The sequence below is a fragment of the Lepidochelys kempii genome, chromosome 4 (genome assembly GCF_965140285.1).
Source record: "Lepidochelys kempii isolate rLepKem1 chromosome 4, rLepKem1.hap1, whole genome shotgun sequence".
Classification (NCBI taxonomy): Eukaryota; Metazoa; Chordata; order Testudines; family Cheloniidae; genus Lepidochelys; species Lepidochelys kempii.
Window position 1 is genome coordinate 8652697 of NC_136383.1, and position 70250 is coordinate 8722946.

General features: G+C 46.1%; 3 protein-coding genes across 8 annotated transcripts; all 3 read right to left on the minus strand.

Annotated features, from left to right (window-relative positions):
• Positions 1 to 527: 527 nt before the first annotated feature.
• On the minus strand, positions 528 to 17052 carry LOC140910090 (sulfotransferase 1B1). Of its 3 annotated transcripts, none has more exons than XM_073340262.1 (8): positions 16913 to 17052; positions 14776 to 14921; positions 8578 to 8706; positions 8252 to 8349; positions 6706 to 6832; positions 5818 to 5912; positions 3983 to 4163; positions 528 to 1435 (listed from the first exon to the last, which is right to left on the minus strand). In XM_073340262.1, the coding sequence occupies exons 1-8, from the start codon at positions 17011 to 17013 to the stop codon at positions 1323 to 1325; spliced, it is 990 nt and encodes a 329-aa protein (XP_073196363.1). In that variant the 5' UTR covers positions 17014 to 17052; the 3' UTR covers positions 528 to 1322. The 3 variants fall into 3 exon arrangements, with proteins under 3 accessions (XP_073196363.1, XP_073196364.1, XP_073196365.1); XM_073340263.1 differs by having other exon boundaries at positions 16668 to 16950; XM_073340264.1 differs by lacking the exon at positions 14776 to 14921 and having other exon boundaries at positions 16668 to 16951.
• Positions 17053 to 18866: 1814 nt separating this feature from the next.
• Positions 18867 to 39199, minus strand: LOC140910091 (sulfotransferase 1 family member D1). Of its 3 annotated transcripts, XM_073340265.2 has the most exons (8): positions 39053 to 39199; positions 26108 to 26270; positions 24206 to 24331; positions 23285 to 23382; positions 21445 to 21571; positions 20800 to 20894; positions 20149 to 20329; positions 18867 to 19703 (listed from the first exon to the last, which is right to left on the minus strand). In XM_073340265.2, the coding sequence occupies exons 2-8, from the start codon at positions 26253 to 26255 to the stop codon at positions 19591 to 19593; spliced, it is 888 nt and encodes a 295-aa protein (XP_073196366.1). In that variant the 5' UTR covers positions 26256 to 26270; positions 39053 to 39199; the 3' UTR covers positions 18867 to 19590. The 3 variants fall into 3 exon arrangements, with proteins under 3 accessions (XP_073196366.1, XP_073196368.1, XP_073196367.1); XM_073340267.2 differs by lacking the exon at positions 26108 to 26270; XM_073340266.2 differs by lacking the exon at positions 24206 to 24331.
• Positions 39200 to 47031: 7832 nt separating this feature from the next.
• LOC140910092 (sulfotransferase 1 family member D1) lies at positions 47032 to 65568 on the minus strand. Of its 2 annotated transcripts, XM_073340268.1 has the most exons (8): positions 65444 to 65568; positions 58932 to 59080; positions 58680 to 58805; positions 57133 to 57230; positions 56737 to 56863; positions 54935 to 55029; positions 51793 to 51973; positions 47032 to 50342 (listed from the first exon to the last, which is right to left on the minus strand). In XM_073340268.1, the coding sequence occupies exons 2-8, from the start codon at positions 59068 to 59070 to the stop codon at positions 50230 to 50232; spliced, it is 879 nt and encodes a 292-aa protein (XP_073196369.1). In that variant the 5' UTR covers positions 59071 to 59080; positions 65444 to 65568; the 3' UTR covers positions 47032 to 50229. The 2 variants fall into 2 exon arrangements, with proteins under 2 accessions (XP_073196369.1, XP_073196370.1); XM_073340269.1 differs by lacking the exon at positions 65444 to 65568 and having other exon boundaries at positions 58932 to 59166.
• Positions 65569 to 70250: the final 4682 nt, after the last annotated feature.

Here is a 70250-nt window from a genome sequence, read left to right on the forward strand (position 1 = left end):
AAAGAACTCACCCAGGGGACACCCCAGAAGGGAACAATCATGTAAATTATTTGTTAACTGAGATTTTTAGGCAAAACTTCTTTGTACAAGGAATACAAATATAATTATAAAGTTAGGAGTACTCATAATAGTGAAATATATATTATAGCCAGTAGGCCTCCAGGTTTCCAGAGCAGCACAAGTCAAACATGGCCAGTAGCTAAGTGTGAAAATGTGCAGTTGAAGATAACCAGTTTTTTAAGTAACACTTCATCATAAAGATGTTTTATTTTCCACTCATATGAACGCTGCTGGTATTTTTGCTCACTGCACTGCTCATTAATAAAACCAGGGGGCAGCCATTCCTCATGTTAAGCAGCACTTATTTGCAGAAGAGATCCCATTGTGCTCACACTTGCAAGTGTTCCCCTGGGGAAGAGAGTTGAAGAAGGCACAAGTGGCTTGTTGCATTGCTGAATGGAAGGTGCACAGATACCAGGGTGACAGGAAGGCTACAAGAACCTGAATAGATTAAGCTACACAGGTGAGCAAGTACTTTTCAGTTTAATTCAGATTTGTAGCATTTGACTTTGTGTCAGCATAAACTAGATGAAGTAGTAATTTTATACAGGAGTTCACATATTTAGTCAGAATGTGGACCACTTCTTATGAGAGAACTGGTGGCCCACCTCCCTGGCACTATCCCCATTACGAGCCCATTCTCTAGAGAAATTACAATACTTGATGAATCTGTACATTACAATTAATGCTCTTCAAGATCAAGAAAGCCTCCTTTCCCAAACCAAATTCCACTATTTCATTTTTCTCTTCATTGAATCTCCCCAGCACCTTCCTCCCCACCAAGCCACCCCTCTCCTCCTATTTGCCCCATTCAATCATTCATCTTAATCATTCAGGTCTAGATCTTCAAAGGGAGTTAGGTGCTTAATTCCCTTTCATTTCAAGGGACTGGGAGCTAGGTGCCTAAATAGCTTTGAAGATCTGGGCCTGAGGCCTTTGCCTCACTTGAACCTGACCAGTACTCAGTCTAACATAAACGAAGAGATGTGTGTGTGGCTAACCCTAGAACAAGGAGCCTTCCCTGCTACTCAGACCCTGGATATGGAATCCCAGTCTCTTGGGTCAATCCCTCTGCTCTGGAGTGTAACTGCACCTTGGTCTAGATGGCCCAAGAGTCCAGGTTCAAGTGTCTGACCATCACTGGAGCAGACACTTCTCAATGTATTACTTCTAGTTGATTAAAGGAGTGGGGGAAAGCTATTCTCAACAGAAATGACAGAGACCCGTGTATTAGAACTACAGTACTAAGACGCCAGGATCCTTCAGATCTCTGTTCGGAACCGCAGTGTGCTCCCAGCCATTTTCCTCTCATAATCTTCATTGAATCTCTCATTCTGGGCCACAGTAAAGTGATTCTTCCAGTCTCCAGCAATCCCTGAAACAAAAAGAGAATGAAACAGCAAAGCCCCTTGCTGAAGCAAAAGAACTCCCGATGTTGGAAAATGAAATAGAAATAGTATCAAGAAAACATTAATAGTCTAAATTCTACACTCAATTACATGCTTTTCTCTAGCTCAGGGGTTCTCAAACGGGGGGTCATGACCCCTCAGGGGGTTGCAAAGTTATTACGTGGGGGGTTGAAGCTGTCAGCCTCCACCCCCAAATCCTGCTTCACCTCCATCATTTTATAATAGTGTTAAATATTTAAAATGTGTTTTTAATGTATAAGGGGGGGGGGTCACACACAGGCTTGCTATGTGAAAGGGGTCACCAACACAAAAGTTTGAGAACCTCTGCATCAAGCTCCAATAAACTTGTGGGGGTGTAACGGAGGCCAGAATTTGAACCTAGATTTATTAAGTAAATACATTTTTCATGCACCACTAACAAAAGTGTAGTTAATTAAAGTGAGCGTTATACAAAAAGTTAATGAGGGCCAGATCCTTCACAGTGCTGAGCACTCCCCACCTTCCAGTAGCTGCTATATGCAAGAAGAGCTAGTCTGCCTAACACTTTGAGCACCTTTTCCATATACTGGGGACAAAAGGCATCAAGAAAAATGCTGGCATCCAGGATAGCTGATTGATAAAAATAGCAGACTTTGAAAAAAAATGTTTTGGTAGCAATTAGCTTTTAACTGGAATTTAGTCACTGAAAACTTGCTGAACTGAAATATTGTATTGATCAATTTTCTAATTGTTTGTGGAAGCACTGGGTGGATGCCAGAGAAAGCAGGCCAGCTAACCAGATCCTGCATTCCATATCGATTGTTTTAATCATAGTTTTAGTATGGAAATTATTCCCTCTCACCTATATTATATTAGTAAACATGTTTATTACAGTACTGTCCAGGGAAGAGCAAAACTGGGCTAGGCACTGTACACACAGAGTAATAAACAGTTCTGGTCCCAAACAGCTCACACACTGTACACACAGAGTAATAAACAGTTCTGGTCCCAAACAGCTCACACACTGTACACACAGAGTAATAAACAGTTCTGGTCTGAAACAGCTCACACAGTATCATTGTGTCTTGTGGCAGTGCTCTGGCTTTGCCTCAGGGGGTCCTGTGCTTCTAGGTGGTTAGGGCTTGCCTCCGAGGTTTGCTGTGACCCTCAGTGTAGCCTCTTTCCCCTCCTAGAGGCAAGGGTTACAGCTTACTGATCCACCATCATCAGCCAGTCAATGGGTTTGGTGTAAGAGCCCTCTTTAGTCCCTGTCTTCCTACTCAGGGAGCATTTTTGTAGAGGTGTGGGAAGGGTTGCGGGGAACCCACACCCACCCTCTTCTCTGGGTTCCAGTCCAGGGACCCTAATGGCACCAGCAACAGGTAGTTTTCCTATACTACCAGAGCTATAACCCTTCCCTGGGTTACTTCCCCAAACGGCCCCTCCTAGCACCTCTCCCCCCTTGGTACCTGACCACACTTCTTCTCCCGGGTCTTTTACCTCTCACCTTCTTTCTCCCAGTCTTTCCACAACACACCTTCTTACTCCCAGCTATTACCAGTCAGTGTCTCTGAAGGAGCTTCCTTTTAAACTAGTCCCAGATGGTTCTAAATGGACTTCAGGTGATCTGATTAGCCTGTTTCCCTTGATTGTTTCAAATTTGTTCCAAGTGTCTTATGGAGTCTGCCTGACTTCATGGCTTCTAGCACCTTCCTGACCACTCTGGGGCACTCCCTGCCCCGGTCACTCAGGGAACAGAAAACTATTCGTCCAGTGTGTTTTCCTTCTACCAGACTCCTGCACCGAACCGATCTGGGTCTGTCACAGTCTGTACTCCAGCCTTTGATTCTATTTTTATTTTTCTCAGTTGTCTCCTATGGCCAACATGCTTCTTTGCTTTTCTTTTTCTAGTGAATGTGAGGCAAGGCAAAGATATCTTATGGAGATGTGGGGATTTAGAGCCAAATTTTGAAAGAGCGTAGCTCCCATTTAGGCACTGGAAAAAAGTGGCCAGATTTTCAGAAGTCTTTAACAGGCGACAGCTCCCGTTGTTCTCAGTGGGAGCCGCTGGATGCTCGGCACTTCTGAAAAATCCAGTCACTTCGTTTTGATGTTTAACAAGCTGAACTCTTGAAAATCTGGCTCTACTGCCCCCATTTTGTCAAAGATCAAGTTCTAAAGAGGTAGCAGCAGCAGAGTGCAGGCTTGTGTAATGACACTCTGCTCTGTTCTTCGGGTGACTACTTCTAGGGGTCAGAGTGTAGTTCAGTCTCCATGCCCACTCAGTCCTTGGCCTCTTTCATGAGAGTGGGGTTGCTAATTAGTGTCTTATGTCACAGCATCTGTGAGATATAAACACCGGTCCACTAGAAATGGTACCACCAACCTATTTTACACAAGCTACTGAAAAGCCATCAGATATAAACATGACCACCTTTCTGGGTAGCTTACGAAGGAAAACTGGATGAAAAAGTATCTTCCTGTTACAACTGAGGAGAAGAAAAATGGTTGCTAGTGCCTGTGTGAATCCTTACCTTTACGCATGAAAGGGGAGATGCTTTGATCCATTATATCACTTGGGGTCATCTTATAATTTGTGGTGAGATTCTCTTTCATCATTTCAAATGAAGTGTGATAGACGATCCTGTCCAGAACCTCCTCCTTCAGATCCTTCCCCAGGACCTGCATCACCTTGCAAATTTCACGCTTTGGATCCTACAGAAAGACAAGTGGCACTTCAGATGGTGTGCGGTGGGACCCAGTGGCTCAACTAGTCAAGTGAAAGTCGCCGCCACCATGTAACGTAGTGAAAGTCTAGAACTTTTATGAGGTGCCAACAACCTTAGTTGTTCCACTGTATCAAAACTAATATCCAGCAATCCAGCAATACATTTCATCAACCTTGCCCCCAATTCTTACCCCCCTTCCCAAAATAAAAAGGAGATTAATAGCCAAAAAATCTCCTTCTTTGTCTCCCTCCCTAGCATTAGCACATTGCACAGGCAACAGTAATTCTGGCACTGCCTAACTTTTGAGTACTTGACTTTGCAACCCAAATAATGTTATTTTAACATAGTTTTTTGGGGGGGTGTAATATGTTTAGAGAAAGAGAGACCAAGACTGGTCTGTAACTCACCAGTCCCATTGCTTTATTTAGAAAGTGATGCAGACAGCCACTCTGGAGGGACCCTAATTCCAGCCACATCTTCCCCAGCCAGTCACAGAATTCTTAGGGCCGTATCCGCAGCTGCTCTAAATTACTGCAGCCCTACTGGCTACACCAGTGGAACTATGCTGATTTGTGGACCTGGCCCTTATTCTCAGACTTCACTTCCTCTTCAGCAATATGTGGATGCTAAACTTCAGGATAACCCAGCTCCAAATACTAGCCCATATTACTGTTAATTGGGAAGGTAGTGACTAATTCCATTTCATATAGTTCAAAGCTAGAGTTGGGATGTTTTCCCAAATCTCTCTGGTATGGAAATCATCCAAGATCAGGCTCTCATGCATTTCTGGTACTGCTGGATTGGAAATACCCACTTCCTCTCCCAGCTAAAACCAGGAATTCCAGAGTGAAATTAAAGGGAACAGGAGCAACTGCTCTCTTTCACATCCCCATCTAAACTTCATTTGGGTCTGAGCGAGGGGTTAAGTCACTTCTAGACTAGCTCCCCCATCTTTAATAACATGCTTCCCTAACTTTCCCCTCCTCTTCCTGCCTCTTAATAAATGTGCTACATCAACATTTTTAAATGAGAGTTAAAAGTCTCTTTAAAGAAAGCAGCCCTCTTTTGGTGCTTGCTCTTCAAGCGATGCACTCCATAAGGCTGTACTCTAGCATGGGCAAGAGGCTTTGGGAAAGCAGAATGGCCCAGTGGTTAGGGCACTAGCTTGGGACTCAGGACACCTGGATTCAGTTCCTTGTTCTGCCACACACTTCCTGTGTGACCCTGGGCAAGTCACTTAACCTCTCTATGCCTCAGTTCTCCAGCTGTAAAAATGGGGATAATAGCACCCAACCTCCTCACAGGGGTGTTATGAGGATAAATCCATTTGATATCGTGAAGTGCTCATAATAAATCTAGACACAGTTCTAAATAAGGGAGAATAAGTGGGGAAGGAGGGAGGCTCACAGCTCAGGGGTAGTATTAGCACCAACCAAAGCATTTAAAGAGTCACAGTCTGGGCCTTTTACTCATGGTGGACTGCACTACCCTAGAGAGACACATTCTCTTCAGGACAGCCAGACTGATCTTCAGATGGACATTGCACAGTAGGGTAAGGCATTGAACAGGTGTCAGATTTGTTGCCTCCATCCTGGTGCATGTGGAGTGGCCCCTGAAGTGGTTACTTGTTGCCCTCTCACCTCTTTCATGTCCTCATAGAACAAGTATAATATGGGATGGTCCTTTCTCTTCTCCCACCAGCCTTTCACATGGTCATACCAGGAACCATACGCAACTAAAAGAGGCAAAGGTATACAAATACTCTTAGTGACATGAGCGTGTCAGGTCACTGGGGCTCATGTTATCTTTTGGCTGAATGCCGCTGAAATGCACTGTGTGTGCAGTTACTATGACATCATGTGAAAATCGGGTACCTGGGCACAAACCACCAGGTGTGGCTATATGCAAACACTAGGTCAAATTCTTTGCCCCTTTGGTCCCACTGGCAGGTTGGAATCCTCAACTATTATTATATGTGACTGGAGCAGAAACTAGATATTACCTGACTCTTATAGAAATGCAGCTTAGGGCCAGATCCCAGCTGGCATTGGCATACTTTCAATGAAGTCAATCCCCAGCTGGTGTAAATCAGTGTGGCGTCATTAAAGTAAATGGACCAGATCCTTAGCTAGTGTAAATTAGCCATAGCTCCATTGAAGTCAATGCATCTATGCTGATTTACAGCTGCTGGGGATCTGGCCCTACATTATAGTTATATAAGGTCTGGGCCAGTGGACCCACTGCTGTGCAGATTCCCCAACCACTGCTCCCTCTGAAGGGGAGCATAGATGCAGTGGAGGCTACTCAAACTGTCCGGTCTAATAGGAAAGTTCCCTCCCTCAGTTCTCACTGCATTTCCTAGTACTCAGAGACTACACTGAAAGGCACAGCGTCTAAGTTTCCCACCGAGAGGCAGAACTTGGCCTGAATAAATTCACCTGCAGTTGCAAGTCTCTTTTCCTTTATGCTTCAAGCAGCATCAATTTAAAACCCCAGGAACATGAATTGCTAACAGATGTCAGTCTCACCTCTGCCTGCCATGTATTTCTCAATGTATTGCTCCCAAGTGCCGGGGTCTGGATGCAGCTGGTTCATCAGGTCAAAATGGTAGAAAGAAACAGCTACATCTTTGGCATTTCGGGCAACATAGATCACCTGTGGCAGGAAGAAGAGAAGAATCCATGTTGCCTCGGCGACCTTGAGTTCTGAGTGGCTCTAGACTTGGATTTTCAGAGGTGCCTAAGGGAGTTGGGTGCCTAATTTCCTTAGGCTTCTTTCAAAATCCCAGCCCTACTGCAGGGGATCCAAATTGTGGCTCAAGGGCCAAATTAAAGCTGAGGGATTGAAAGCACCCCTGGACACTGTGGTCTGAGAGTAGAGCACCGTGGACTGGGCATGGGAATAGAAGCTACAGGAGTGCTAATTCTGGTTCTGCTAATTCTGGTTTTCCACTGACACTTTCTGTGGTCTTGGGTCGATCTCTCTGTTTCTCAGTTTCCCCATCTGTAAAAATGGGGAAAACAACAACACACATTTCTGCCAGTGTAACCCAGTGCACAGACCCCGCAGAGATGGAAATTCTGGCGGTACTAGAACTCCACCAGGGGAACAACGGGCAGGCAGCAGAACCACCAAAGGGAGTGGTGTTTGCCAAGGAGGGATTGTGACCAGGATGCCTGGGGGATTAGTGAATTCACTGCATCCCCCGGGGGCCTCCTTGTGGGCCTCAGTCACAGGTTAAACCAGCCTACCTCTGAAGGAAGGAAACAATGCAATCCCAGTCTGCCCTGCCTTGGGTCGCATCCTCCTACTCCCCTGGGTGCAGCAGTCAATGGGTCTGCTCCCATGTGCATTCAGACATAGCTGTTCATATAGTGGCAAAATACATCATGCCCGGCAGGGCCAACATGGCTACAGAGAAGTGAGCTGGATTGTATTCTGGCTCTCACCCCATCAGGCGGAATTGTTAGTTGAGTTGTAATTGTGAGACCACATTTACCCCTCAGTTATGTGTGGGTAACCTCATTGAAGACAATGGAGATTGCCCAGGAAGAAGTATTTTAAGACAATGGGTGCTGCACAGATGTTGGTGATGTTGGCAGAATTTGCTTTCCAGGATCTTTGTTACTGATGATGATGTATGAGCCAGAAAGAATCCAGTCTGTTTGTCAGATCCCAGGGTGAGCCTGCAAAGCTGACGGCTGGAAAAACATCTTACTCAACACTGAGTGAATGTTATCTAAAGGAATTGGAATCCCGTGAGGTCAATTTTAATGGGAACTGGACATCCTGATCTCTTAGGGATCTTTGAAAATCTCAGCCTAAATATGAATCCAAACTTGCATCCCAATGTTGTAAATGTAAAGCTGCAAAACTGCTGCTCTAGGTAGCTATCAGCATGGAAACTCACAAATAAATCTCTTCCCACTGGAGAAAAGAGTCAGTGGGTAAAAATGAGGGAGAGGAACCTGGCAAAGGGTGGGACTAGCGTGAGTATTCTGTGTGCTCAAGGCACATGATACTTCCCCCATCAGCCTATTGTCCAGAAGGTCTGAGTTCCCAACTCCTGGTTACCTTGCAGCCATTTTCCCAGAAGGACATTGGAAGGAGCTGGACTGGAAGGTGGGTTTTCACTAAACGAGGAGATGGCTTCTTGGCTAATTGCTCTGTACCTGGTAAGCAAAGGTTCAAAGGGATCATTGATGCTGATAGAGAAGGCATTAACGGTAACATTTCCAAAAGCACCCAAGTCTCACTGAAAGGAACCGAACCCAGATCTCCTGAGTCTTAGGCCAGTGCTCTATCCACAATCCCTTCTTTCCTCTCCTGAGCTGCAAGCCAGCCGCACTGAATCACTGACTGTTTTGTCTGTAGTCACCCAACACTAGTGCTACATTTACCTGGTGACATCTTCCCAGGGATAGCAAATTCCAACATGGGCACTTTGTTGAAAATTGCATCTCGCTTGCATTTATCAGGATCTCCATCATTCAGAATCATGTCCACAATTTCACTTATCCATGTAGTGCCTGGAAACAAGATGAGAGAAGAAAAATCCAGTCAAGAACCAGGTTTATCCACCAAGGAACAGTCAAGCAAGAACCTCATCCACTGTTCGTCCAGCCAAGACAACAGCACTTACGGTATTCAGCCTATTCATTTACGATCTTCAGTATTCTAGCTCAATGGTTCTCAACTGTGGGTCGCAACCCCATCTTAATGGGGTCACCGCTTAGACTTGCTGAGACCCAGGTTCAAAGCTGAATCCTGAGCCCCATCATCTGACCCCCCCTGCCTGGGGCTGAAGCCCTTGGGCTTAGGCTATGGGTCCCTCCCCCACCCGAGGCAGTGGGGCTCAGGATTTGGATTTGGCCCCCCAACCTAGGGTGGCAGGGCTCAAGAGGACTCAGGCTTCGGTCCTCCCTCCTGGGGTCATGTAGCAATTTTTTTTGTCAGAAGGGGGGGGTTGCAGTGCAATGAAGTTTGAGAACTCCTGTTCTAGCTACATCTCTTCTACTCTCCTGAGGCTGAGTAGCAATGGAATATCATTAATCTGTAGCCAAACATTACAGTTTGCCAGCATTGTCAGAAGTTACTGATGGCAAGCGGCCCACTTCAGAGCTCTTTTTGTAGAAGGTCTGCAACACCTTGCAACCACACCCATTTTCAGGGATGGTGTGAGGCCTCTCCTAGGCCAACACAATTGCTAGTTGATTTTCTATTGTTATGTTTTTGATGAACATCATCACTGTGCTCAGCAGCTGCCTACAAGACACAGGAAAAGACACAGCCCTGGTCTACACTAGGACTTTAGGTCGAATTTAGCAGCATTAAATCGATGTAAACCTGCACCCGTCCACACAATGAAGCCCTTTATTTCAACTTAAAGGGCTCTTAAAATCGATTTCCTTACTCCACCCCTGACAAGTGGATTAGCGCTTAAATCGGCCTTGCCGGCTCGAATTTGGGGTACTGTGGACACAATTCGACGGTATTGGCTTCCGGGAGCTATCCCAGAGTACTCCATTCTGACCGCTTTGGACAGCACTCTCAACTCAGATGCACTGGCCAGGTAGACAGAAAAAGAACCGCGAACTTTTGAATCTCATTTCCTGTTTGGCCAGTGTGGCAAGCTGCAGGTGACCATGCAGAGCTCATCAGCACAGGTGACCATGATGGAGTCCCAGAATCGCAAAAGAGCTCCAGCATGGACCGAACGGGAGGTACGGGATCTGATCGCTGTATGGGGAGAGGAATCCATGCTATCAGAACTCCGTTCCAGTTTTCAAAATGCCAAAACCTTTGTCAAAATCTCCCAGGGCATGAAGGACAGAGGCCATAACAGGGACCCGAAGCAGTGCCACGTGAAACTGAAGGAGCTGAGACAAGCCTACCAGAAAACCAGAGAGGCGAATGGCCGCTCCGGGTCAGAGCCCCAAACACGCCGCTTCTATGATGAGCTGCATGCCATTTTAGGGGGTTCAGCCACCACTACCCCAGCCGTGTTGTTTGACTCCTTCAATGGAGATGGAGGCAATACGGAAGCAGGTTTTGGGGACGAAGATGATGATGATGAGGTTGTAGATAGCTCACAGCAAGCAAGCGGAGAAACCTTTTTTCCCGACAGCCAGGAACTGTTTCTCACCCTGGACCTGGAGCCAGTACCCCCCGAACCCACCCAAGGCTGCCTCCTGGACCCAGCAGGCAGAGAAGGGACCTCCGGTGAGTGTACCTTTTAAAATACCATACATGGTTTAAAAGCAAGCATGTGAAAGGATTACTTTGCCCTGGCATTCGCGGCCCTCCTGGATGTACTCCCAAAGCCTTTGCAAAAGGTTTCTGGGGAGGGCAGCCTTATTGCATCCTTCATGGTAGGACACTTTACCACTCCAGGCCAGTAACACGTACTCGGGAATCATTGTACAACAAAGCATTGCAGTGTATGTTTGCTGGCGTTCAAACAACATCCGTTCTGTATCTCTCTGTGTTATCCTCAGGAGAGTGATATAATTCATGGTCACCTGGTTGAAATAGGGTGCTTTTCTTCAGGGGACACTCAGAGGAGCCCATTCCTGCTGGGCTGCTTGCCTGTGGCTAAACAGAAATGTTCCCCGCTGTTAGCCACAGGGAGAGGGGAAGGTTGAGGGGGTAGCCATGCGGTGGGGGGAGGCAAAATGCGACCTTGTAACGAAAGCACATGTGCTATGTATGTAATGTTAACAGCAAGGTTTACCCTGAAAGAGTGTAGCCACTGTTTTATAAAATGTGTCTTTTTAAATACCGCTGTCCCTTTTTTTTTCCTCCACCAGCTGCATGTGTTTCAAGGATCACAGGATCTTCTCCTTCCCAGAGGCTATTGAAGCTTAGAAAGAAAAAAAAACGCACTCGCGATGAAATGTTCTCCGAGCTCATGCTGTCCTCCCACACTGACAGAGCACAGACGAATGCGTGGAGGCAAATAATGTCAGAGTGCAGGAAAGCACAAAATGACCGGGAGGAGAGGTGGCGGGCTGAAGAGAGTAAGTGGTGGGCTGAAGAGAGTAAGTGGCGGGCTGAAGACAGGGCTGAAGCTCAAATGTGGCGGCAGTGTGATGAGAGGAGGCAGGATTCAATGCTGAGGCTGCTGGAGGACCAAACCAGTATGCTCCAGTGTATGGTTGAGCTGCAGCAAAGGCAGCTGGAGCACAGACTGCCACTACAGCCCCTGTCTAACCAACCGCCCGCCTCCCCAAGTTCCATAGCCTCCACACCCAGACGCCCAAGAACGCGGTGGGGGGGCCACCGGCCAACCAGCCACTCCGCCACAGAGGATTGCCCAAAAAAAAGAAGGCTGGCGTTCAATAAATTTTAAAGTTGTAAACTTTTAAAGTTCTGTGTGGCATTTTCCTTCCCTCCTCCACCACCCTTCCTGGGCTACCTTGGTAGTCATCCCCCTATTTGTGTGATGAATGAATAAAGAATGCATGAATGTGAAGCAACAATGACTTTATTGCCTCTGCAAGCGGTGATTGAAGGGAGGAGGAGAGGGTGGTTAGCTTACAGGAAAGTAAAGTGAACCAAGGGGTGGGGGGTTTCATCAAGGAGAAACAAAGAGAACTTTCACTCCGTAGCCTGGCCAGTCATGAAACTGGTCTTCAAAGCTTCTCTGATGCGCACTGCGCCCTCCTGTGCTCTTCTAACCGCCCTGGTGTCAGGCTGCACGTAACCAGCAGCCAGACAATTTGTCTCAACCTCCCACCCCGCCATAAACATCTCCTCCTTACTCTCACAGATATTGTGGAGTGCCCAGCAAGCAGTAATAACAGTGGGAATATTGGTTTTGCTGAGGTCTAACTGAGTCAGTAAACTGCACCAGCGCGCTTTTAAATGTCCAAATGCACATTCTACCACCATTCTGCACTTGCTCAGCCTGTAGTTGAACAGCTCCTGACTACTGTCCAGGCTGCCTGTGTACTGCTTCATGAGCCATGGCATTAAGGGGTAGGCTGGGTCCCCAAGGATACATATAGGCATTTCAACATCTCCAACGGTTATTTTCTGGTCTGGGAATAAAGTCCCTTCCTGCAGCTTTTGAAACAGACCAGAGTTCCTGAAGATGCGAGCATCATGTACCTTTCCCGGCCATCCCACGTTGATGTTAGTAAAACGTCCCTTGTGATCCACCAGTGCTTGCAGCACTATTGAAAAGTACCCCTTGCGATTTATGTACATGCCGGCTTGGTGTTCCAGTGCCAAGATAGGGATATGGGTTCCATCTATGGCCCCACCACAGTTAGGGGAATCCCATTGCAGCAAAGCCATCCACTATGACCTGCATATTTCCCAGGGTCACTACCCTTCATATCAGCAGATCTTTGATTGCGTTGGCTACTTGCATCACAGCAGCCCCCACAGTAGATTTGCCCACTCCAAATTGATTCCCGACTGACCGGTAGCTGTCTGGCATTGCAAGCTTCCACAGGGTTATTGCCACTCGCTTCTCAACTGGGAGGGCTGCTCTCATCTTGGTATTCATGCGCCTCAGGGCAGGGGAAAGCAAGTCACAAAGTTCCATGAAAGTGCCCTTACGCATGCAAAAGTTTTGCAGCCACTGGGAATCGTCCCAGACCTGCAATACCATGCGGTCCCACCAGTCTGTGCTTGTTTCCCGGGCCCAGAATCGACGTTCCACCGCATGAACCTGCCCCATTAGCACCATGATGCCCGCATTGCCAGGGCCCATGCTTTGAGAGAAGTCTGTGTCCATGTCCTCATCACTCTTGTCACTGTGCTGACGTCGCCTACTCGCCCGGTATCGCTTTGCCAGGTTCTAGTGCTGCATATACTGCTGGATAATGCGTGTGATGTTTAATGTGCTCCTAATTGCCAAAGTGATCTGAGCGGGCTCCATGCTTGCCGTGGTATGGCGTCTGCACAGAAAAAAGGCGCAGAACGATTGTCTGCCGTTGCCCTGACGGAGAGAGGGGTGACTGACGACATGGCTTACAGGGAATTAAAATCAACAAAGGGGGTGGCTTTATATCAAGGAGAAACAAAAACGACTGTCACACAGAATGGCCCCCTCAAGAATTGAACTCAAAACCCTGGGTTTAGCAGGCCAATGCTCAACCCACTAAACTATCCCTCCCTCTTGTATTTCAGGCAGGACTTCATGGAGGGAAGGAGGGAGGGGGGAGCAAATGAATACAAAACAAATCTGGTCTATTTCTTGTTTTGATCCACTCCATCTATCTTTTATATCTTTGGCTGGCAGCAGACGGTGCAGAAGGACTAGCCATCCTCATCTCCTGCCTGCCCTGCAAAAGATGGTACAATAGGACTGCTGGTCATCTATATTTCCTGCCCGCTCACCATAAGATGGTACAATAGGACTGCCTGCAGGACTAAAGAGAGTGACCTGGTCGAGTCACTCCTAATGTAGTCCCTGCACCCATGTCTGCCCAGCCGCTTCTGACCGACGCGGCCAGGAGCACCTCAGACATGACGATGACGGCTACCAGTCCTATTGTACCATCTGCTGCCACAAGGCAATGGGTTGCTGCTGCTGTGTAGCAATGCAGTACCGTGTCTGCCAGCACCCAGAAGACATACGGTGACAATGAGCTGAGCGGGCTCCATGCTTGCCGTGGTATGGCGTCTGCACAGGTAACTCAGGAAAAAAGGTGCAAAACGATTGTCTGCTGTTGCTTTCACGGAGGGAGGGAGGGAACGGGGGCCTGATGACATGTACCCAGAACCACCAGCGACGATGTTTTTTGCCCCATCAGGCATTGGGATCTCAACCCAGAATTCCAGTGGGCAGCGGAGACTGCAGGAACTGTGGGATAGCTCCCCACAGTGCAACGCTCCGGAAGTCGACGCTTGCCTCGGTACTGTGGAATCACTCTGCCGAGTTAATGCACTTAGAGCATTTTGTGTGGGGACACACACAATCGACTATTTAAAAACGATTTCTAAAAAAATCGACTTCTATAAATTCAACCTAATTTCGTAGTGTAGACATACCCAAAGTATGCTGGGACCTGACCTTAGTGACTCCACAAAGTCTCCAGCCCCTTACAACCCAGATAGTGTTATACTGGAAACATTAATACATTAATAAATCGACCTAACGCAGTTTATGTCGACCTAACTTTGTAGTGTAGACCAGGCCTGAGTCTCCAGACTAGCAAGGCACATCCCCAAACACTAGGACAGCCCAAGAAAATACTAAGTTAAGTTTGTCCCTTTATATTCTGGGGGAGGGGAAATGCCCATCCGTCTCCCTGTGACTGCATGGTGCCTGGGTATGCCCATTTCAGATGCTTGAGGCCATAGAAAGGTCATTTCAGAAAGGAACAAACCCCAGCCCAGAATGGTTTGGCATTCAATTTGATGGAATCATTTCCAATGAGCGGAATGCAGTCTGGGAGCTGTGAAATGCTGGAAAGTCTCCTTGGCATTCTTGCTCATTATTGTTAGCAACAGCTGTGAATCAGTGGAGCTGCTTTGCTTTCACAAGGGGAGTATGATGGGGCTTGAAGGGACCCCCCTACATTTCCAGGACCATAGGGCATGGCTCAGTGTGGCTCCTAATCCAGAAAGCCATGAAAACTCACCAGATTTGGGGTACGTGGCTATCACGATGTCATCTGGCTTACTCTGGAAGTTGTCAATCCTTTCCCAGTTGTATGAAAACGCGCAGACCATTGGAATGTCACAGACTATCCTCCAGTCCTGCCGAAGGTAATCTGGTAAAGCCATGCTGAGGGGGAGAGTTCAGCAGAGTATAACTGGCAGGACAGAAGACGGGAGAGCAGCTGGACAGGAATCTCATTTATGTTCCCAGTGCTCTCAGACACTCAGTTGAGCATGGCGGGATATTTCTTTTTTTGCAGCAGCTGGCCTGTCCCTTTCCAGCTGTTTAATAGCGCATGCCCTTGGCTATGTTTCCATTAAAAACTGAGGCAGCAAAGGAATTTCTGATGAGCGCAAACCATACCACCTTTCACAACATTAGATAACAGACAGCAGCATGTTTCGAAAGAGTTCATTGCTCCGCTTTCTAACCTACTGACTCCTTTGTCAGTATAGGGGGGTGGAGATGGAGGGTATGCAGAAGTCTTATGTTCAGGCTCTCTCAGATCTCACCCAGAAAAAGCAAACAGTTTTTATTACCTAAAAGAGTAAAGGACCTTGATCCTCAATGCCAAGAAAATTGCTTTTAAAGGCTGGAGAGATGCAAAGGAACAAATATTTGTAGTAGGCCAGACCCATGCATTGTTTTCCCGCTGTACGTGATGGATGGGGACTCAGGAGACCTGGAGTCTGTTCTCAGCTATACCTTGTCCTTGGACAAGCCACATAATCTCTCTGTGCCTCAGTTCCCTATCTGCAAAGTGGAGATGATGATAGTCCCTTTCTCACATGCTTTCTCTATATAGACTCTTTGGGGCAGAGGCTGACTTTCTACGTGTTTGTACAGCGCCTAGCACAATGGAGCCTTGAATTTAATCAAGGTCTCTAGCAGCTACCATAATAAAAATAATACAAAAAGGGGGGACCTTTTGTCATAATAATCAAGGTGGGCCGTTTCCAGCAGTTGACAAGAACCTGTGAGGAACAGTGGCAGGGAGGAAGGTATAAACATGGGGAAATAGTTTTACTTTGTGTAATGACACATCCACTTCCAGTCTTTATTCAAGCATAAGTTAACTGTATCCAGTTTGCAAATTAATTCCAATTCAGCAGTCTCTCATTGGAGTCTGTTTTTGAAGTTTTTTTTATTGAAGAATTGCCACTTTTAGGTCTGTAATCGATTCCCCCCGCTCTCCTGCTGGTAATAGCTCACCTTACCTGATCATTCTTGTTACAGTCTGTATGGTAACACCCATTGTTTCATGTACTCTGTGTATATAAAATTTCCCACTGTATTTTCCCCTGCATGCATCCAATGAAGTGAGCTGTAGCTCACGAAAGCTTATGCTCAAATAAATTCGTTAGTCTCTAAGGTGCCACAAGTACTCCTTTTCTTTTTGCGGATACAGACTAACACGGCTGCTACTCTGAAACTTTAAGCAGTAAGGAAAATGACGGACAGTGTCAACTCTCATTACCCTTCATGAACCCTCTTCATTCCTGCCAACACACAAGGCAGGAGAGGAAAGTTTAGTTTTGTCTCTTCAGACCTTATTTTCCTCTGAAAAAAGCAAATGAAGAATATTTTAGTTGCTGCTCAGAAATGGTCACATTTTAGAAGCTGCTGAGCAAAGGAATTTTAGAGAAAGGCAAATAAAGATGCTGTAAACTAGCAAATAATTTACCATTGTGAGTCTTAAAGTCATATGTAAATCACCAGACAATTCATAATCCTGTCCCCCTCTCCTTTTACAAAATCTAAGCTTGGAGTCTGCATCACTGACCATTTCTGCAGTCCCAGATTAAAATGAGTCATGTGTTGAAGCGCTAATAAAAGTATAGATCCATTTTATAATTGTGCATCCAGCCCTACCTTTCCCCAGTGCACACAACTCCTCTTCCCAGGTCTTAGATGGAGAAATCACAAGACTGTGCATTGAACATTCCAGTCTGGAGAGTTTGCAGTGCCAAATCCTCCTAAAAATGCCCAGGTTTCTTCCTGGATGTGTATACCACCAGTCCTAGACAGGCTGCTCTGCCTGGCTGTTCGCTCAGACAACGGAACAGACAGACAAACTCCTAACAGTAACAGGCCAAAGAGTTGAAGTCTGAGTTTACCTTTCTCCTCTGGCAGTTCTGCTCTTGTGGGGAGAAGGAAAGGCTGTATGAACTCGCATGATCTTCACAAGGATATTGTGAAAGGATTGGGGCGGGCTCATTGCGCTGGCAAGAACATAAAAAGCCTTCAGGAACTGCAGCCAAGGAAAACAAAACGTCCCAGTTCTATGAACAGTGTCTGTGAGAGGGAGGGGTTTGGGAGTCAGAGATAAGCTCGGCGGAAGGCCAGGGAGGAATACCTTCAACTTGCTGAGAGGCTCCAAAATGAGGCCAATTGGAAAAGGCAGGAGGCCAGGGTCACCATGTCCCCTGGGCTATTCCAAGAGCAGTGAGGAATGCAGGTGTTTCTTCTGGGTCAAGGTCATATTCAGGAGCAGGTGATGCACATGACTGCCTGGAGTGCCAGGCTTGAGGGGCGCTGGGCTCAGGATGCTGGGAAAATAGAATGTTTGAAGTGAAATGTTTTAGGTATTCCGTATGTGACTTCATTTTTAACTAACCTCCTAAAATGTTCTGGATCTTTGTAGAATTTCATAGAATCTTCCAGACTCTCTCAAAACCACATTTTCCTTGAACCTCCTAGACTGTTATCAGCCATGCCCCCAGAGGAAGATAAGGGTTGTGGCGTCACCAGTCAGTCAGTGAGATATGAGAATGAAGTGAAGTGAAGTGAAGCGAGAGCCCAGCTGCAATATTGTGAAAGTGTACTTGTGTTTTAAGAGTTGAAGAGTGTAAGTAGCAACTAATAAAGGGCATATTTTATGAGACACCAGAGATATCTATCGAACCCCTATCTACACAACTATATAAAAGGATTACTGTTACTTCTCTTGTCGTGTATAATATGTAATGTTTGATGACTTTTTAAGACTTTTGCTGTCCCTAATGCTGTCTGTTTTCCCCCATAGAAAATAAAAGCCTTCAGGAGTTCAGGATTGGGCTCAGTATTGCAGCAAGGTGCAAATGTGATGGGAAAATAGGCGCCGACTCCATGGGTGCTCTGGGGCTGGAGCACCCACGGGGAAAAATTATCGGGTGCTCCGCAGCCACCGGCCGCCAAGCTCCCTGCCTACTTCTCTCCCCTCCGAGCGTGCCGCGTCCCCAGACCCCTGTCCATCCCAGCGCTTCCCGCCCACCCCCCACGGCGCCTGACAGCTGTTTGAGGGCGCTTAGGACTTTCCGTGAGGGAGTGGGAGGAGCTGGGACACAGCGCGCTCAGGGGAGGAGGCGGAGAAGTGGTAGAGCAGGGGTGGGGACTTGGGAGAAGGAGTGGAATGGGGGAGGGGCAAGGGTGGTGCAAGGGTGGGAAGAGGTGGGACAGGGGCGGAGCTGGTGTCGAGCACCCATAGGGAAGAGGGGAAGTCGACACCTATGGATGGGAAAATATCTGAAACAGAACATAGACCAGGCTTTAGGCAGTAGTGATCATCCCAGTATGAGGGCAAAAGCAAGAAAAGCACCCTTTTGAACTAAAGGACTAGGGTTCATATTCTAAGGCTGTCCCCTATTGTAACACTATTTAGTACTGGTCCAGTTATTTGAGCTTTGTACATTTCAGTTATTCTTGAAATTAAAAGGTTTGTATAAGCTTAGAGTAAACAATTTTTTTACATTTGCTTATATATGGCATGAATAAATACTGATGTACAGCTCCTAGCATGCAAATTTGTCATCCTATATGACAGGGATAAATCATGCATGCAAATCATGCATCAAAGTCATGAAATTGGCTACAAATGCAATAAAAAATAAGGTATTCAAAAGTTTAACAAATGGAATGGGGGATGCTGAAGACACTCCTCATCTGGAGTGCCATTTGGTCGAGGGCCAGCCCTGTTCTGGGCCACACCTGTGGTCATGTTACAAAACCACGGGGAAGTCACATCACTCAGGCTACCAGCCTCCAGACATTATAGGGGTTCACTGGCAATGACAAATGTAGTAGAATGCAAACTCAGATTTACAGCCTTTAATCTGTATGTGTGCTCATAGGCAGGCACATTTGACATACATATGCAGTTTGAATGAACTCTTCTTTTGCAGGGCACCTCTTAATATCTACAGAGCTTTTCATCTCAAAGCACCTAACAGTTTACACATCAGTTTTGGCATATATAGACTTTCTGGAACCTGCTGGTTTGAGTCACAGCAGGCTCGGCTCAGCTTTTCAGGTATAGTAGACAAACTCAGTACCATGTAGTTTACTGTGTAGGGCCTTGTAGATGAGTCCTTAAAAACTGAGGCCAACGATATTTTCCCAACGATACCTTGCTATTGTTTGCTAATGATAGTAGCTGCATAATCCCTCTGGTGGAGTCTTACCTCAGTGTAGCCATCTCTTGTGATTTTACCACAAGACACATGATATTTGGTGGGTTTTCTTCAAGCCCCAGCCCCTGGAGTCATGTGGTTATGTGAGAATCTCAGCACACAGCAGCTGAAACCATCACTGATCCTAGTGGCAGTCCAGAGGGATGGGGCTTGAAGTCCCATCTGCATTATCCAAATGGCAGTTATGGAACTGAAGACCCCACAAAAATAGAAACATATGGAAAAAATTATATCTAAAGTAGTTAATAGTTGCTGTTTGCTTTGGTGCCCCCATTTAATTTCAATTTCTCCCTTGTCCAAGCCAACTAAACACCTAAGCCAGATGGCGGAAGGAAGCTACTGCTGCTTCAGATTTCTGTTCGGAACTGCAGTGTCGATCCCTTCATCTTCTCTTTATAATCTGAGTCAAATGCCTCATTCTGGGCCACGGTAAAGTGATTCTTCCAGTCACCCGCGATACCTGGAGGAGAAAACCAGGAATCATTGAGTGAAATTCTGTGGCCTGTGTTATGCGAGAGTTCAGACTAAATGATGACCATAATGGTCCCTTCTGGCCTATAAATCTGTGAAACCAAAGGAATGATTCAATCTATAGTCTTTCTCCCTTCTGCCACTTGCCTCTTTCAGAGATCTCACTAGGGCTTGGTTAAATGGTGACAATTTTTCACTCTAATTCCCCATTAGTTCCATTTCTCCTTGAGCAGTGTTTTTCCTAGGCAGCTCCATCATTAGCCAGATTTGGCTGGTAAAGGATAAAACGGATCCTGAGATTTTTCCCACCTATGGAAGCAGAACTAGTGGCTGGCTTTTCCCCAGATTATAGCTATTATTGGCCCTGCTTCCATGTTACCAGCCTTTCCTCCTTTCTTGTAAACCCTCCTATAATTGCTGTAAGGGGCTCTCACCTTTTCTCATAAAGGGAGACACACTGTGGTCCATCTGAGCTTTTGACATCATCTTATAATTGGCAGTGGGGTTCTTCTGCATCTCCTGGAATGAGGTGTGATGGAGGATTTTATTCACCACATCCTCCTTCAGGTCCTTTCCCAGAAACTGTAACACCTTTTGTATTTCACGTTTAGGATCCTAGAAAGAAAGACAGATTGTCAGATGCCACACAGAATGATGTGGAAACTATTACAAGGTGCTTGTACAATGTCACTTTCTCAGCCCAGGTGGTACGGATTGGGGACAGTGAGAATGGAGGGGTTTGGCATTTCCTTTTGAAGGGAGATCCCTAATCTCCCAAATCCGTGTGTGTGTAATATTATTGGGAATCACCAGATAGAACTATTGCAAATTATATTGGCTAGTTCTGTTTATCTGAATGTATAGGAGTTGGATCTTGAAGACATGCCTTTTGTCAACTGTGACATCGTTGTTTTCAGAAGTTGAGTATATTACCTGTGAAGCCTCACCCCTCTGCCTGATTCTCTTGCTCTCTGAATAAGTATTGTTGATAGGCATAGCTGCTGCCTACTTGTTATCCTCATGCAAACAAACAACACACTTGGGGCCAAAACATTAGATGAGTTTATATTCTTTCCCTCCCGCACCTCTTTCATGTCTTCATAGAACAGGTACAGAATCCGCTTGTCCTTTCTCTTCTCCCACCAGCCTTTCACATGATCATACCAAGGTCCAAACACAACTAAATCAAAGACAAAGGAGTAGAAGAGAAGGGAAACATTCACATTTAATATGGATTCACTGTGATATCAGCAAAGAAGTCAGGTTAAATAGTGAATATTTTGTGTGGCTCTCAAAAAAAACCCATAATGGCACAATCATACCAGGATAATGGGTTGATAGGGAAATAAGGGGGTGCTGGATGTCTTGGGACACCCCTTTTAACACAACTCATTCCCCTTCCCGTCCCCCCAGGAATAGATAACTTGAGACATTAACTAGTCAACCTGACTGCCTGAGCATCTAAGAGATGTTCTAGGAGGATCTGGTTCTTGGTTTTGGACCAGAAACCAACAAGTGGAGGCTAATGGGAGATGTGTTCATGTTCTTTTATCTTGCCCTGTAGGGGCTTCTGTCTAACTGAAATTTGGATACACTCATGGGAAGAGATTCTCAAGTGGTATAATAAAGTATCTTTAGAGCAGCTAATAATCTGCTCCATAGTTCTTTGTTTAGCAGTGTCACAGCCAGTGAGTTCAGTGTTGTAGGGAGAATCTAGCTTCAAGTTTTACCTTCCCCAGTCACAAACTTCTCCAAGAATTCATCCCAGGTGCCAGGCTCTGGATGTATCTTTGCCATTTGGTAGAAATGGTAATAAGAGACTGCCACATCCTTCGCATTTCGGGCAACGTAGATGATCTGCAGAGAAGAGAAGGATGTTTACATGGTCAATCGAGTCTATGTTAGAGTAACAAAGCTGATTGAAAAACAAGAAAATAAATTTGCAAAAATATTTTCAGATTTCCCCTCACCCATATTTTCATTGAAATCTGACCTTTTCAATTCTAAACATTTCAGTTGGTTCTACCATTGGCCAAAAAAGAGAGGGGTGGGGAGATTTATTAACACTGTCTAATTTCCCATCAATTTTGCAACCAAACTTCAAAAAAATGTGACCAGTTCTATTGAATGAGCAAGTGGCACTTCAGCTGTTTGTAGGACGCTCTCCAGAGTCACTATAAGTCTCATTGAATAAATCACTCTAAGAGCGATCCCTTCCAGGCTTAGTCATGGCATTAAAAGGAAAATCCCTCTGAATTTTGAAAAAAAATGAACTGCCCAAAGCGAAAGGGGTGTGGCAGAAATTCACAAGGTCACAGTCAACTGACGGGGACTGGCAAAGTAGGCAACATTACTGTTCCTCAGCTATATAAAAACTTTCACCCAGGGAAGTCATAGCACTTTACAGTCCTAAGTAATGTAGTGTTTTGCAGATGGGGAAACTGAGGTACAGGGAGGTACACTGAGCAGGAGAGGCAGAATTGGGAATAGTACCCAGTAGGCCTAATGGCTACTCTTGTTCTTTAACCATAATTGCTGCCTTCCCCATCAATGCAAAGAATCAAGCTGGAGGGGAGAGAGAAAGAGACTGAGTTCAACAATTAGAATTTCCTTCACAGTTGCCTAGAAAAGAGCACCCTGCTCTTAGGGAGGAAATCCTAGCCCCACTGATGTCAATGAAGCCAGGATTTCACCCTCAGGGTATGTCTACACTGCAACTGGAGGTGTGATTGCAGCCCACAGAAGATATACCCGTTCTAGCTTTAATCTATCTAACACAGCTAAAAATAGCAGGGAAGACACAGGGATGTGGGCTTCAGCATGGCCTGTACAGGCATGTCGGGGATCCTGGGGATATATTCGCATTGCTAGCCTGCACCACCATGTCTTCACTGCTATTCTTAGCCATGCTAGCTAGATTAAAGCTAGAGTGGGTAGGCCAACCTGTGCTTCAGATCACACCTTTGGTTGCAGTCTAGATATGCCCTTAGTCCCTGCTATAACCTGGCCCTGAATCCTCCTCTCCAGCACTGCTGATGGTATCAAATATGTCTGCAAAGTGCATGGATTGTAGAAATTCAGGGATGATATTTCATGTCAAATGAGGCTCATTTGAGTGATGCATTGTTTGACCATCAGTACTTACAATGGTAGCTGGATTTAGTCACTGAGAATCTTTGTGTGTGTTCAAAAAAAAATCAACTAAACACACAGCAGCACTAGAATCCTATGGAAACTCCAGCTTAATCCATTACTATATTAATTTCCAGTGGAAAATCTCAGATAGAAGGCTGCTCATATGGATAAGCACTGCCTGAGATTTAGGTTCAACTGCTGGATCGCTCACAGATTCATTATATGATCTTGGGCAAACCACTTAATCTCTCCAGGCCTTAGTCCGCCATCCGTAAAATGGGGATAGTAGTGCTTCCTTTGTCTATTTATATTGCAAACTCTGTGGGGCAGGAATTTTCTCTTGCTATGTGTATTCACAGTACACATGTGTAGTACAATGGGATGTCCATCTTGGTTGGAGCCTCTGCTAACACAATGCAAAGAAATAATACTAACCTTGCAGTTGTTTTCCCAGAAGGAGTCAGGAAGGAGTTGAACAGGAAGATGGGTCTTTACTAATCGGGGAGAGGGCATTTCAGCCAGCTTTGCGACACCTAAAAAATACAAAAGGGATTAAAGGAAAAAACAGGACTATTACAGCTTTGATCATAAACTATTTACACTCAGAGGGCCACTGTTACGAAGAGAGGAATCGGGCCCGCAGCCTTTAATAATCCTGAGCTGCCTTTCTGTATCTCTTTACAGGATGAAATCCAGACAGATGTGGGTAAAGATAGAAGTCAGGGTGTGAACATATAATATTCTATCCCCCTTTTAGGGCGAGATTTATAAAAGAGCTCAGCACCTAACAGCTCCCCTTGTGGACAGTGGAAATCTCATCCGTAGGGTAGGATTTTCAAAAGAAAATATGAGAGTTAGGTGCTCAACCTCCATTGACTGTTACTGGGAATTTGGCACTTAATTCCTATAAACTCTTTTGAAAATCCCACCCTTAATCTATTTGTGTATTAAGTTATTTTTAAAACATTTCAGTTCATATTTAAACTCCTTGTGCACAGGATCCTAATACTATTGACAGTTTGCACTTATATATGGCCAGATCCAGTGGGAATCTTTCCATTGACCTCAGTGTACTATGGATCAGGCTCAGAGTGCCTTTCATTCCAAAGAACTCAGAGTGGTTTAGAAACAGTAAAGGCTAAATTCTATCCTCAGATTTATACACAGTCAGTGAGATTTTCTTGTATGTATCCGAGGACAAAATTTGGAGCCAGTTAACCAACCCTCCCAAAAGCCCAGGGAGGTAAATAAATATCCTCATACTCAGTTTTGAGCAACACAATGCCTAAAGGGAGGGTTGTCAGAGACGCAGCTCCAATCTCTCCGGAAGCGTGCTTGCAGTGTGCAAAGCTTTACCATTTGAAATTCCAGGGATGATCAGCTCCATGAAAGGGACCCGAACGTAAATCGCATCCTGTTTACACTTCTCTGCATCACCGTTCTTATAGATCATGTCCACAATTTCACTGATCCAGGTTGTGCCTGGAAATATAAAGCAAACTAGCTAAATACTCTTCTAGCGTGCAGCAGGCAGGTCATAAACATGGAGTCAGATCCTCAGCTGGTATAAATTGAAGTGAATGGAGTTATGCCAATTTACACCAGATGACGATCCCTTCTAGCCTATGGCTTTTAGCTACAGACTTTGAGGGTGGTGATAATCAGTGCTCCTGGGTTTTCTTGGCCTGCACTTGAATATGTGATGTCAGTAACGAAGTGACTCAAAGGGCCTATCATCGTGGAAGGCCAATATCACCAAACTTGATATAACATCACAATTGTTTCTGCTACTGCCTGAAGACCCAATGCAAATTTCCCACTAGGCTTGTGGGAGATAAACTACTCACAAATGGAGGTGTGAATAGATAGAATCCTGTTACCCTTCAGCGCTGAGCCTATATTGAGGGCAAAAAGCCACTTCATCCATCCTGTGAAAAAAAAACACTCACCTTCGGCTCATGTTGGTCAGAATCAAGTTGGCAATTTCCCTTCCTGAACACCGAGTGAGGGCACTCCAGTGTTAGTCCACGAACTCTATAGCATTTAGCAACAGGAGAGTCTATGGCTAAATGATAGTAAGACAGCAACATGGAAGGAATATTTTGCCACTTTTTGAACACATCCCTGCTAGGACAAAGAAGTTTGTGGTCTTATTCTGTTTCTATGCACAGCATTGTTACAGGGCATGGCTTCTCCCCAGCTTCCAAACACTCCCTGCCCTGCTCAGTCTCCTTTGAGAAGGTTTATTTGCATAACACAGACAAGAAGAGCAACAGAAAGCAGTCTTTTAACTCATTTTCTCTCAGGCTTCAGGGCCGCCCCTCCCCATAGTCTAGCACTCCTCCTCCTGGTAGTTCCCTACTGAGTTCTAATCAGCTCTGCTCCCTTCCTGGAGCAATAGGCTCAGTGCTGCTTCCCCCAACACCTAGCCCCTTGCTCCAGGGACCCACTGCAGGAGTTAACTCTACTCCACCATGTCTTCCCTTCCCCAGGCACAGCCTATCCAACTCACTTCCTTCACCTCTTATTTCCTGCTCTCTGGGAGCCCTTTATAGGCCCAGGTGTAGCCCAGCCCCCTTTAATTGGCTGGCTTGGGCTCACATGCTCTGATGCAGGAGAGCTAGGCCCAGTTCTACTCACGGGGACCAGCTATTGAGCCATTTTCTGGCTGTAAATCTATTACATTCCTAAGAACATAAGAATGGCCACACTGGGTGAGACCAAAGGTCCATCTAGCTCAGTGTCCTGTCTTCCGACAGTGGCCAATGCCAGGTGCTTCAGAGAGAATGAACCTAACAGACAATTACAGTGTGATCCATCCCATGTTGTCCATTCCCAGCTTCTGGCAGTCAGAGGCTAGAGACACCCAGAGCATGGGGTTGCATGCCTGACCATCTTGGCTAATAGCCATTGATGGACCTATCTTCCATGAACTTATCTTGTTCTTTTTTGAATCCCATTATAGTTTTGGCCTGGTTGGTTTCTTAGCTTCTTCCCTACATGACAAGGTCCAGTAAAACCCATGTATACTGCCGTGTTTTGAATAGGGTTCTTCAATAAAAAGGGATCACGAAGGCACAGATGGAGGAGGCTTTGAGTAAGAGATTTCTATACCTAATTGAGGAATTGATAAAGGGGTTATGGTCTGAGTGTGGCATACATGTGGTCTAAGAGTTGGGCAGTAGCCTCCATTTCTGCCCTGGGTTTGTGCCTTTTAGCTGCATAAGAAGAATCTCCTGATAGATCAGTGGCACTCACCTGATTTCGGGTAGGTGGAAATGAGAAGGTCATCTGGCCTGGCTTGGAATGATTCCACCTGGGCCCATTCTTCAACAATACTCCAGAATAGGGGAATGCCACGGACCATTTCTAATTTCCTCCTGTAAATACTTTGATTATTTTCCATCCTGGAAATGCTGAGCTAAAGGAAGAGAAAAGAGTGGAAGTGGAAGTGGTTTGCTTCCATTACAAAGTGCTGGGAGACCCTCTCTTCCACTTAGCATTTATTTTCCACAGTGGAGTCTGGGAGACTTGTCAGTATTATATTGACAGGTTTCAGAGTAGCAGCCGTGTTAGTCTGTATTCGCAAAAAGAAAAGGAGTACTTGTGGCACCTTAGAGACTAACAAATTTATTTGAGCATAAGCTTTCATGAGCTACAGCTCACTTCATCGGATGCATCCGATGAAATGAGCTGTAGCTCACAAAAGCTTATGCTCAAATAAATTTGTTAGTCTCTAAGGTGCCACAAGTACTCCTTTTCTTTTTTCAGTATTATATTGTTAGTGATAACCCAAGCAACATTCATGCCTGTTAACAGTTTTAGGACTCGTGTGCAATGTTGAATGTAGCCACTAGCGGGTAACATGGCAAAATAGACTTGAGAAGGTCTGGCCTATCGGCTGGAAGATGGCAACACTATTTACATATTCTTTGGGCCAGATCCCCAGCTGGTTTAAAATGGCATAAAGTCAATGGGGCTCTACTGTATGCTACTGAACAGCTGGTCCACAAAGTCCTGAATATTAGAAGAGTTCTACCCTAATGCTCAGCAGCAGAAGTAGCCATGCTGTCAGTTGAAGGAAGGAACAAGATGAGAGTAGTGGGGCCAAGGGCAAAAATGAAGCAAGCAGTAGCATTTTGAACCAATTGCAAACATTATTGAGGAGGCAGGAAGAACACCACTCAGAGCACAGTGGCAAATGACTATAATGTGAACCAGCATTTTGATTCTAGCCAGAACATTAATGGGAATTTATCCATGTTCCAAGAAGAAAAACAACAATAATGATACCTAGCATTTTCTGCCACCTACTCAACATGCGGGAGCCTTGGTCTACGCTAGGAGTTGAGGTCGAATTTAGCAACGTTAAATTGATTTATCCCTCCACCCGTCCACACGACTAAGCCCTTTTTTTCGACTTAAAGGGCTCTTAAAATCGATTTCCTTACTCCACCCCTGACAAGGGGATTAGAGCTGAAATCGGCCTTGCCGGCTCGAATTTGGGGTACTGTGGACGCAATTAGATGGTATTGGCCTCCGGGAGCTAACCCAGAGTGCTCCATTGTGACCGCTTTGGACAGCATTCTCAACTCAGATGCACTGACCAGGTAGACAGGAAAAGGCCCGCGAACTTTTGAATTTCAATCTCCTGTTTGGCCAGCGTGGCAAGCTGCAGGTGACCATGCAGAGCTCATCAGCAGAGGTGACCATGATGGAGTCCCAGAATCGCAAAAGAGCTCCAGCATGGACCGAACGGGAGGTACGGAATCTGATCGCTGTATGGGGAGAGGAATCCGTGCTATCAGAACTCCGTTCCAGTTTTTGAAATGCCAAAACATTTGTCAAAATCTCCCAGGGCATGAAGGACACAGGCCATAACAGGGACCTGAAGCAGTGCCGCGTGAAACTTAAGGAGCTGAGGCAAGCCTACCAGAAAACCAGAGAGGCAAACGGCCGCTCCGGGTCAGAGCCCCAAACATGCCACTTCTATGATGAGCTGCATGCCATCTTAGGGGGTTCAGCCACCACTACCCCAGCCATGTTGTTTGACTCCTTCAATGGAGATGGAGGCAACACAGAGGCAGGTTTTGGGGATGAGGAAGATGATGAAGTTGTAGATAGCTCACAGCAAGCAAGCGGAGAAACCGGTTTTTCCAACAGCCAGGAACTGTTTCTCACCCTGGACCTGGAGCCAGTACCCCCCGAACCCACCCAAGGCTGCCTCCCGGACCCGCTAGGCAAAGAAGGGATCTCTGGTGAGTGTACCTGTTAAAATACTATACATGGTTTAAAAGCAAGCATGTTTAATGATTAATTTGCCCTGGCATTCACGGCTCTCCTGGGTGTACTCCCAAAGCCTTTGCAAAAGGTTTCTGGGGAGGACAGCCTTATTCCATCCACCATGGTAGGACACTTTAGCACTCCAGGCCAGTAATACGTACTCGGGAATCATTGTAGAACAAAGCATTGCAGTGTATGTTTGCTGGCATTCATACATCCGTTCTGTATCTCTCTGTGTTATCCTCAGGAGAGTGATATCATTCATGGTCACCTGGTTGAGATAGGGTGCTTTTCTTAAGGAGACTTTCAGAGGTGCCCGTTCCTGCTGGGCTGTTTGCCTGTGGCTGAACAGAAATGTTCCCTGCTGTTAGCTACGGGGAGAGTGGAGGGGGGAGGGGCTAGCCACGTGGTGGGGGGAGGCAAAATGTGTCCTTGGAACGAAAGCACATGTGCTATGTATGTAATGTTAACAGCAAGGTTTACTGTGAAAGAGTGTACCCATTGTTCTATAAAATGTGTCTTTTTAAATACCACTGTCCCTTTTTTTTTTCTCTACCAGCTGCATGTGTTTCAAGGATCACAGGATCTTCTCCTTCCCAGAGGCTAGTGAAGATTAGAAGGTGAAAAAAATGCACTCGCGATGAAATGTTCTCTTAGCTCATGCTGTCCTCCCACACTGACAGAGCACAGACGAATGCGTGGAGGCAGACAATGTCAGAGTGCAGGAAAGCACAAAATGACCGTCAGGAGAGGTGGCAGGCTGAAGAGAGGGCTGAAGCTGAAAAGTGGCGGCAGTGTGATGAGAGGAGGCAGGATTCAATGCTGAGGCTGCTGGAGGATCAAACTAATATGCTCCAGCGTATGGTTGAGCTGCAGGAAAGGCAGCAGGAGCACAGACCGCCGCTACAGCCCCTGTGTAACCAACCACCCTCCTCCCCAAGTTCCATAGTCTCCTCACCCAGATACCGAAGAACACGGTGGGGGGCCTCTGGACACCCAGCAACTCCACCGCAGAGGATTGCCCAAGCAACAGAAGGCTGGCATTCAGTAAGTTTTAAAGTTTTAAACTTTTAAAGTGCTGTGTGGCCTTGTCCTTCCCTCCTCCACCACCCCTCCCAGTGCTTCTCTCCTCCACCACCCCTCCTGGGCTACCTTGGTAGTTATCCCCATACTTCTGTGATGAATTAATAAAGAATGCATGAATGTGAAGCAACAATGACTTTATTACCTCTGCAAGTGGTGATCGAAGGGAGGAGGGGAGAGTGCTTAGCTTACAGGGAAGTAGAGTGAACCAAGGGGTGGGGGGGTCCATCAAGGAGAAACAAACAGAACTTTCACACCATAGCCTGGCCAGTCATGAAACTGGTTTTCAAAGCTTCTCTGATGCGTACCGCGCCCTGCTGTGCTCTTCTAACCGCCCTGGTGTCTGGATGCGCGTAATCAGCGGCCAGACGATTTGCCTCAACTTCCCACCCCCACCATAAATATCTCCCCCTTACTCTCACAGAGATTGTGGAGCACACAGCAAGCAGTAATAACAGTGGGAATATTGGTTTCGCTGAGGTCTAAGCGAGTCAGTAAACTGCGCCAGAGCGCTTTTAAATGTCCAAATGCACATTCTACCAGCATTCTGCACTCGCTCAGCCTGTAGCTGAACAGCTCCTGACTACTGTCCAAGCTGCCTGTGTACGGCTTCATGAGCCATGGCATTAAGGAGTAGGCTGGGTCCCCAAGGATAACTATAGGCATTTCAACATCCCCAACGGTTATTTTCTGGCTTGGGAATAAAGTCCCTTCCTGCAGCTTTTGAAACAGACCAGAGTTCCTGAAGATGCGAGCTTCATGCACCTTTCCCGGCCATCCCACATTGATGTTGGTAAAATGTCTCTTGTCATCCACCAGTGCTTGCAGCACTATCGAAAAGTACCCCTTGCGGTTTATGTACTCGGCGGCTTGGTGCTCCGGTGCCAAGATAGGGATATGGGTTCCATCCATGGCCCCACCACAGTTAGGGAATCCCATTGCAGCAAAGCCATCCACTATGACCTGCACATTTCCCAGGGTCACTACCCTTGATATCAGCAGATCTTTGATTGTGTTGGCTACTTGCATCACAGCAGCCCCCACAGTAGATTTGCCCACTCCAAATTGATTCCCAACTGACGGGTAGCTGTCTGGCATTGCAAGCTTCCACAGGGCTATTGCCACTCGCTTCTCAACTGTGAGGGCTGCTCTCATCTTGGTATTCTTGTGCCTCAGGGCAGGGGAAAGCAAGTCACAAAGTTCCATGAAAGTGCCCTTACGCATGCGAAAGTTTTGCAGCCACTGGGAAACATCCCAGACCTGCAACACTATGCGGTCCCACCAGTCTGTGCTTGTTTCCCGAGCCCAGAATCAGCATTCCACCACACGAACCTGCCCCATTAGCACCATGATGCCCGCATTGCCAGGGCCCATGCTTTGAGAGAAGTCTGTGTCCATGTCCTCATCACTCTTGTCACTGTGCTGACGTCGCCTACTCGCCCGGTATCGCTTTGCCAGGTTCTGGTGCTGCATATACCGCTGGATAATGCGTGTGGTGTTTAATGTGCTCCTAATTGCCAAAGTGATTGAGCGGGCTCCATGCTTGCCGTGGTATGGCGTCTGCACAGGTAGCTCAAGAAAAAGGTTGCAAAACAATTGTCTGCCCTTGCTTTTACTGAAGGAGGGAGGGAAGGGGGGCCTGATGATATGTACCCAGAACCACCCGTGACAATGTTTTAGCCCCATCAGGCACTGGGATTTCTACCCAGAATTCAAAAGGGCGGCAGAGACTGCGGGAACTGTGGGATAGCTACCCACAGTGCAATGCTCCGGAAGTCGACGGTTGCCTCGGTACTGTGGACACACTCCGCTAACTGCATGCACTTAGAGCATTTGTGTGGGGACACACACAATCGACTGTATAAAAATGCTTTCTACAAAACCGACTTCTATAAATTCGACCTAATTTCATAGTGTAGACATACCCTGAGAGGGTCAGACTTATCTTATCCTTAGCAATATATACCTAAATCTTTATTTGAATGAATTGCCTCTGTTTAGATCCTATAAAATTGCCTAAGTTACTACATATAGCCCAGACTTGTATATTTGCACTTTTTTAAAACCTAGCTTGATTGTATCTAATTTTCAGAACAAATTTTGTTTTATGAAAGTTATGATACTGGCCAATTATTCCCACATACAATACAAATACATTAAAGACTGCCAGGCACTCAGAACCTGTGGTAATGTTGTGGGGCATATAAGTCTGATTGATAGATAAATAGACAGGTAGATTGGAAACTTGAAATCTTCAAAAAACTTCATGAGCTATGATAGAAATGATTATTTTTAAGATTACATTTTCAGCTAGTATTAGTTAGCGTAAGTGCTAATTTAAACCAGCTGAGGATGTGGGCCTTGTACTCTTTTTCCTAGATAAAAAATAATGCAAAAATCAAACCCATGTCTCAGAGATGAACGGCTGGGTGTGTGCCATTAAGCTAGCTGCAGGTCATGCTGCACTATATGACAATGGTTTTACTTAAGGTGAATTGGAAGAGGCATCCATTACATAAATAGAAAGGTTATCACCGCAGAAATATATAGTAAAGAACAAAATTGTCAGACACATAGATGAACATAATTTGTTGGGGAAGAGTCAACATAGTTTTTGTAAAGGGAAAACATGCCTCACTAGTCTACTAGAATTCTCTGAAGGGGTCAACAAGCATGTGGACACTGGGGATCCAGTGGATATAGTGTACTTAGATTTTCAGAAAGCCTTTGACAAGGTCCCTCACCAAAGGCTCTTAAGCAAAGTAAGCTGTCATGGGATAAAGGGGAAGGTCGTCTCCTAAGTCCCCTCTAAGCTGCATGGCACCGCAGCGGACTACCAAGGGCTGCACAGGTGGGGAGAGGCGCTCCTCCCCTGGCCCAGCCCAGCCTTGCCCTGCCCAGCCGGAGCTGCCGCAGCCGGGGAGAGGTGCCCCTCCCTTGGCCCAGCCTGGCTGGAGCTGCCATGGCTGGGGACGAGTCACATGGAGTGGAGAGGAATTAACACCCCGAGACAAGCAGCGGCACCCTCCACCCATTGTCCTGCAGCCAACTCATCTGGTGGGTTTAATGAGCAATTGCAAGTTAGCGGGAGGTGCCAGAGCTGCCGCCCCATGACCCAGCTGCATACCGTGGGAGGGAGGGCCAAGCTGCTGCCCCCCATCCTGCAAGCCAACCGGTGGGCTCAGGGAGGCGAAGGCTGATCCCCCAAGTGGCCCGTGGAGTGTGTGTGACCACGCGCGGGGTTGGCCGTGGGTGCAATTCCAATGATGCAGCCAAGGGTGGTTTTACCCCTCCTCTGGGAGGTGGGGAGCTTGAACCCACCTGCGAGCACCTCCCCCATGGGCACAGGGGGTGGAAGGCAGAGCCCCACCCCACACCCCATGCAAAGTTGCCCACTTGGCCAGCAGCCCGTGAAGCTGGAGGTGCCCGCAGTGGTGTGGGGGGTCTGTCTCAGGGGGCGCCCCATGGGCAGCCCCTTACCCTGAAATTTGCCAGGCTGGAGGGGCTCTGGGGAGCAAAGCCACATGTGACCGCGGGCTGGGGTGGCAATGCTATTTCCCCAGCCCCACATGGAGAGGCACCCCAGCCCAGCCCCGCCAGAGCTGCCGTGGCCAGGGAGAGGCCCCTCCCCCATCCTGAGCTGCTGCAGTGAGAGAGGGTTGGGGGGGTCCTTTCTCCCCACTGCAGCCCCGGGGCAGCCTGCACCTCAAACCTCTCATCCTCGGCCCCACCCCAGAGCCTTAATCCCCATCTGGAGCCCTCTCTCCCATTAGGGGTATGGAACGGCTTCCATATGAGGAAACATTAATAAGACTGGGACTTTTCAGCTTGGAAAAGAGACGATTAAGAGGGATATGATCGAGGTCTATAAAATCATGACTGGTGCAGAGAAAGTAAATCAGGAAGTTTATTTATTCATTCTCATAAGACAAGAATTAGGGGTTACCAAATGAAATTAATAGGCAGCAGGTTTAAAACAAACAAAAGGAAGTATTTCTTCACACACCAAATAGTCAACCTGTGGAACTCCTTGCCAGAGGATGTTGTGAAGGCCAAGACTATAACACAATTCAAAAAAGAACTAGATAAGTTCATGGAGGATAGGTCCATCAATGCTTATTAGTCAGCATAGGCAGGGATGGGATCCCTAGCCTCTGTTTGCCAGAAGCTGGGAATGGACGACAGGGGATGGATCATTTGCTGATTACCTGTTCTGTTCATTCCCTTTGGGGCACCAGGTATCGGCCACTGTTGGAAGACAGGATACTTGGCTAGATGGACCTTTGGTCTGACCCACTATGGCCACTCTTATGCTCTTATGTTCTTAAACTGAATATGCATAGACATTTCTGTGGAAACCCCTGCTTTTTTCCTGGAAGTTTCATGTAGATTTTAAAATTGTTGTTGTCAGGTGAATCCAACTTGCCTCATTCTGGAATAAATCATTTTATGAGAGGTCATTAAACCTGGGCGGTGTATGGAATGCAAGAGACTAGCTCTCTCTCAGAATAATGGGCTACAATCTCTAATCACAATCGCATGAGAATGTTCTAGCTTCTGAAGCGCTAAAGCAGACCTTTCACCGAATATGAGGGCGTATCTATATTAGCAAACATCACGAGTAGACGTCAATCAATTTTAAATTGATTTATCACATCAGTGCAAACTCCTAGTGCAGACACATTACAACTGCTTTAAACCATGTTTATACTGGTTCTCTGAATTCAGTAAAATAATCAGATCAAGCTAAACTGCTTTAAAAATGACTTAAACCAGTTTAAGTGCATATACATTAAAAGTTTGCACTGGTGTAAGTTGATTAGGTTACATAAGAGCAAAATACCATGTGTAGATGTGCCCTCTAGGTACCTGTATTTTATCCCTTTCACTCTAGCTAACTAATTAACCACCCAAAACAAAGCAGGAATTCAGGGGATAGGTGGTTCTGTTATGCCCACACGTCTCAGGGATGCCAATAAGAAAAACCATTTTAAAGGGTGGGAAAAGTTGGCACGTATCAACATTTATTCTTCCATTGAAAGCAGCTCTCTCCACTATGCAGCCAATACTGAGAATAAGCAACTAGAGATTTTATAACAATTTCAGCCGCCTGACTTTCAAAAATAAAAAGTTACTTTCTGCGTCAGAGGTTTTAAAGCCAGCAGGGACCATTATGATCATCTAATTGGACTAGCTGCATTACACAGGCCTGAGAATTTCACCCAGTGGTTCCTACATCCAGCCCAATAACTGATTTTGGAAGCCTCTCTCAGCACTATACAAAAGACCTAGAGAGCCATTGTGGCAGCACCCTGCAGAGAGAAAGTCATAGCACATGATACAAAGAGCATTAACCAAGTACTGCACTTGTGCTGACTGAATGTCGGGCAGCCCAGTAATACTCAGCAGTGGCTTCAGGTGTTTCAGTAATTAGAGGAGTGTCTAGTTTCCTTTATGACACTGTTGTTTACTTTGTGGTAGGAGGTCATGGGAGACTAGCAAACTCCAGAGACTGACATTAAGAGCTCTGAAAAGATCTTTGATGCTGCAAGTTTTCATTAACCCATATTTGTGCCATATTTGCCCAGTAACTTGTCACATCACCCACTGTTATGCAGTTATCCGATACTGATGAGGATGCCAATAAATAAACCATGCAAGGAAAGGCCCTGCTATCATTCACTTGCACATGAGCTTATGCTGCTATGAGAATCTGAACAGTTTTCTCTCTGGTTTTGCTTTAAAATCTAAGACTTAACATTTCACTGACATAGATTGTCCCCCCTGGCATTAATAGCCATGACAGGGGAATGTTTACTGAAAATCCTCATGAAGATGAACCCAAATTGCCCCGTTAGGGGAGCAGGGTTCCCACCTCCCAGACCTTTGGATTCCGCAAGATTCACCTCGATCCTGGCAGGGGATCTGCAAGAGGCCACGGCCATCTGTACAAAGGCCCCACATTCCTTCCGTTGGTTGTTGGCCACCCCAGGCCCCTGCCAGTGCCATTGGATTCCCCTGTGGAAGCTCCCAGGTTCCTGGGACAAGGGCTGCCAAGATAGGTCAATATGGCCTGGAACTGTATTAATTTTTTCAGGCATCTTCTGTGGGGCTGGAGGGTGGATGATACGCATCTCCCGGATTCCACTCCAGCCCTCTCCTCCCCCAGTGCGGATCTTAGACCCTGCAGTGAGCCCTCTGCAGGGTCTAGGAAGGGCAGGGGGATGGTGCTAGGGAGGCTCTGGAGCCCCAGTTGCATGGGGAGGAGGGGAGATGCACACGCCGGATCCCCATGCAGCTCTCAGCAGGGATGATTCTTACACTAGTCACACTGTATGGGTTAGGCAGTGGAAAAGTTAACTGATCTTACGGTTGTTTGGAGACCACGGGTGCCTGCGTTAGCCTTGACTGGGAAAACAGGATGGCAGCTGCAGACTGGCTGTCATTATTGTGTCCCCTTTAGGGCATCTTTTATAATATGTATTAGCCAAGGCCCTACTTAACTTGAGATTTTGCAGAAATTGGGGATTCCACAATATTAGGCTTCCACCACAAGTTTGACAGTGGGAGTCCCCACTGTCAGCCCCATGATCTTGCTCTCAACCCCAGGCCCCCGTCTCAGCCCCGGGTGGCCAATAGTGGAAAATGGCAGAAAAGTAATAATGGACGTTATTACTGCAAATTATTACTTTTCCACAATTTTCCATGGCTTGTCTGCAAGTCAGCTGCAATTTTTTGACAATCATCCCACAGTTCAAGTAGGGCCTTAGTAATGGCATTTGATTTAGTTAATTCTTAAACAGGGCAGGGTAAACACTTTGCCGTGAATTGTTTTTCAGCCGGAGCTGGCCTTTTTCTGTTTGGAAGTGAGTCATGAGAAGACTTGGATTTTTACAAATTTATTTATTATCATTATTACAGTTCTTCCTATGAGCCCCAGCTGAGACTGGGGGCCTATGGTTTTAGGTACTGTACGAACATACAGCTAGAGCCAGCCTCTGCTGTGAGAGCTGACAGTCTAAACAGACAATGGGTGGAGAAAGGATGGGGAACTGAGACATGAGAGAGTAAGTGATGGGCTGACTTTGGGCAAATCACTTCACCTCTCTGTGCATCAGTTTCCCCAGCTGTGTAATAGGGAAAAAATGCCGACCTCTTTTGTAAAGTGCTTTGATATCTGCTGATGGAAAGCTGTTGCAGAGCTGGGACATGAAGCCAGGTCTCCTGCGTTTCAGTCCAGCGCCTTATCCACAAGAACATGGTGCTTCTCAAATGTGTGTGTGTTTATGGAACACTTTGTGTGAACATCTCTTGGACTAGAGGCCGTTTGCAAACTAGGTTTGTTATGTACGTTCACTATTTTCAATCATCCCTATGTGACTGGTCCTATGCAGACAGCAGCCCTAACTGCAGCATCTGCCAGCAAAGCTTTGCCCTCACATCTGTTTCAGAGTAATAGCCGTGTTAGTCTGTATTCGCAAAAAGAAAAGGAGTACTTGTGGCACCTTAGAGCCTAACCAATTTATTTGAGCATGAGCTTTCGTGAGCTACAGCTCACTTCATCGGATGCATGCCGTGGAAACTGCAGCAGACTTTATTTATACACAGAGAATATGAAAAAATACCTCCTCCCACCCCACTGTCCTGCTGGTAATAGTTTATCTAAAGTGATCATCAGGTGGGCCATTGTGCTGGAAATGGCCCACCTGATGATCACTTTAGATAAGCTATTACCAGCAGGACAGTGGGGTGGGAGGAGGTATTTTTTCATATTCTCTGTGTATAAATAAAGTCTGCTGCAGTTTCCACGGCATGCATCCGATGAAGTGAGCTGTAGCTCACGAAAGCTCATGCTCAAATAAATTGGTTAGTCTCTAAGGTGCCACAAGTACTCCTTTTCTCCTCACATCTGTGTTTGCTAGCGGGGGCAGGTCACAGTAAACTGCTGATTGGAGAGAGTTTTTTATTGCCAAAATGAGTGGGAAAAGCAGGAAGGCAGAGCGACTCCCCATGTGTCAAGAGAATGAGGTGCAGCTTTATGCAGTGAGATTGGAGTATCTAGAAGAGCATGTTGATCTGCAGAGAAACGTGCACATCATGGTTTTTCTGACAGAGAAGATGATGGCACTAGTGTAATTCCCTGTGAGAAGAGGGAGGAGTAGGAGGGCTCTAACAGCCAAGAACAAGACATGGTGAAGGAGAGAGAATTTTTGACCACTAATCACATGATCCATCCATCCATTACATGCTCCCTGCAGAACACTTTGATGGAAAAAAAGCATGACATGATTGTAATGACTTGGTTTGTCAGCAGGACGCTGTCCAAATGGGTGGACTGACTGTCAGTCGATAATTTGACATGCTTAGCTGTGGACAAGTTTTCATGAGTGTTCAGTACCTAGAGGGAAGGCAGCATAACTGACATTGATAAGCGCCCTAGATTTACTAAAATAACAAAATACACAAACATTCAGAAGAGGGGGGAAAACAGGTACTCAATAAGAAGTTGAACAAGTAACATTCCTGTGACGCTTTCCAAGGATGCCCAGAGTTGTGAGGCCCCTTGCTGCCGCCTGCCCTTGCTGTGAGGAAACATTGTCTGGGCCTGCTGGGGATCAGCTCCCCAACTCCATTGACCACAAGCCCTTCCCAGTAGGCCGTGCAAGCCCTGCTGTCTCTCTCCAAGTGAGCAATTGGCACGTTCCAGCTCTCAGGCCCTCTGAACATCTTCCTGGAGTGTCCACCTCTGGTCCCCTGGACACGAACAGTATTCACAGATTGGGGGTACTGTTCCTTTGGAAGCAGCCAGCTTATCAGTTTCATCTCAGATCCCCGCTCCACTTAATACCCAGCACTGACACATGTTTATAGTCAAATAAAGTAAAAGTTTATTTAACACAGCATAGAGATGCAAGTGATAGCAAGTAGAAATATTGGAAACAGATGATTATATAGAAAACAAAATCATAACATGCATTCTAGACTTAATTAACAAAATACTCTGATGTCTTGTAGAGTATTGCTTACTCAAAATCTTTACAGAATTTCACAGCCACGCTGGCTGTGACCCTTTCATAAGACAAACACACTGTTAGCTTGCTTCCTTCATGAAAGAGTCTCTGTGTTTCCTTATATCCCCCAGATATCCCCTAACAATCCTCTGTCATTATTCAGAAACAGGACACCCTCTGCTGTTGTATCCTGTGAATTTCCTCTCTGGCAGTTTTCATAATCTTTTATTCTGCCTGGGGCTCAGTATGAAAATAGATCCAAAATTGCAATGAATTGTATGCCCGATGACACACATATGACCAGTCAGGGAAATAGGCATCTGGTACCTCTTGCCTGAAAGGAACATGTCCGAGTTACGTCACCGCCTGGTAACCTGCCTTAACTTTAAGACCTTAGGAACACAGATACTTAACTGCTTAAATATGATCTGTACACACATTTTGCAGTGATCATGTTAACAAGTGGGCTAGTGGCTCTCAGTAGAGACCTCACATGCTCCCTATCGGGGAACTATTTTGCTACATCCGACCCAGGAATTCCTGTAAAAAACCCTATGCACTCCTGTGGCCTCTGCCAGCTGGCATGCAGAGGTCTCTGGGTCACAAGTCCCTTAATTCAGAACACTCATTTCAGCTCCACTGACTGTATCATAAACTAAACACAACAAAATAATTCCTCTGAAGACTGCTTTGGACTGGCTTTTATTAAAACTTGTCAGCTTATTGGAACTGCCTATTTAACTGATAACAAACCTACATCACTGTAAACCCTACTCACTGATCCAAAGTTAAGAACCCCCTTGTGCCGTAAAGCTGGGGAACTTACTGTGTATTCAGTTTGGTTGTTTGTAGGCTTTTTCGTTGACCAGAGGCTAGGATCCCAGTCCTACTTGTGGGCTCTAGCAGTTTCTGTCCTTCACTTCCTGTTTTCTAAGATCAGCTGCACTCCTTTCTCTTCCCCAGTGCTAAGTTACAGGATTTGCCATCCGAGAGGTGGAGTCTGGCTCTCTGGATGTTATCTTTCCAGGAAGTGGATTTTTGAGTGGAGAAGTTAGTCCAGTAAAAGATGTTACCTCACTGACCTCGCAGGTTTGAACAAAAGGAAGTATTTCTTCACACACCAAACAGTCAACCTGTGGAACTCCTTGCCAGAGGATGTTGTGAAGGCCAAGACTATAACACAATTCAAAAAAGAACTAGATAAGTTCATGGAGGATAGGTCCATCAATGCTTATTAGTCAGCATAGGCAGGAATGGGATCCCTAGCCTCTGTTTGCCAGAAGCTGGGAATGGACAACAGGGGATGGATCATTTGCTGATTACCTGTTCTGTTCATTCCCTTTGAGGCACCAGGTATCGGCCACTGTTGGAAGACAGGATACTTGGCTAGATGGACCTTTGGTCTGACCCACTATGGCCACTCTTATGTTCTTAAACTGAATATGCATAGACATTTCTGTGGAAACTGTTAGGGGGCTTATTCCTTCACCCACTTACTTCCCTGGTCCTTCTCGCATGAACAGAGAGCAACAATACCTGAAGTCCAAAGGTGCAAACAATTCAATGTTTATTGGGGTGAACTTCCAGCAAGCATGATTCCAGTTTCCTTCTTTAGTATCCTCCTTCCCAGCTCTGACACCACAGAGCCTTACACCTGTGTCCCTGTTCCCATTCCTACCCTTAGCCAAACATGATTCCAACTTCCTTACTCCCATTCCCTGTTCCCATTTCCCCCTTTAGCAAAACATGATTCCAATTTTCTTACCCCTGTTCCCATCTCCCCCTTTAGCCCATTCCCTGTTCCCATCTCCCTCACACACCTACCCTCCCTCCCACCCACACCCACTTCCTCATTGACTACAGATTATATAGTAAAACTTGAGTTCTGCTTAGCTATACCTTAACCAATCATTTTCCTGAAATTTAACTAACCAATCCTAACATATTGTAACATGATTATGTAACCAATTATATCCCACCACCTTAATTAGTTTACACCCAGCAAAATTAATTATATAGCAGACAGGAACAATCACAGAACCAGAGAGATTATACAGACAAACAATAGCAAAGTGAAAAGGAGGACTTGTGGCACCTTAGAGACTAACCAATTTATTAGAGCATAAGCTTTCGTGAGCTACAGCTCACTTCCTCAGATGCATATCGTGGAAACTGCAGCAGGCTTTATATATACACAGAGAATATGAAACAATACCTATTCCCACCCCACTGTCCTGCTGGTAATAGCTTATCTAAAGGTTTCAGAGTAACAGCCGTGTTAGTCTGTATTCGCAAAAAGAAAAGGAGGACTTGTGGCACCTTAGAGACTAACCAATTTATTAGAGCATAAGCTTTCGTGAGCTACAGCTCACTTCCTCAGATGCATATCGTGGAAACTGCAGCAGGCTTTATATATACACAGAGAATATGAAACAATACCTATTCCCACCCCACTGTCCTGCTGGTAATAGCTTATCTAAAGACAATCTCTCTGGTCACGCGATCACAGACATGAAGGTCGCTATCTTAAAACAAAAAAACTTCAAATCCAGACTCCAGCGAGAAACTGCTGAATTGGAATTCATTTGCAAATTGGATACTATTAATTTAGGCTTAAATAGAGACTTGGAGTGGCTAAGTCATTATGCAAGGTAGCCTGTTTCCTCTTGTTTTTTCCTACCCCCCCCCCCCCCGCAGATGTTCTGGTTTAACTTGGATTTTAACTTGAAGAGTGGTCAGTTTGGATGAGCTATTACCAGCAGGAGAGTGAGTTTGTGTGTGTATGGGGGTGGGGGGGATGTGAGAACCTGGATTTATGCAGGAAATAGCCCAGCTTGATTGTCATGCGCATTGTGTAAAGAGTTGTCACTTTGGATGGGCTATCACCAGCAGGAGAGTGAATTTGTGTGGGGGGGTGGAGGGTGAGAAAACCTGGATTTGTGCTGGAAATCACTTTAGATAAGCTATTACCAGCAGGACAGTGGGGTGGGAATAGGTATTGTTTCATATTCTCTGTGTATATATAAAGCCTGCTGCAGTTTCCACGATATGCATCTGAGGAAGTGAGCTGTAGCTCACGAAAGCTTATGCTCTAATAAATTGGTTAGTCTCTAAGGTGCCACAAGTCCTCCTTTTCTTTTTGCGAATACAGACTAACACGGCTGTTACTCTGAAACCTGTCAATAGCAAAGTGGGAACTATAATGACAAAACAATACAGAAGTGAGGATTTCACATCCCAGCTATTGATAAGTGAGTTCTTGCCAGACAGGATGCTATCAAACTAAGTTTCCTTTTACATTTTCTAGGCACTTCCCTTTCTCTGGAGGTGATAGGAATACAATCCTGTCCTGATAGTGCCTAACAGCCCAATAGCACCTTATTTCAATGTGACTAGTTTGGAATGTGAGGAGGTGACTGGTCGCTTCCCAGCTTATGGCTGCCTCTGCTGCTTAGCCAAAGGCCTGAGCCTAAGAACAGGGCCTCAGACTGTCACAGTAAGAGAAGGCCCTTACATCAGCAGATAGTGATTTTGATTCTTTCTTTTATACCTCTATAATTAGCCAAGTGATAAGAATACACCTAAATTCTTAGAGTATAGGCCTTTACAGACAGGCCTGAATATCTATATCCTAACAGAAACCACTGCTTTTTTCCTGGAAGTTTCATGTAGATTTTAAAATTGTTGTTGTCAGGTGAATCCAACTTGCCTCATTCTGGAATAAATCATTTTATGAGAGGTCATTAAACCTGGGCGGTGTCTTGTATGTGTAAGCAGTGTCAGGATGAGCTCCACCCTAACATCTGGTGGTGAGGTGTGGCAAGTTGTGGAAAAGAACTTCAGGGGCCGATCTCATTTGCATAGGCACACCCACCACGCCTAGAATGAGACCATAGCTGCCCAAATGGTCACTTTGGCTGCTGTGGGATCCCCAGTGTCTCTGTTATTGGGGCAGGAAGAATAAATTGTTATTACCCTGATTATGGGAACTGTGCTTGGAACTGTACGTGGCCTTTTGTTATGATGGAGGGATTCACCATCAACTAAGTAGCACTCGCTAGGCAAGGGTCATGGGTTCCAAAACTGTGTGAATGGAGAGAGGCTGGGTACAAGTATTAACACTTGGTGGCATGGGCCCTTGGTGACGGCCTTACATGCTAATTGCACTTCCTCCTCTCTCCACTGTGGAATATCAGAGCTAATTTTGATTTCATTAGAAGTCTAGTTATAAGCTGCTGAGCTCATTTTGGGCTGACAGTGCACCAGCACTGGGGCTCCCCTCCTACAAGCTGAATTCACCTAAGAGCTGAAATCACTGAGTGTTGTGCTAAGTAGTGGGGGAGCCTGAAGATATATTGTGGAGCGGTTGGCGGCCGGCTGGAGTGCCTTGCGGACCGGCTGGTGGAGCAGTTTGTGGATGGCAGGAGCTGCTTGTGGAGCTGAGCGAAGGAGTTTGTGGGGCGGCTGGCGGAGCGGAGCTGAGCGAAGGAGTTTGTGGGGCGACTGGCGGAGCGGAGCGCAGCTGAGCGAAGGAGTTCGTGGGGCGGCTGGCGGAGCGGAGCGCTGCTATGGAGCTGTCAGCTTCAGATCATGTAAGGTGCCTCTTACCCCCGTCCCATTTCCACCCAGGTTGGGAGGTAAAGCTCCGCAGATAAACTTTTGAACTCTGGGGCTGCCCTGACCAGGGACAGAGACTTTTGGAGCATTGGACTTTTGGGACTTTGGGTGATTTGGGGTTGCTGGACTCAAGGACCAAAGGGAAAGGACACGCCCCAATTTGCTTGGGGTGGGTTTTTTTTTGCTCATGGGTTGTGTTATGAATCCTGTTGGTGGTGTTTCCCCAACATAATGCCACATTGTTTCTCTCTGTTATTAAAAGGCTTTTGCTACACTCACACTAGGTGCTTGCGAGAGGGGAAGTATTGCCTCTTGGAGGCGCCCAGCGGGGGTGGTATATATTTATCCCAGGTCACTGGGTGGGGGCTCGAGCCGGTTTGCATTGTGTTATTGGAATGGAACCCCTAGATATTGAACCCGGCCCTTGTTGCTGCCAACTCTGACGGGCAGAAGGGTTACATATGCAAGAGACTAGCTCTCTCTCAGAATAATGGGCTACAATCTCTAATCACAAACGCATGAGAATGTTCTAGCTTCTGAAGCGCTAAAGCAGACCTTTCACCGAATATGAGGGCGTATCTATATTAGCAAACATCACGAGTAGACGTCAATCAATTTTAAATTGATTTATCACATCAGTGCAAACTCCTAGTGCAGACACATTACAACTGCTTTAAACCATGTTTATACTGGTTCTCTGAATTCAGTAAAATAATCAGATCAAGCTAAACTGCTTTAAAAATGACTTAAACCAGTTTAAGTGCATATACATTAAAAGTTTGCACTGGTGTAAGTTGATTAGGTTACATAAGAGCAAAATACCATGTGTAGATGTGCCCTCTAGGTACCTGTATTTTATCCCTTTCACTCTAGCTAACTAATTAACCACCCAAAACAAAGCAGGAATTCAGGGGATAGGTGGTTCTGTTATGCCCACACGTCTCAGGGATGCCAATAAGAAAAACCATTTTAAAGGGTGGGAAAAGTTGGCACGTATCAACATTTATTCTTCCATTGAAAGCAGCTCTCTCCACTATGCAGCCAATACTGAGAATAAGCAACTAGAGATTTTATAACAATTTCAGCCGCCTGACTTTCAAAAATAAAAAGTTACTTTCTGCGTCAGAGGTTTTAAAGCCAGCAGGGACCATTATGATCATCTAATTGGACTAGCTGCATTACACAGGCCTGAGAATTTCACCCAGTGGTTCCTACATCCAGCCCAATAACTGATTTTGGAAGCCTCTCTCAGCACTATACAAAAGACCTAGAGAGCCATTGTGGCAGCACCCTGCAGAGAGAAAGTCATAGCACATGATACAAAGAGCATTAACCAAGTACTGCACTTGTGCTGACTGAATGTCGGGCAGCCCAGTAATACTCAGCAGTGGCTTCAGGTGTTTCAGTAATTAGAGGAGTGTCTAGTTTCCTTTATGACACTGTTGTTTACTTTGTGGTAGGAGGTCATGGGAGACTAGCAAACTCCAGAGACTGACATTAAGAGCTCTGAAAAGATCTTTGATGCTGCAAGTTTTCATTAACCCATATTTGTGCCATATTTGCCCAGTAACTTGTCACATCACCCACTGTTATGCAGTTATCCGATACTGATGAGGATGCCAATAAATAAACCATGCAAGGAAAGGCCCTGCTATCATTCACTTGCACATGAGCTTATGCTGCCATGAGAATCTGAACAGTTTTCTCTCTGGTTTTGCTTTAAAATCTAAGACTTAACATTTCACTGACATAGATTGTCCCCTCTGGCATTAATAGCCATGACAGGGGAATGTTTACTGAAAATCCTCATGAAGATGAACCCAAATTGCCCCGTTAGGGGAGCAGGGTTCCCACCTCCCAGACCTTTGGATTCCACAAGATTCACCTCGATCCTGGCAGGGGATCTGCAAGAGGCCACGGCCATCTGTACAAAGGCCCCACATTCCTTCTGTTGGTTGTTGACCACCCCAGCCAGTGCCATTGGATTCCCCTGTGGAAGCTCCCAGGTTCCTGGGACAAGGGCTGCCAAGATAGGTCAATATGGCCTGGAACTGTATTAATTTTTTCAGGCATCTTCTGTGGGGCTGGAGGGTGGATGATACGCATCTCCCGGATTCCACTCCAGCCCTCTCCTCCCCCAGTGTGGATCTTAGACCCTGCAGTGAGCCCTCTGCAGGGTCTAGGAAGTGCAGGGGGATGGTGCTAGGGAGGCTCTGGAGCCCCAGTTGCATGGGGAGGAGGGGAGATGCACACACCAGATCCCCATGCAGCTCTCAGCAGGGATGATTCTTACACCAGTCATACTGTATGCGTTAGGCAGTGGAAGAGTTAACTGAGCTTACGGTTGTTTGGAGACCACAGGTGCCTGCGTTAGCCTTGACTGGGAAAACAGGATGGCAGCTGCAGATTGGCTGTCATGATTGTGTCCCCTTTAGGGCATCTTTTATAATATGTATTAGCCAAAGCCCTACTTAACTTGAGATTTTGCAGAAATTGGGGATTCCACAATATTAGGCTTCCACCACAAGTTTGACAGTGGGAGTCCCCACTGTCAGCCCCATGATCCTGCTCTCAACCCCAGGCCCCCGTCTCAGCCCCGGGAGGCCAATAGTTGAAAATGGCAGAAAAGTAATAATGGACATTATTACAGTTCTTCCTATGAGCCCCAGCTGAGACTGGGGCCCTATGGTTTTAGGTACTGTACGAACATACAGCTAGAGCCAGCCTCTGCTGTGAGAGCTGACAGTCTAAACAGACAACGGGTAGAGAAAGGATGGGGAACTGAGACATGGAGAGAGTAAGTGATGGGCTGACTTTGGGCAAATCACTTCACCTCTCTGTGCATCAGTTTCCCCAGCTGTGTAATAGGGAAAAAATGCCGACCTCTTTTGTAAAGTGCTTTGATATCTGCTGATGGAAAGCTGTTGCAGAGCTGGGACATGAAGCCAGGTCTCCTGAGTTTCAGTCCAGCGCCTTATCCACAAGAACATGGTGCTTCTCAAATGTGTGTGTGTTTATGGAACACTTTGTGTGAACATCTCTTGGACTAGAGGCCGTTTGCAAACTAGGTTTGTTATGTACGTTCACTATTTTCAATCATCCCTGTGTGACTGGTCCTATGCAGACAGCAGCCCTAACAGCAGCATCTGACAGCAAAGCTTTGCCCTCACATCTGTGTTTGCTAGCGGGGGCAGGTCACAGTAAACTGCTGTTTGGAGAGAGTTTTTTATTGCCAAAATGAGTGGGAAAAGCAGGAAGGCAGAGCGACTCCCCGTGTGTCAAGAGAATGAGATGCAGCTTTAAGCAGTGAGATTGGAGTATCTAGAAGAGTGTGTTGATCTGCAGAGAAACGTGCACATCATGGTTTTTCTGACAGAGAAGATGATGGCACTAGTGTAATTCCCTGTGAGAAGAGGGAGGAGTAGGAGGGCTCTAACAGCCAAGAACAAGACATGGTGAAGGAGAGAGAATTTTTGACCACTAATCACATGATCCATCCATCCATTACATGCTCTCTGCAGAACACTTGATGGAAAAAAGGCATGACATGATTGTAATGACTTGGTTTGTCAGCAGGACGCTGTCCAAATGGGTGGACTGACTGTCAGTCGATAATTTGACATGCTTAGCTGTGGACAAGTTTTCATGAGTGTTCAGTACCTAGAGGGAAAGCAGCATAACTGACGTCGATAAGCGCCCTAGATTTACTAAAATAACAAAATACACAAACATTCAGAAGAGGGGGGAAAACAGGTACTCAATAAGAAGTTGAACAAGTAACATTCCTGTGACGCTTTCCAAGGATGCCCAGAGTTGTGAGGCCCCTTGCTGCCGCCTGCCCTTGCTGTGAGGAAACATTGTCTGGGCCTGCTGGGGATCAGCTCCCCAACTCCATTGACCACAAGCCCTTCCCAGTAGGCCGTGCAAGCCCTGCTGTCTCTCTCCAAGTGAGCAATTGGCACGTTCCAGCTCTCAGGCCCTCTGAACATCTTCCTGGAGTGTCCACCTCTGGTCCCCTGGACACGAACAGTATTCACAGATTGGGGGTACTCTTCCTTTGGAAGCAGCCAGCTTATCAGTTTCACCTCAGATCCCCGCTCCACTTAATACCCAGCACGGACACATGTTTATAGTCAAATAAAGTAAAAGTTTATTTAACACAGCATAGAGATGCAAGTGATAGCAAGTAGAAATATTGGAAACAGATGATTATATAGAAAACAAAATCATAACATGCATTCTAGACTTAATTAACAAAATACTCTGATGTCTTGTAGAGTATTGCTTACTCAAAATCTTTACAGAATTTCACAGCCACGCTGGCTGTGACCCTTTCATAAGACAAACACATTGTTAGCTTGCTTCCTTCATGAAGGAGTCTCTGTGTTTCCTTATATCCCCCAGATATCCCCTAACAGTCCTCTGTCATTAGTCAGAAACGGGATACCCTCTGCTGTTGTATCCTGTGAATTTCCTCTCTGGCAGTTTTCATAATCTTTTATTCTGCCTGGGGCTCAGTATGAAAATAGATCCAAAATTGCCATGAATTGTATGCCCAATGACACACATATGACCAGTCAGGGAAATAGGCATCTGGTACCTCTTGCCTGAAAGGAACATGTCCGAGTTACATCACCGCCTGGTAACCTGCCTTAACTTTAAGACCTTAGGAACACAGATACTTAACTGCTTAAATATGATCTGTACACACATTTTGCAGTGATCAGTGGGCTAGTGGCTCTCGGTAGAGACCTCACATTCTCCCTTCTGTGGACTATTTTGCTACATCCGACCCAGGAATTCCTGTAAAAAACCCTATGCACTCCTGTGGCCTCTGCCAGCTGGCATGCAAAGGTCTCTGGGTCACAAGTCCCTTAATTCAGAATACTCATTTCAGCTCCACTGACTGTATCATAAACTAAACACAACAAAATAATTCCTCTGAAGACTGCTTTGGACTGGCTTTTATTAAAACTTGTCAGCTTATTGGAACTACCCATTTAACTGATAACAAACCTACATCACTATAAACCCTACTCACTGATCCAGAGTTAAGAACCCCCTTCTGCCGTAAAGCTGGGGAACGTATTGTGTATTCAGTTTGGTTGTTTGTAGGCTTTTTCATTGATCAGAGGCTAGGATCCCAGTCCTACTTGTGGGCTCTAGCAGTTTCTGTCCTTCACTTCCTGTTTTCTAAGATTAGCTGCGCTCCTTTCTCTTCCCCAGTGCTAAGTTACAGGATTTGCCATCCAAGAGGTGGAGTCTGGCTCTCTGGATTTTATCTTTCCAGGAAGTGGATTTTTGAGTGGAGAAGTTGGTCCAGTAAAAGATGTTACCTCACTGACCTCACATCTCTAATATCCTGGGACAAACATGGCTACAACACTGCATACAATAATGGTTCCCAAAGGCACTTTGTTATTGCTTGCATTGAAAGGGGAATGAGGAATTAGATTAATAATATTTAGCTTTTACTGAATACTTTCCATCCAGAGGTCTCGAAGCGCCTATCATATTGACATTCAGCAGGACATGTGCTCCTAAATCACTTCAGTGCTTTTGAAAATAAGCTCCAGCACTCTATTCTAATAGATTTTTATAGCAAGCGTATCACTGCCGTACAGTATCTGAGTACCTTCCAGTAGTGCATTAAGCATCACCATCCCCATGGTATAGAAGGGAAAAACTGAGACAAAAGGTGGGATTTTGCAGCTATGATGTGGAGGTGCCAAGGTAGCTTAAAGCTGTTTCAGGAGCCAGAGTGGCCCCTGGCATAAATCAGAGTAGCTCTAATTTATGGCAGCAGCACAGAAATCTCACCAACAGAACAGTTATGAGACTTGCTAAGGTTACACAGCAGGTCATTGTCAGAGTGCAGGTCACTTTACTCCCAGTCCAGTGCTCTAGCCACTGGACCTCACTGCTGCCACATATGTTCTTCTAGTTATTAACCATTTTACTACATTGTGCGGAGCCTTTTTTAAAAATCAGCATCACATTAGCTATCCTGCAATCGTCTGGTACACAGGCTGATTCAAAGTAAACCACAGTTAGTAGTTCTTCAATTTCATATTTGAGTTCCTTCAGAACTCTTGGTTGAATGCCCTCTGGTCCTGGTGACTTATTACTGTTTATCAATTTGTTCTGACACCTCTTCTACTGACACCTCAATCAACAGTTCCTCAGATTTGTCACCTAAAAAGAACGGCTCAGATGTCGGGATCTGCCCCACATCCTCTTCAGTGAAAACCACTGCAAAAATTAATTTAGCTTCTCTGCAATGGCCTTGTCATCTCTAAGTGCTCCTTTAGCAACACGATCATCCAGTGGGTCCACTCACTATTTGGCAGGCTTTCTGATGTATTTTTTTGCTGTTAGAATTTGAAGAGCAACTAGCTAAGTACACAAAAACTTGCTTGGTCTGTTATATTATACATTTACACTTGACTTGCCTGAGTTTATGCTTTTTTCTATTTTCCTCACTAGGACTTAACTTCCAATTTTAAAGGATGCCTTTTAGCCTCTAACCATCTCTTTTACTCAGCTGCTTAAGCATGGTGGAATTTTTTTGGTCCTTTTACTGCCTCAATTATGGTGCTTTTAAATAGTCTCCATGCAGTTTGCAGGCATTTCACTCTTGTAACTGTTCCTTTTAATTTCCGTCTAACTAGCTTCCTCATTTTTGTATAGTTCCCTGTTTTGAGGTTAAATGCTATTGTGGTGGGTTACTTTGACACTTCTCCCCCTCCAAGAATGTTATATTTAATTACATTATGGTCGCTATTGCTGAGAAGCTCAGCTATAATTTACCTCTTGGCCATACCCTGTGCTCCACTTAGGATTAAAATCAAGAATTGCCTCTCCCATGGAGGGTTCCAGGACAAGCTGCACCAAGAAGCGGTCATTTAATGTGTCTAAAAATTTTACCTCTGTATCCCTTTTTGAGGTGACATGTACCCAGTCAATATGAGGACAGTTGAAATCCGCCATTATTATTGGGTTTTCTGTCTTCATATCCTCTCTAAACACCTTCAAAGTCACCATCACCTTCCTGATCAGGGGGTGGGTAGTATATTCCTACTGCTATACTGATTATTCAAACATAAATTTCTATCCACAGAGATTCTATGGTTCAGTTTAATTCATTTTAGATTTTTACTCTACTTGACTATGCTGTCTTTCACATATAGTGCCATGCCCCCACCAGCTCTGTCATTCCTATATATTTTGTACCCTTGTATTACCGCAAACCCACTGATTATCTTCATTCCACCAAGTTCCACCTATTATATCAATATTGTCATTTAAGGCCAGGCACTCTAGTTCACCCATCTTAGTATTTAAACAGCTAGCATTCATCTGATGAAACATAGGAAAGCCCTTTCTTCATATCTCCATTTGGCATCTGAATGTCGAGCCTTTCATCTGCTCTTTATAATGTGCATCAAATCTCTCATTCTGAGCCACGGTGAAGTAATTTTTCCAGTCTCCTGAAATCCCTGGTGGGAAGAAAAAAAAATGAATGACTAGTTTATTCTCCCCTTCCGGGCTCCTGCCCCACTCTCTTACACACTAGTGTTCTCGAAGCAGAGGGTATAAGTTCATAGAATCAGTGAAGAGAGGAGGGGTAGGGAAAAAAATGTCAGGAGTCCATTGTAAATATTTCCCAAAGATACTCCAAAAGGCCCTAGCATAGTCCTGTGATCCTAGTGCTGTTCAGACAGAATTCTAAGTCAGGTTTTCAGTGTTCTTTTTGCCTAGATGCTTAACAAGAACAAAGGAGAAAAATGTAACAGATCAAAAGGCTGCAAGAGACTTTCAAGTTAAGCAAGTTAGAGTTAGAAGCAGTGGGAGACATTTATTTGAGGAGCCAGTCCTATGAGGTTGATGGGGTCCACACAAACTTTACATTGTCCTCACTGCTGGGGACTGTGTGTGTGTCGTGAGCAGAGGGGTCCTATGGAACATCTCTTCACACCAGTCATGCATCTCAGGATGTATGATTAATGCACGTACATTTTCCAAACTTCTGAGTGATCTTGGATGCTCAACTTGAGACACCTTTAAGGGTCCCCAATTTTCAGAAAATGCTCAGTACCCACCTTTTAAAACTCAAAACCTTAAAAGGTGTCTCAGGCTGGTCACCCAAAAGCACCAGGAACTTTGGAAAACTTAGGCCAGTGTCTATTTTTCTTTTCAAGAGAGAAAAGGATCTTTGTATCCAAACAATTGTTTTTAAGATGCATGCAAGAAACACCAACAGTAATTAGCACTGTTGAACTGTCAATGGATACTGTGTGCACTCCCAGACTGATGATACTGGCATCTGTGATCTCTTCCTGCAGGCCAGTGTCACATATTAACCCAGGTCCAGGCATGGCAAATCATTATTGTTATTTGTATTGCACCTGAAGTCCCGCTGGGGTAAGTACATAGACATAGTATGAGACAAACTGTGCCCGGAGGAGTTTATAGTGTAAACGAACAAGGGCACTTCCTTCTGGATATCCCCATTTTGCAGATGGCAAAAGTGAGGCACAGGGCAATCAAGGCCCACCTCCTCAAAGGTATTTAGGCTTCTAATATCCACTGATTTCAGGGCCTCAGAGATTTGCTCAATGCCACGTGGTAAGTCAATATCAGAGCAGGAAACAGAATCCAAATTTCCTGAAGCCCCAGCTAGTACCAAAACCACAAGATCAGTCATCCTTTCCAGAGTGCTACACCAGGATCTGCATGCTAGAAACGAAACAGGAGAACCTTCCTCGTAGTAATTTATCTGAGCTGGGCCTTCCATATGCAGCTCAACCATTAACTGGGCTTGGCTCACAGAGAAAAACACTGACCCTGGGAATTTCCCTTCCTGTGAAAGTGGGATCAGGAGCTAGTAATAGTTGTAGAAAACTGTTCCTGCTGTTATCTTACTGGCCTTTCCTGTAAACTTCTTACCTTTTCTCATGAATGGAGACACAGTGTGGTCCATAGCCCAGGTTGGCATCATTTCATAGTTGACAGTAGGATTCTTCTTCATCTCCTGGAAGGAGGTATGGTGGAGGATTTTATTCACCACTTCCTCCTTCAGGTCCTTTCCCAGAAACTGGAGCACCTTCTCTATTTCGCGCTTTGGGTCCTGCAGAGAGACAGGCAGATAGACCCTCAGGTGGTGAGACATGATAAAAGATAATATATTACTGAGTAGAAGTTTTCCTAGCCACTCTTGGATGTGTTGGTAGAATGTGACAGATCTTTTTTGTATTCATTTGGGACCTAATCCAGAGACCAGTGGAGCAGACCTCTAATGAGCAAAGAGCAGCTCTTTTAATGAGTGATGCATCATAATAACAAATCATTTCTAGAGCTCAGAAAAACTTTTGAAAGAAAGGATCACCAAAGGCTTGCTATCCTGGACAACTAGCTTTCAACAAAACACTCCATTTACCAAGCGGGCTGCTACTTACACACTAGTGTTCTCGAAGCAGAGGGTATAAGTTCATAGAATCAGTGAAGAGAGGAGGGGTAGGGAAAAAAATGTCAGGAGTCCATTGTAAATATTAAAAGTAAACTGCTTGAATTTGAGATCTCGCAAAAAGGGCATTAAATTAAGCTTCTAAAGTTCGAGCACTGATAGTCATATGAAATAACTTCCCCTTTTAAAGACAGAGACAGAAGCTAGCTGAAACCTTTAAACAAAAAAGTCTCACCAGCCCTAAACTCTAACCTCAGCCAAACTGCAGCTCAGCTATACAATCTCTTGGATCCATCACTTATTGGTTTTAGACAATCAGCCACCACTACATACTTTTTTATTCTTTTGCGTGTGCATGTATTTCCCCCCGCCCCCTTAAAACACCTTTCCATCTTGCTTTCTGTAGCCAGGAGGAAAAAGGGGCCCCTCACCAAAAAAACCACCCAAAATCCAAAACAACCAAAGTTAGAACAAACCAACCAAGTAATATTAATCAGTTTCCTACTCTCCAATGAGAAGCTGCAGTGTGGCCTTCCCTGAAATGCTGCAGTCCTAGCACCAGGGTGTGTTGGGGAAAGGTATAAATAGTAGCCCTTAGAAATCCCCTGCCTCATATGACCTAAAGTGGAGTCTAGCAGCCCATGCCTAGTATTGTAGCCGCTTCTGGTTCCAGTAAGAACGCAACCCAAACCCCTTGCCTTAAGGTAAGAATAGCTAAAAGCATCTTTACACAAAGAAAATGACCAGCATAGCTATGCAAGTAAAAATCCCTGTATACACACTCCCATCCTAGCCTTTCCCCAAGATAAGCCTTAAGTGTCTACTTTTGAGAGAGAATGAAGCCAGCTCCGCAGTTTGCAGCCTGCAGTGGAGTGGTTTGTTTTCTTTCAAAGTTATATCCAACTCAAGGGCTTTAACACCCGTTAACAGATGTACCCCTTAGATTTCCCAATCCTCTGTGGCGGTTTGCTGAGTCACAACCAGCTTCAGCTGCCAAATAGATTTCAACTGCATTCCCCATGCACGGCACGCTAAGGATGTAATTGTACAGCTGCAAGCAATCGAGCTCAGTGCAGGTGCACAGAGAGCTTCTGGTGGTATGTCAACTCTTCTACATATTTGCCTGGTTTTACACTGGTTTGCCTGGTTTCATAAAAAGCACTAGCCAAGTCCGTACAACCTAAAATTTCATACAGACAAAATGAGAAAGTAAGCAATTTTTCAGTAATGGTGCACGGTGACACTTTTGTATTTTTATGTCTCATTTTGTAAGCAAGTAGTTTTTAAGTGAGGTGAAACTTGGGGTATGCAAGACAAATCAGACTCCTGAAAGTGAGTCCAGTAGTCTGGAAAGGTTGAAAACCACTGATCTAGAGCTCCTTATTTAGGTGTGTAAATAGGAACTGGGTTTTTCTGGAAATCTAGTTGCTGTTGTGGGGGGCACTTTTGAAACTTTTGCCTTACGTGACTCTGAAGCAGAATGGAACAGACCTAAAGCTCCCCTGACTTCCTTCCTGTGCTTACCAAAACTACCCTGTGTTCACCCTCAGAACTTCAGTGTGTAAAATCTATGACCATGTGTGTTCGTTGTGTTGCTGTCTGACTGAATGCAAAGATGTGAGACATGGGAATATTTAAGGATGGCTCAAATATGAATTAAAGATCCATTAGACTCCTAATAAATCACTGGCTCAGGCTAAGCCTGGTCCTCCTCCCTCTTTGTTAGTGCTCTGGGTGCAAAAGAGAATAGGCTGGGGAGGAATAACCCTGTTAATTGATTTGCCTGGTAGGTGGTGAGGGCCAGCTGGTGGGAGCTCGCTAAGAGGGGCAGGATGTGTGTGTGTGGCAGGGGGCTTATTGTGTTACATAAAGGATGAGAGGAGGGTCCTGGTCCCTCCATCCCCTCCTAGTTCTACCTTCTCTTGGGGTTGACAGGGGCACAAAAGGGAGTGTTTATGGACCAGACTAAAATCAGGTCTGGGGAAAAGGCCGGGGTCATTGCTTTCTAAACTAACGGGGCATGAGCCATCTAGCAGTTTAGGGATTGTTTACCATATTATTATAAGAAGGCAAGGGGTGGATTAAAATGAATCATGGTTTGGATCAGCTGAATCCACTGTTGTACCTCTGGGTGGCGGCTGTAGGCAGGAAGTTTGGGGCTGTGTACTTGCTGCCTTAGTTCGGCCTTCAACGTGGCTGGTTCCGGGATTGTTTTGTTAATATGCAAAGTATTTTCCCACTGGGTGTAGTAAAATAGGCGATTGCAGAACCACCCCACCACTCCTAACGATGCCAGTGTTGCAAACGGACATGCAGGAGAGGAAGGATGAATTTCTGGACTGGCACTCAGGAGATGTGGGTTAAACTCCTGGATCTGTCACAGATTCCCTCTAGGCAAATCACTTAATCTGCCAGTATCTCAGTTCAACAGGAGTAACACTGCTACTCTCCCATCCGGGGTGTTGTGAGGCTACACTCATTAATGACTGGGACATGCTCAGATAGGACAATGAGGGGAGCCCTATATATACCTAGATAGATGTTAAAATCACCCTCCTTCCTTAGGGAAAGGGGGCATTTGGAGCAGGATCCCCTGGCATCTGCTCATCGCTCCGCCTTCCTCACCTTTTTCATGTCCTCGTAGAACATGTACAGAATTCGATAGGCCTTTTTCTTCTCCCACCAGCCTTTGACGTGATCGTACCAGGATCCATAAGCCACTACATCCAGATTGAAACAAGCAACAAAGAGAAGGAGGAGAGAGATATCACAGCTCGTACTGGTTCTAAGAGTGTCACAGGGGACGTGAGCTGTTAGGTTATTATACCAGTCTCCCAGAAGAGTCTGGGAGCCCCGTTGCTTGGGACTTTTAAAACCAGGCTGGACAGAACAGTGGACTGTGTGCTATGTGCACTAATCCTGCACTGGGGCAGGGGGTGGATGGGATGAACTGCTGGTCCTTTTTCTTCAATAACCAGCTGGAATTTTTAAAGGCATTTTTAAAGGGTACATCTACACAGTGATTAAAAATCCAGGGCATTGAGTCTCCGAGCCTGGATCAGCTGCCTCAGGCTCATGGGGCTCAGGAAGCAGGGCTAAAAATAGCAGTGTAGACATTCAGGATCAGGCTGGAGCCCAGGCTCTGAGACCCTCCCCCTCGTGGGGTCTCAGAGCCTGAGCCCAGCTCGGGTTGCCAGTTTTGCTTGGATGTATTCCTGGAGGTTTCATCACATGACATAATCTTTAATTCAAGATTAACCTTTAATTCCTGGAGACTCTCGGACAATCCTGGAGAGGTGGCAAGCCTAGCTCCAGAGCAAGCCCAAACATCCACATTGCAATTTTATAGACCTGCAGCCTGAGCCCGAGTGAACTGAGCTGGGCTCTTAGACTTGGGGCTGCAGGTTTTTTATTGCAGTGTAGATCTACCCGGAGGCACCATCTGATCTGCTGCTTTCTCCTCCCAACCCCTGCGCTCACACTGAGTTGAACCTATTTCTGTGGGGCAGGCAGGAGAAGATGGGCACGTTGAGTCCCCAGTATTGGTCAATGCCTCTGGACAGAGGGATAAGGTAGCTGAGAACGGTTTGGAGGGGAGGGGAGGGGAGGGGGGGATTAAAAAGGTAACTAACCAGATATGTTACATGCTTGTTCTATGTTGTCTGGCCGGGTGTTTTGTCTAGTTAGATTGTGCCGTCTGGGGAGGAGTCATATCATTCTCTGTGTGTGCACGGTGCCTGTGTGGAGCTGTTGGGCCCCACTGCAATGCCAACATTAAATAATCATTATTATTTTGGCCTTAACAAGGCTTTGCAAACTTCTCTTCTAAGTAGCGTGTAAACATTCTGGTGGGTTTCGATTCTTGGCCCCAGACCAGAAACTGAAATGTTTGGGCTCTGCTCCTGAAGGGGAGGATTGTGAGGGCACCAAGTATAGTAAGAATTATTTCTGTTACAGCAGCCCTGTGGGATTCCCTCGTGTTAGGTACTGTACACACATAGTGAGAGACAGCCCCTGCCCCCAAGAGCTCACAATCTAAACAGATAAGACAAGGTGGTAGAGCAAATGGAGTCACAGAGCGGTGACTTGCCCGAGGTCACACAGGGAGGTGAACTGACTTGCCCAAGGTCACCCAGCAAGTCAGTGGCAGAGCTGGGACTAGAACCCGGGTCATCTCAGTCCTAGTCCTGTGCCCTATCCACTGAACCACATTGCCATGGCTTAAAGTTCACATACTGCCCTAAGGAACTCGCAGTCCTGTCAGGCTCTGCGGAGCCAGGGAAAGTCACTAACACTGGACCCTTTATAACGCAATTGAATAATATATCCCTGGATTCTTGCCCAGGGGGTGAAGGGACAATCTCTTTTCTGTTGTTTATGTTCTTATGCCACACCTGTTACTGTGGTTTCTGAGAGGTTACTCCTACCTTTCCCAGCCATGAACTTCCCCAGGAACTCATCCAAGGTGCCGGGGTCTGGATGCAACTTTGCCATCTGGTAGAAATGGTAATAAGAGACAGCCACATCCTTGGCATTTCGGGCAACATAGATCATCTGCAGGACAGAAAAGGGAACGTAGTGCAGTCTGCATTAGCAGGGGCTGCAGGGATTTTGACCTGACCCCCTGCATAGGTCTGGAAGAGATTTCCCCTGCTCCAGTACAAACACCATCACTGTACAACTGGCATATGAATTATGGGGAGGTTGCCTTTCTGAGGTGTCTGGCACTGGATGCTGCTGGAACCAGGAGGCAGGCGTAGTTGGGCTGAAAGATGACGATTCCTACATCGCTGCGTCTCTCTGGGATGGCTGGAGCTGGTTACCTTGCAGTCCTGCTCCCAGAAGGAGACAGGGAGGAGCTGAACTGGGAGGTGGGTCTTCACTATCCGAGGCAATGGCGCTGTGGCCAGCTGTTCTGTGCCTGGAAAACACACAGGGGGTTAAAGGTTAAAGGAATTATCTGGAGCACCTGGCACATCCTGAATGAACAGCCTGTGCTCACTGGAGAATGAGTCAGCACGTCCTGCCTCTTCCTTTCAGGATACCGAGAAAGACGGAGGTGAGGCTAAATGCCCTCCCCACCCTAACTCTCCTGCTGCTAGCTGCCTTCTCACGCAGAACCACTGCACCTGAATCTTTGATCAACTCCACTGATTTGTTTATTGCAGCCACCAGTCCAAATTTACCCTCTCTCTTTAAAACCCTCCATGGGCCCACTTCAGCTTGTCTCTTGGACCTTGCCTGTCCCTCTGCTCATTTAGCTCTGGTTTCCGCTGTGACATGCCAAACAATCCTGCAACTGCTGGTGCAGATTCACCCTCTTGGCAACTGCTGCTGTCTAGAATGACTTTCCTGCATCTCTCTGCCTCATTCAAGAGGGCCTCTCTCATTTCGGATCTCATCCTCGCTGATAACTCTTTAGTTAAGCACTGGAACAGGTCACCAAGGGAGGTCGTCAAATCCCCACCTTTGGAGGTTTTAAGAACAGGTTAGACAAAGACCTATCAAGGATGATTTCGGTATACTTGGTCCTGCCTCTGCACAGGGAGATGGACTAGAAGGCCTCTCAAAGTGCCTTCCAGCCCGACATTTCTAAGATTAGTAGCAGCAAAAGGAAAAATAAATTATGATTATTTATTTAGCATTGCGAGTGCTTTACAGACATGACAGGGTCTCTGAGCCTAAGAGCTTACAGTCTAGCTAAACATGGGTAGGGACTTGGGCTAGGGTGGGCAACAAAAGCAGCATAATTGTCCCTTTCTCCATTTAAACTTTTCACCTGAGAATCACAGTGAGAGAGCTAAAAGAAAAGGAGGACTTGTGGCACCTTAGAGACTAACCAATTTATTTGAGCATAAGCTTTCGTGAGCTACAGCTCACTTCAAGAGCTGCTTTCTTTTGACACGGAACAAGGAACTCCACCAGAATAAGATAAACCTAAGGCTTTGTCCCTAAAGCTGCTCTGTTTCACTCTAGAGTTTCTGGCTTCCAGCTACAGATTCAAAGAAGCAGAACAAAAAGCACACACTGGTGCCACAACATTTTTCTACTGATTTTGTTTTCCTGTGATGAGGAGCAGGATTAATAAGCAGGAAACAAATGAGCTTTAAGGCAGGCTTTGGAGGAGAAATGGGATGATGTGATGCTGACCGGGTCAGGGAAGGTGTCCCTGGCTCTGTAATAGCGTGTTTAACCCTGTAAAGCATGTTGGTGTACAGTTTGTACAAAGACACTATAAAACCAGCTGCACTGTTGTAAAGGTTGAATTACATACAGCATTAGAATCAGTCTAGAGACAGCATTCTCCTCCTTCCATGGCTCCTGTGGGAGGGGGCTCTTGCATTTGTCTGATCTCCTGTACAACGCTTACCACTTAGGAGTCCAGGGAAGCTCATTTCCATGAAAGGGACTCGATTGAAAATTGCATCCCGTTTACATTTCTCCTCGTCCCCATCATTGTAAATCATGTCCACGATTTCACTAATCCAGGTTGTGCCTGGAACGTAGATTGAAAGGAGCATTTCAGAGGTAAGCGTATTCTGTCTCCTACTGGTGGATGGATATAAAGTTAGGTGACCCTCTCCCCACCCCCACATTTAAATACACTCTTATTTTTACTTGCCTGATTTTGGGTAGGTGGAAATGAGAAGGTCATCTGGTCTGGCCTGGAATGATTCCACCTGAGCCCAGTTCTCCACAAAATGCCGGTAGAGGGGAATTTCATGGATAACCTCTAATTCCTGCCTTGATAAATGTTCCATCTTGGGAGGGCTGAGTTAAGGTGAGGAAAAAAGGGGTTAAATGGCTCTCATTATTTGCATGATAACTGTATGGAAGACATCCCTACACATCATGGAACTAACACTGGTTTCCAAGAGGTGGGGGTGGAAGAAGTAGAATTCTGTTGTTCTTGATTTCTGTAGTCTCTCTTTACATGAATCAATATACTTTGCAATTTCTAAACAAAAAAAGCCAACCAAACAAAAAAAACCCACAAAAAGCTTTGTTAAAGAAGAGTTACCATTGGATTTGTTCCACTGGAGCCCAGTGTAGCCTTTTATTTTATTTAAATTTTGTAACGTGGTATTACACTACCGTGGGTTCAGCTCTGGCAGCTACAGTTTCAAGCTTAACGGTGAAAGTCACCTCTGCTACTTGCTTTAGATTTAGAGTCTCTAGGGCAGTAGTGGGCAACCTACGGACCATAGACCACATGGGGCCTCTCGGGGTAATCCATTGGCGAGCCGCGAGACCGTGTTTACATTGAGTGTGCACAGGCACAGCTGCCCGCAGCTCCCAGTGGCTGCGGTTCGCCATTCCCAACCAGTGGGAGCTGCGGGAAGCAGTGCAGGCTGCAGGGACGTGCTGGCTGCCGCTTCCCGCAGCTCCCATTGGCGGGGAACCGCGGCTACTGGCCGTGCCTGTGGATGGTCAATGTAAACACTGTCTCACAGCCCACCAGCAGATTACCCTGATGGGCTGCGTGCGGCCCATGGGCCACAGGTTGCCCACCATTGCTCTAGGGACACATAAAGACCAAGGGTAGCGACCACACAGACATTCACAAGTCCAAGGTCTAGTCTGTTTTACAAGTTTTTTTAAAGTTACAAATAAAGTTATGATTACCCAAGCATCTAGAAATTCTATACAGACCTATGCACTAGTTAGAAATATAGCGCTACTCACATCCTTAACAATAGTGTTAGGGTCTGATGGGTCTCTCATGGATTGATCATCAGTAGAGGGATGGTTCCTGCTGGAGTTTCCCATAGGGAGCTCAGTTTTCCTAGTCTAGGCACCCCCTTTTTTATAATGTGATTCTGACTATACGTCATTAGCATTTCTGCACATAGCACACTCTGTGGTTAGGGCATGTGTTAGAAAAATGTGATTACCAGGTATCTTGTAAGTAAAATATTACTTTTACTGTTAATTTTTTGCAATATCACCCATTAGTTCATCTTTTCCTGTAATCTTAAGGCATCAGGTTATTCTTTGGTCACTTACTTATATCAGCATTCCTTAACTCTATGGCTTACGTGTAGCTAAGCTAAAATCTTGCAGGCCTTAGCCCAGAGGATTGCAACCCCGCTTACTTAGATACCTAATACATGAGAATTCCCTCTACATACTGATCAATCTTAAACTTCTGTAATCCTACAATATAACTCTATTTAGAATACAATGATTATATATAACATAACATGTTAGTTAATTATAACATCACACAATTAATGAACAATCAACTAAAATCATTGGCTACACCAGCTAATGCCCCAGAGCAATATTACTTGTGCTTTGCAAAAATCCAGACTCTTTAAAACAACAGGCACGTTCACGTTGCTAGAAAGGAACAGCTTGTTTCCTTGCTACCATATAATATTTCGTCATTCATTATCACCCCCCCAACCTGCAACTCTCACCCAGTATTAACTGTCTCCTGGGTTTCCTGCATAATGGAACTCTGCTATTTGATATACTCCTGATTTTATATAGTGTTTCTTAAACAGGCAAGATGGTCCAGCAGTTAGGGTTCTGGCTGAGACTTGGAAGACCTGGGTTTAATTCTCTGCCACACACTTCCTGTGTGATCTCAAGCAACTCACTTAGTCGCTGTTGTGCCTCAGTTCCCTATCTGTAAAATTAGGATAATAGTGCTGTCCTACCTCACAAGGTGTTAGATTGAAAGGTGCTCAGATCCTACGGTAATGAGGTCCATATAAGTATTCAGCTAGAAAATGTGAGTATGGTTTTGTAAGGATTATGGTTTTAGGGTACATTAGATTATGAGGAAATGTATAGAATTCTGACAGTGTGGTGTGTGAGTGGATCAGAAGAATATTTATAATGCATAGAATTTGAATGAGTGATTTGATTGTTATGAAATGTTAATTATATAGTATTGTAGGGGTAGGTAGGCATAGGCACATTTCTCTCATGATGCAAATAGCATGCATTTTAAGTGGTTAATGCAAAATGCTTGGGTTATAATATGTTGAAATGAATCCTTGGAATAGAAGATAGGCTGTTAGAAATGGAATCCTCACAGTATCGTCTTTGTGTCCTGAGTAAAACTTTCAGGAGCATCATGCAGCTAAAACCCAGTTTAAAAATGTTACACTTGTGAAATGAATGTTAGCACTGTGTGTTCCCACCCAGTCTTCATTACTACAAAATCAAGCATTCATGCCAATCAGCTTTCCCCATAGCACAAGGAAAACGAGTTAATAGACACAAATGGGCTTGTCAGAAATAAGACTGAACTTCAGAACCCAAAGTTGCAATGTATGCAAATGATAAACAGTGTATACAGAAGTGAGCTGTAGCTTACGAAAGCTTATGCTCAAATAAATTGGTTAGTCTCTAAGGTGCCACAAGTACTCCTGTTCTTTTTGCGAATACAGACTAACACGGCTGCTACTCTGAAACCAGTGTATACCTAAATTAATTGATTCTCTTTCTGCTGACCCTGGTGTAAATCAATAGGGCAAATGTTGTAACCATCCTAATTACTTCCTCCTTATCGTTAGCCAGTAAAATCTATGGGGCAGATCCTGGGCTGGTGTAAATCAGGGTAACTCCATTGAAGTCAGTGGGTTAGATTCTCAATGGAGCTATGCTGATCAACACCAGTTAAGGATTTGGCCCAATCTTCTTTTGTTAAAACCACTGATGCAAAATCCCCACAAGGGACCCAGTTTCCTTGTTTTAACTGGACCACAACATTAGCAATTTTATGGAACCTCAGTCAAGCAAAAGCTATCTGGAATGGACAAGATTAAACACATCAAATATATTTTCAGCCCGTAGGAGCTTTAATTATGGAAAGGCAAAGTGATGCTATGGCAGTATAAACTCCGGTAAGATACTCTTGAGCGTCTTTCTCAGTAGAATGTTGTTTGATTAAAAAATTAAATTTAAACTTTTGATATCACCAATAAAGTCTTCTTTTAATCCTGGGCACCTCGTGTATTTTGAGATTCCAGACGAGCAAGGAGAGGCTGGAATGCTGTATTTTTCACATCATTCTTTCAGGCGTAATCTAATCAGAGGACCTTCCTCTAAATCCCAAAGCTTTCACCAGAAAACAACAAAAAATGCCTTCTGTAGGGATAATTCCCCAGGCTCTCCCCTCCACATTGCTCCTGAAAGGATGTGTGGTAAGACCCAGTATCTTTCTCAGAATAACAGATTATATGACATTTCTATCTTTTAGGCACCATATCTCTGCTCCATCTGAAATATGAGACTGAATTTTAGACTGGAAGACTTTAAGGGCCCAATCCAAAATCCACTAACTTGATGGGATTCTTTCCATTGATTTCACTGGGCTTTGGATCAGGCCATAATGGCATGATGAACCAGATTGCCCCTTGAAGTTGTAGCAAATTTAAGGGGTCCCGGTGTTGCTATCATAGTGTTATGTTTCAGTTGGGAAAAACAATTCTTCCATTTCCCAGGGAGGTGAATTGTCAGGCCTGAATACGTAAAACCTGTCTAACAACGTTACAAACGTTACAGCTTCTTTTTGTCTCTGTCCATCTTTCACTCCATTTTTATGGTGGTAATGCACATATGAAGGAAGTGTTGCAGACCCCAGAGAGAGCAAATTGCAGAGTTTTAAATCCCTGAAAAGCAGATGTATACAATATGTTAGAAGTAGATCTTACCTTGCTCTCTTTGTAGAGGATATCTCTTGCTTTCAGCCTAGCTTCACCTCTCTCCCACATAAACCCAAGTAATTGCAGTTTTATTATTGCTAATTAGCAACTTAAAATATGCTGAATTGTGCAGCCTGGGTTAGAAGAGCAAAAAACCTCTCTAATGTTGAAGGAATTAACCCAGAGTAATCTTAGACTTCCTGATTGTCTGTTTTCCTTGTGTTGTTCATTTTTGACCTTTGCACAGTGTTATCAACCCCAGGCATTCAAAAATCATGACTCAGGCCCCCAGAATAATCAGCCTGGCTTTAAAATCATATTTTAAGAAAATTGGAATCTGTCTATTTGCCTTCTGGTTTTTTTTAACATTTTGGGTCCACTCAGAAAATGCTTTCAAGCTATTCCCTACAATCATGAGAGCTAGAAACTTTTTTTTAAAAATGAAAACTGAGAGTACATAACTCCTGGAAATGTCACATATTGCACAACTCATGATAAAACTACAAGAGTTGACAACACTGTACATCCCAAACAGATGTAAAAGGGTGTTTCCCCAATGCAACACTGTGTATTGTAATATCAAAACTAGTGTGGTATTCAGTAACAGCTGCAGGTACCGCCAAGAGAGGGGTCTCAGGAAAGCTACGAGCATTTCCAGTTCAAGCAGGCTGAGTGATTCTTGGACTGGAAGCTACCCCACATGGGGAGAAGTGATACACACACACTCCCGTACACCTCTCTCTCACAGGGAGGGTGACTGACTGACCTGACCCTCCCTGCCTGGTGCTCTCTGTCCTCCATGCCTGGCTGGGCCCCCAGGATGGACCCGCCTCTCCTAGTATCTGGTGCCACATCTTCCCAAGACAACAGGTGGCAGGACGGGGGGGGGATGCAAAGTCACATGCCCCCTCCTCCCTCCCAGATTTCTGCCAGAGCTCATACCAGAATGTGGCCAGCAGCAGCCTTTCAACACTGTGTGGGAGGGAAGGTATGGGAGCTGCTTCAAGCCACGGGGGGGGGCGGGAGGAGAGGGAGAGGAGTGGGGCAGGGGAGGGATGACCTGCCCATGTCTTTGCAGAGGTCATCTCTTCCCTCACCCTCTGCTCCCCTGGGGCTGGAAGCAGCTGGTCCCTTCCTGCCCCACAGTGTTGAAAGGCAGCTTACACCCACAAGCTGCTGCTGGTCACCGACATAACCCAGCCACCTCCTGTCCCCTGGCTACAGCGCAGGCAGGAAGGGGTTAAGCCCTAAGGATGCATTGTGCACCAGGGCCCAGGAAACCTGACTGTAGGGGCTTCATGGAACCCGACTAGAGAGATGGCTCAGCAGGGGAGGGTGCCTAGGGGATGCAGCAGCCCCGCACTCCCTGGAGGCAGGACCCAAGCCGTCGGAGGGGGGGGAGGAGGGGGTTAAAGGGGTGCTAAGCTAAGTCCCTGCTCGGGGGTGGGGGGCTGCTGTGGAGCCTGCAGGTTCAGGGTGTGAACAGGCTGGATATCGTTTCCCCCGCCACGCCAGAGTTTAGCTGAGGGGCAGAGAGGCTTCCCCCGTGTGCGGAGCTTTGGTACACGCAGGGCTCGGCTCCTCCTGGCCAGCGCCCAGGGCCAGAGGATCTTGGGCTTTCCCAGGGCACCGGCCCAGCCAGAGGCAGTGGGGGAAGAAAGGAGCCTGCTGGCCAGGCTGCTGGTAAACTGAGTACTCCAACTGGGGGCGGATTCTCCGCACAGCACTGGGAGCAGGACGCGCCCCTCCCAGGGGGGATGTAAAGGAGCAGTGGGGCTGGGAAAGGGGCAAAGCAGGGAGAGGACAGCGAGAGGGGGATCACATAGAGGGCCAATAGGTGGGCAGCAGAGGTGACATGTAACCGGACGCCGCCTGTTTCCTGCCCACACTCACCCACCACAGCAGCGTGCAGCCCAAGCCAGCTGGAAACTGGGACAGGGCCCTGCTGGCTGAGAGCCGGCACGCAGCAGGAGCTGCGCTGAGGGACCAGCATAGGGAGCGGCCAGCCCCATGTGCTGCAGCTTTGTCCATCTACCAGCCTTGCACACCCACCGCCATCGTTGGCCACGGGACCCTCCCACTCAGTGCTAGTAGGCAGGCAGCTGGCGAGCAGGGATCCGGCCAGCAGCAGGACCCGCAAGTTTTGATGTGAGGGAGACAGAAAATATGGGACAGTTTGCCCATATTTAAGAAAAAGTCGGGACACCTGCAGTAAGGCTTAAAAATGGGACTGTCCCTTTAAAAATGGGAGGTCTGGTCACCCTAAGTCTGAGTATCAGCTGAGCCTGTGTGCAGCTGAGCAGATCACAATTTTCAAGGGCTTGCGCAGTGCACACAAAATGGATCAGACACACTCCCTTTTCTCCCCAGGTTCCTTAGGTGATCCAGCCCACCTTTCAGAGAAGCAAAAGTAAACAATCTGAATGACAACGCAAACGTATCCCACACTCTCTCGGCCTTTGCAGTATAATACCTGGATATCAGAGGGCTTCCACGGGTTTTACTTCAGGGGAACCCCTGCTCCTTATGTCTTAGAGTTGATCCTTCTGCGAGAGCTCTGAGTTTCTTCAGTCCCAAGTCTCTGTTTTTCCCGCTTTTAGGCCTCAACAAGTTAAGAAACTACTGACTTTTCACTTCCTGGTTCCACCCTGGACTACGTTTAAAGGGCTAATGACTAAATAAAACAAGCTGGTCTCGACATGTTCCCACTTGTCCTTTGGCTCTCAGCTCCCATGAAGTACCTGTAGTTTCTCTGTCAGGTTCTAGCGTGGCATTGTGCGGCATATGTATCTCCTTCATTCAGTCTTGTCAAGGATGTTTTCTTGTGTCCTTTGTGTTGCACACAATCCTGGCCCAGAAGGAAATGAGGAGAGAGGGAATCTGAATAAAGGAGACAGCAGTGGGGCCTAAAGAGGGTGGTGTTTCTAAAAGATCAGCTGTAGTTCAACCAGAAGTTGCAGCCCTGATGCAGGAGTGACTGGATAGAATTCTACAGGAGGGCCAGACGAGATGAATGTAATATAGTCCCTTCTGGCTTTAAAATCTATGACTCTAGAGCTATGAGATGGAGGGGGGTGACTCTGCTGGAAGGATATTTGCAGACACCCATCAGTGACTCGTGTAAACTCCATACACACAGCTGGCCATGAAATGGCATGAATCTCCCTGGTGATTAGACACATCCTTTGAGAGAATGAGTGCATCCCTCATGAGCCCCCATAGTCTCTGACCCCTGCCATACAAAGGGGGGGGGGGGCTGGGCAGCTCCTCCCAGCAGGTCACAGGGAGGTGAAGAGAGTGAATGGGTTGTATTTAATACAGGTGTGATAAGGCTGAAGATTCTCCTCCACTCCTCTTGGTCCTTAGGCTTGTTTCCAGTGGCTTGTGCTAGTCCTCTCCACTGGGGTGAATTGCACCTGGGCAGAGGATATGCACTACCTGGCCAGAGTGCTTCCTGCAGCTCTTCCCTCCCACCTCCCCCAGTGTCTCTTGAATGTAGGAAGAGCCTGTTCCCACTGAGCGGGAAAACCCTGCTGCGGTCTAGCCTCTCTTTATAGGGACACTCTGTACCAGGAACACTTTACACCGGGCTGCTCTTGAGGTCCAAACAGGGCCCCATAACATGGGGAGAGAAGTCCCTGAGAAGGCAATGGTCTGTTTACTTGCAGTACATAATGTAGCCACTAGATGTCTCTGCATGCTGAGTAGAGCTCCAGATGGTGGGAACGAGGATTCCCTGTGGCACTTTAGAGACTTAACAAATTTATTTGGGCATAAGCTTTCGTGGAATAAAACCCACTTCATCAGATGCATGGAGTGGAAAATACAGTAGAGAGGTATAAATACACAGCATATGAAAAGATGGGAGTTGCTTTACCTAGTGTGGGGTCAGTGCTAACGAGCCAATTCAATTAAGGTGGAAGTGGGCTATTCTCAACAGTTGACAAGAAGGGGTGCAAATCACTTTTGTAGTGCTAATGAGGCCAGTGTAATCAAGGTGACCCATTTCAAACAGCTGACAAGAAGGTGTGAGTATCAGCAGGGGAAAATTAGTTTTTGTAGTGACCCATCCACTCCCAGTCTTTATTCAGGCCTAATTTGATGGTGTCCAGTTTGTAAATTAATTCCAGTTCTGCCGTTTCTCGTTGGAGTCTGTTTTTGAAGTTTTTTTGTTGAAGAATTGCCACTTTTAAGTCTCTTATTGAGGGTCCAGGCAGATTGAAGTGGTCTCCTACTGGTTTTTGTATGTTATAATTCTTGATGTCAGATTTGTGTCCATTTATTCTTTTGCATAGAGACTGTCCGGTTTGGCCAATGTACATGGCAGAGGGGCATTGCTGGCACATGATGGCATATATCACATTGGTAGATGCGCAGGTGAACAAGCCCCTGATAGTGTGGCTGATGTGGCATCCCTTGAATAGATATGCGGACAGAGTTGGCACCAGGGTTTGTTGCAGGGTTTGGTTCCTGAGTTAGTGTTTTTGTTGCGTGGAGTGTAGTTGCTGGTGAGTATTTGGTTCAGGTTGGGGGGGCTGTCTGGGTGACTGGTACCCAGGAGGCAAAGCTAGGGACAGGCTACCTGACTGACTGTGTCTGTTGTTGTGTTCCTTGGTAGATGCCTGCTGGCTAAGGCAGACTGACTCTGCGTGCTGTGACATGAGAAAGCAGGCTGGGAAAGGGAGAATGGCTCCCAACAAGGGGGGAAGTTTTGCCCAAATCACGATTTACCACAGGCAGGAGTCGCATCGTCATAGCCCTGCCTCCTACTCCCTGGAAACCCTCCTTTCCACAGAGCACAACACCCTTACCTGGAGACACCCTTTGGGGCTGGCTGGAGATCCCACCATCCATACACACACACACCCCATTTCTGGGCACTTCTCAACACAAAGGCTAATCTCAGCTCCTTGAGAGAGAGGCTCAGATTCTAGTCCTTTTCTGCCTCCTGCTAGCCCTGAAAGTGGGACATGGATACAATTGTCGGGGTTGGAAGTGTGTCACTGTGATTCTTCTTGCGGCTGGCAGGCTAGTCTCAGCCATCCTGGACCAGCCTCTGGAAATGCATGAGGACCCAAGTCTGGGTAGCCCACGAAGGGGAGTTCTTAATCCCCCTTGGGGTCCCCTAGGTCCCATTGCTAGCTAGCTGTGAATGAACAGCATCTAAGAACAGTTCCCCTCCCTGCCTAGAGCACACATGGTAACGCCTGGGCAGGGGCACTGTAGCAGTTTGCTTTGCTGTGGGACAAAGATGGAGGTGAGGTGCCCACACGCCTGGGATCTCTGTTTGACTCCTTGCCCCCCTGCTGTGTGATTCCTGCTGTGTTCCCTTCCCCTTCAGGGCTTGACAGGAGGAGATATGTGAGCCTGCCAGCTCCTTGCCCCTGGCTCTCTCTGCCTAGACTGACAGCTGCATCTCCAGCTGCACATGCTTCTCAGTCCTGCCAGGTGTCCTCATGGCATGCTCTGGACTTGTGCATAAAGGACACGATCAAAATATCTGCCCTGGAGCTGTTCCTTTCAATGGCCGGGAGAGTTGCAATGTACAGCTCAGATGGGACAGCAGTGAGCCCTGGTGGAGACAGGAGGTGGGTGCCAGCAGCGGGAAGAAATTCTTTAGCTGCCTGGAGTGGCTCATAGCCACTTTAGACATAGACCTCTTTAGACATGAGCCAAAGTCCTGCGGCTTGCGCTGAATGAGGGAGAGCTGGCAAGACTAAGTGTGTCTCGTGCTTCACAAATTGTTGGGCTCTGGAAGGGGGCTCCCTGCATTTGCGACTTTGTTTTGTTTTAATATGGGCATTCTTACTAAAGAGAGCACCTGCTGGGGGTGTTTCGTCTTTCCTTGTTTTAGCCAACTCTCCCATTCCAAAACTGAGCCTCTGACCATGGCTCTGAGGTGACACTGACAGGATTTCAGCCTTGTGGCTACCTAGGGCCACAGTGGGAGTTGCTGGGCCCTCCGAACATCTAGCCACTTCAGTTAGGTGGCCAATGGGAGCTGAGCTCTTTGGAAAATTGGACCCAGGGGCTTTAAGAGGGAGACTCCCAAAGTGCCTCACTCCTCTTTGGGCCTTTGAAAATCTCACCCCTAAATGCTGTCTGTAAACTGACAGTGACATACCTATAAACAAAGGAAACAGGTTTATAAAAGGTGACCAGTATGACATTGTAATGGACTCTTTGGCTCCTTTGTGATCTTTAGAGAAGCCCTAACAGGTTTATTAGTTTTGTTTGTGATACCTCCAGACCCCATTGTGCTAGGTGCTGTACAAACACATTGGAAGACACACATCCCTCTCCTGAGAGTTCATAATCTAGGTAGACAAAGGGTGGAAGAAAGAAGGATTGTTTTTACAGAAGGGTCATTGAGGCTCAGAGAGTCTAAGGTCTTGTCTATAAATGAGGAACAGTTTCTAAAAAATTCTAGAGCAAGCCTAATAAGTGTTCAAAGCTACTGTGGCTGCGAGAGGCTTGTCTAGGCTTTGCTTTATCTACACTAGGGCTCCCATTGTTGGTGATAGCAACCGTGGAAAATATTTAGAAAGTTCTCCTACTATAGACAAGGCTTAAGAGACTTGCCCAAGGTCACAGGAAGTCTGTGGCAGAGCCTTGACCATATGACCATCCTTTCTAACTGGTTGGTTGGGTTCTTTGTGTTTTCTTTTCTTCTTCTTCTTTCTTTTTAACCTTAGGATTGTTAACTGCATGTGCCCTGGCTTTGCTGGCAGACTCCTTGGAGGTCTGAGAGTATGGTGGAAGGTTTCTCTTCATGAGATATTTCTTACCCTTTATGGAAGAGAGGGGGATGTTGAATCTTCAGTAAAGACCTCTTTCCTCCCAGGTGTGGGTCAGGCATTTCCTCTGGTTCAATATTAATAGCCAAGCAGAACAATCGGACAAAAAATCCCGTCTCCTCCCAAACGTCCAGCTTTCATTCTCCAGTCCAGCCATGTGGTAACCCAGCTCATTCTCTGCTCTCCAAGGCATACATGGTTAAAGTACAAAACAAGCAGGAGAAAAAAGCCTCTTTCATGCACCAAAACGAATCAGATCAGGGAAATGACCCCTATTTTCCCCCCTTCACAGGTCATTTGAAAGCAGGGGCGGGCAAACTTTGGATCCGGCCCGCGGGATCGCCCCCCGTCGTGCCAAAGGCCCCGTGCCACTCTCAGAAGTGGCGGGCTCCACATCCCTGGGGCCCCGGGGGAGGCCATTATTAATATTAATATTAATATTGAACCAGAGGGCCATTGCTGCCAGCCACTGCCCCCTGCAGC

What these genes read in the sequence shown, in the direction of transcription:
- LOC140910091 (XM_073340265.2), bottom strand. Translation starts at nt 26,255, where the DNA reads ATGGAAAATAATCAAAGTATTTACAGGAGGAAATTAGAAATGGTCCGT. An exon ending in TTCCACCTACCCGAAATCAG is followed by an intron (nt 24,332 to 26,107) that starts GTGAGTGCCACT and finishes TTATATTTCCAG; the next exon opens with GCACAACCTGGATCAGTGAA. An exon ending in GTCTCCCTTTATGAGAAAAG is followed by an intron (nt 19,704 to 20,148) that starts GTGAGAGCCCCT and finishes TTTCTCCTCCAG; the next exon opens with GTATCGCGGGTGACTGGAAG.
- LOC140910092 (XM_073340268.1), bottom strand. Translation starts at nt 59,070, where the DNA reads ATGGAACATTTATCAAGGCAGGAATTAGAGGTTATCCATGAAATTCCC. An exon ending in CTTCCCTGGACTCCTAAGTG is followed by an intron (nt 57,231 to 58,679) that starts GTAAGCGTTGTA and finishes TGTGTTTTCCAG; the next exon opens with GCACAGAACAGCTGGCCACA. An exon ending in TCTACGAGGACATGAAAAAG is followed by an intron (nt 51,974 to 54,934) that starts GTGAGGAAGGCG and finishes GTCTCTCTGCAG; the next exon opens with GACCCAAAGCGCGAAATAGA.
- LOC140910090 (XM_073340262.1), bottom strand. Translation starts at nt 17,013, where the DNA reads ATGAGCCCGCCCCAATCCTTTCACAATATCCTTGTGAAGATCATGCGA. An exon ending in AGAACTGCCAGAGGAGAAAG is followed by an intron (nt 14,922 to 16,912) that starts GTAAACTCAGAC and finishes TCTCCCCCTCAG; the next exon opens with CATGGCTTTACCAGATTACC. An exon ending in TCTATGAGGACATGAAAGAG is followed by an intron (nt 4,164 to 5,817) that starts GTGAGAGGGCAA and finishes GTCTTTCTGTAG; the next exon opens with GATCCAAAGCGTGAAATTTG.